Source organism: Bombina bombina, chromosome 3 (genome assembly GCF_027579735.1).
Source record: "Bombina bombina isolate aBomBom1 chromosome 3, aBomBom1.pri, whole genome shotgun sequence".
In the NCBI taxonomy this organism is placed as follows: domain Eukaryota; kingdom Metazoa; phylum Chordata; class Amphibia; order Anura; family Bombinatoridae; genus Bombina; species Bombina bombina.
Genome location: NC_069501.1, coordinates 623,675,727 through 623,747,815, shown reverse-complemented (window position 1 = coordinate 623,747,815; position 72,089 = coordinate 623,675,727). Strand labels below are relative to the sequence as shown.

The 72,089-nt window shown below is 38.6% G+C and overlaps 1 protein-coding gene across 4 annotated transcripts; it reads left to right on the top strand.

The window, feature by feature from the left end:
- The first annotated feature begins 22,022 nt into the window (after positions 1-22,022).
- Positions 22,023-53,296, top strand: BSDC1 (BSD domain containing 1). Of its 4 annotated transcripts, none has more exons than XM_053707254.1 (12): positions 22,089-22,114; positions 23,415-23,477; positions 24,754-24,814; positions 25,041-25,157; positions 35,525-35,692; positions 35,794-35,848; positions 35,954-36,069; positions 36,338-36,406; positions 37,577-37,658; positions 38,292-38,723; positions 52,096-52,193; positions 52,395-53,296. In XM_053707254.1, exons 1-12 carry the CDS (start codon positions 22,104-22,106, stop codon positions 52,425-52,427), a joined length of 1,305 nt encoding a protein of 434 aa, XP_053563229.1. In that variant the 5' UTR covers positions 22,089-22,103; the 3' UTR covers positions 52,428-53,296. The 4 variants fall into 4 exon arrangements, with proteins under 4 accessions (XP_053563232.1, XP_053563229.1, XP_053563230.1 ...); XM_053707253.1 differs by having other exon boundaries at positions 22,096-22,114; positions 23,358-23,477; XM_053707257.1 differs by lacking the exons at positions 22,089-22,114; positions 23,415-23,477 and adding an exon at positions 22,023-22,070.
- Positions 53,297-72,089: the final 18,793 nt, after the last annotated feature.

Below are 72,089 nucleotides of genomic sequence, written 5' to 3'. Positions count from 1 at the left end.
GGACAGACATACTGTTTTGCTGCTTAAAGACCTTTACAATGGGGTGTGAATACTTAGGACATTTTGAGGTAAAATATCTTCCTTTTTTACATAGAGATGTTCAGGTGATATTTTCTAGTCAGTTTTTACAACTATGCTGCATCACTTTCAAGTGTTTCAACATTTGGGTATCATGGCCCTTTAAGGCAATTAGTTCTGACACTTAAATAACTCCACTGGTGTAAGCACAATGTTATCTATATGGCACATATGAACAAACAGTACATGTTATTAGCTATTCACAGCCAGACTGTGAGAGGTGGTCTGCAGAGTCTTAGAAATCAGCCTGTAAGCCTACCTAGGTTTAGCCTTTAACAAAAAATACCAAGAGAAAAAGCAAATTTGATGATAAAAGTAAATTGGAAAGTTGTTTAAAATTACATGCCCTATCTGAATCATGAAAGTTTAATTTGGACTTTACTGTACCTTTAAAAAAGGAGGTTAATCTGTTCTTTTAAATTAGGGGTCTCATGTCCCCACAAGATCTAGGTGGTTGCTGCAAAAATGACCATCTGCAGCAGAAATCAAAGGGATATGAAACCAATTTGTTTTATTACATGATTTAGACAGAGCATGCCGTTTTAAAAAGATATTAAACACCAAGGGCTAGAGTACAAGTGGAGTGCAAAATATTAATTTCGTGCAAGCAATATTTGTGCTCAACTTAGCGATACAAGTGCACGCAAACATGTGCTGGTATTACAAGTTAGCAGCAATATGAACACAACCTCATGTTTGCACTGCATTGAAGCATTGCGCTCACAAGAGCTCACAAGAGCACGCTTCCATAGGCTCAAATGAGAGCCTTGTTCTCATGCTGTGAGACACAGCATAAGAACCTAGCACAGCGAAGGGGGTAGATCGCGCAGCAAATGTTAAATATACATGTATATTGTTTATATCAACACCACATGCAGGAAGTTGAAATATGCTTATATACATATATTATACACATATTAACACATAAATATATATGTATATAAGCATATACAGGGAGTGCAGAATTATTTGGCAAATGAGTATTTTGACCACATCATCCTCTTTATGCATGTTGTCTTACTCCAAGCTGTATAGGCTTGAAAGCCTACTACCAATTAAGCATATTAGGTGATGTGCATCTCTGTAATGAGAAGGGGTGTGGTCTAATGACATCAACACCCTATATCAGGTGTGCATAATTATTAGGCAACTTCCTTTCCTTTGGCAAAATGGGTCAAAAGAAGGACTTGACAGGCTCAGAAAAGTAAAAAATAGTGAGATATCTTGCAGAGGGATGCAGCACTCTTAAAATTGCAAAGCTTCTGAAGCGTGATCATCGAACAATCAAGCGTTTCATTCAAAATAGTCAACAGGGTCGCAAGAAGCGTGTGGAAAAACCAAGGCGCAAAATAACTGCCCATGAACTGAGAAAAGTCAAGCGTGCAGCTGCCAAGATGCCACTTGCCACCAGTTTGGCCATATTTCAGAGCTGCAACATCACTGGAGTGCCCAAAAGCACAAGGTGTGCAATACTCAGAGACATGGCCAAGGTAAGAAAGGCTGAAAGACGACCACCACTGAACAAGACACACAAGCTGAAACGTCAAGACTGGGCCAGGAAATATCTCAAGACTGATTTTTCTAAGGTTTTATGGACTGATGAAATGAGAGTGAGTCTTGATGGGCCAGATGGATGGGCCCGTGGCTGGATTGGTAAAGGGCAGAGAGTTCCAGTCCGACTCAGACGCCAGCAAGGTGGAGGTGGAGTACTGGTTTGGGCTGGTATCATCAAAGATGAGCTTGTGGGGCCTTTTCGGGTTGAGGATGGAGTCAAGCTCAACTCCCAGTCCTACTGCCAGTTTCTGGAAGACACCTTCTTCAAGCAGTGATACAGGAAGAAGTCTGCATCCTTCAAGAAAAATATGATTTTCATGCAGGACAATGCTCCATCACACGTGTCCAAGTACTCCACAGCGTGGCTGGCAAGAAAGGGTATAAAAGAAGAAAATCTAATGACATGGCCTCCTTGTTCACCTGATCTGAACCCCATTGAGAACCTGTGGTCCATCATCAAATGTGAGATTTACAAGGAGGGAAAACAGTACACCTCTCTGAACAGTGTCTGGGAGGCTGTGGTTGCTGCTGCACGCAATGTTGATGGTGAACAGATCAAAACACTGACAGAATCCATGGATGGCAGGCTTTTGAGTGTCCTTGCAAAGAAAGGTGGCTATATTGGTCACTGATTTGTTTTTGTTTTGTTTTTGAATGTCAGAAATGTATATTTGTGAATATTGAGATGTTATATTGGTTTCACTGGTAAAAATAAATAATTGAAATGGGTATATATTTGTTTTTTGTTAAGTTGCCTAATAATTATGCACAGTAATAGTCACCTGCACACACAGATATCCCCCTAAAATAGCTATAACTAAAAACAAACTAAAAACTACTTCCAAAACTATTCAGCTTTGATATTAATGAGTTTTTTGGGTTCATTGAGAACATGGTTGTTGTTCAATAATAAAATTAATCCTCAAAAATACAACTTGCCTAATAATTCTGCACTCCCTGTACATATATATTTACAGGGAACATCCCACACCTGCCACTTTTAACCCCTGAAAACTGCTTTGTGCAGTTGTTTTTCTACTAAAATAAAAAACGACAAGACTCTTAAATTTGGGGCCAATTGGGAGACATTTAGAAAATTTATCTGATCTTTGGTTAATTTTCTGAGCGCTAATTGCTACATCGATAACCAGCCATTTGTAATGGCTAGTTATTTATTGCGTACCCGTAAACGGGGGAATTTGCGCTCCACTTGTAATCTAGCCCTAAATAAATGCTAGATAGAATGCTGCGTTAAAAAAAAAGATTAGTTGGAGAATAACATGTGGATCTATTTTTTAAAGTTTCATTAGTTGTTTATCCCCTTAACGACCGACGACATACAGGGTACGTCGTACAAAAAATGGCTGTTAACGACCAACGACATACCCTGTACGTCGTTAGGGGTTTCCAGCCGCTTTCAAGGGACTGCCGTGATGCCTCGATATTGAGGCATCACTGCAATACCTTTTTTGGCACACCGATACAGAGAGAGCCATTCTGTGGCCCTCTCTGCATCGGCCAGCGATGGTGCCGATCGTTGGTGGGTGGGAGCCATTTCAGGGAGGCGGGTGGGCGGCCCATCGCTGGCAATCTTCCGGCCAGCAGTGGGAAATTATCTCCGGTGCGCGCGGGGAGCGTGTGCATGGGCGTGTGTGCCTGCGATCTAGCAAAAAAAAATTGGGAGAGGGTGGTGGGTGTCAGAGGAGGGGGGAATACATTTTTAAAAAAGGGATCTGGGAGGGGGGAAGGAGTAGGGTATGGAGGGGGGGCAGCTACACTACAGAAAAAGTGTTTTTTTTAAAAAAAAAAAAAGTCACATTATAATGCAAAGTGGATACTGGCAGTCAGCTGCCAGTACCAAAAATGATGGCAAATAGTGGGAGGAGGGTTAGAGAGTTCTTTGGGGGGGGGGATCAGGGAGGTTGGGGGCTAAGGGGGGATCCTACACAGCAGAATATATATATAAAAAAATATAAATAAAAAAAGCCTTTTATTTTAATACTGGCAGACTTTCTACCAGTACTTAAGATGGCGGGGTGGGGGAGGAAAGAGAGCTGTTTGGGAGGGATCAGGGGGTGGGATGTGTCAGGTGGGAGGCTGATCCCTACACTAAAGCTAAAATTAACCCTTCAAGCTCCCTACAAGCTACATAATTAACCCCCTCACTGCTGGGCATAATACAAGTGTGCTGTGCAGCGGCATTTAGCGGCCTTCTAATTACCAAAAAGCAAGGCCAAAGCCATATATGTCTGCTATTTCTGAACAAAGGGGATCCCAGAGAACATTTACAACTATTTGTGTCATAATTGCACAAGCTGTTTGTAAATAATTTCAGTGAGAAACCCAGTTAGTGAAAAAGTGAACAATTTTTTTTTTATTTGATCGAATTTGGCGGTGAAATAGTGGCATAAAATATATCAAAATGGGCCTAGATCAATACTTTGGGTTGTCTTTTACACTACACTAAAGCTAAAATGAACCCTACAAACTCCCTAATTAACCCCTTCACTGCTGGGCATAATACAGCTGTGGTGCGCAGCGGCATTTAGCGGCCTTCTAATTACCAAATAGCAATGCCAAAGCCATATATGTCTGCTATTTCTGAACAAAGGGGATCCCAGAGAAGCATTTACAACCATTTGTGCCATAATTGCACAAGCTGTTTGTAAATAATTTCAGTGGGAAAACCTAAAGTTTGTGAAAAACTGAACAATTTTTTTTTTTAATTTGATCGCATTTGGCGGTGAAATGGTGGCATGAAATATACCAAAATGGGCCTAGATCAATACTTTGGGTTGTCCACTAAAAAAAACCCATAGATATCTGTGAATGAATATCACAAGAAAGAGGGCGCCTCCACGTATAATACTGCGAGTGTAACCAACAATAGCAAATCTTGTAGAGGAAATATACTCACAAAATGAGCAGCACCAATGTGCTATATAACGCGAGCTGGGATCTCACAGTTTCCCAGCGAACTGATCCTCAAGAGAATGTAGGGGCTCAGGGGTGCCCCAGAGATTGTCCAATAAAGCTCAGGCTTCCATAAAGTTCTGCAAACTTTTATTAAAACCAATATTATAAAAACAATGGGTCTGTACATTACCCAAAGTAATTAAAAACAAAATTGGCAACAGATTTGCAACGCTTTTCTCAGCTGTGCTAGCTGTTTCATCAGCCATCTTTTAACTTAATGGAAGCTCTGACTTTTATGTCTCCTACCTAATCCCCTAATCGGTTCCTCCCACTCCCTAAATTACACAGGTGCAATTGTCAAAGTATCATCTATCATTGGATATCCTATTTCCTATATATATATATATATATATATACACACAGATCAAGATACAAATTTTCAATAATTACTATGTCAAAATCGGGGTTAAATAATAGTATAGCTGATAGTTAATATAACTTATGTGATCCTTACATTATTCCTTACATAAATGTATAAAGATAAAATTAAAATAAAACCCTAAAATAAACGTGCTGCTCCTTTATGATAAATCTTGCCATATAAATCCATCTCTAAAATACTACAATATATAATTAGCAAAAATGCAGAATAAATACATCTCAATAATATTACAATATATAAATTAGCATAATGTACAAAGTTGTTGCTCATCACCAGCATTCACCCCTTTTTATATATCTGTATCAACGTTAATCCCCAAATATTTCATCACTTGATGTTATTTTGTGTACAACTCCATTGTTACCGGATCTGTATCAGATCTTATTATCCGTTATAGGAACTTGACGGAATGTTTAGAACTCTGATAGACCCTACATTCTAAAACCTTTTACCTGTTAAGTCCTCATATTTCAAAAAGATTGCTGCCGTACCTGTTTGTTTTCTTTTACTGGGCTTGTATGTATGAACGGTTTTGGGCTTACGTGGTATCTTCTCTGGGATTGGATGGTGTTTACTAAAGGAGGTGTGATAAAAGGCATGTTAGGGATATGTTAGTAGTGCTTATGAGCCTATATCATATAATAGAGCCTATGTGTTTAAATAATTGATGTATTTAATAATAGGGTGTGTGAGTTAAAATGTGAATATGTTGCTCATATAACTATTTCGTAACTTGAAACGTTCCTTCTTTATTTATTTGTTCCTAGGTTTGTGTGCTTGAAGGGTTGGGGGTGTGACTAAATTGAAGTGACCAATAGAAAAGTAGCGTCCAGCACACTAAAGTTCCAGGGAGGAAGAAACTTCCAGGAGCTACTGCCAGGCTCCAAATAATATCAAGGAAAAGGCAATGGAGAAATTAATGTGATAAAATAATGAGCACTGCACACCTGCACCATATATATACTCTTATGGTGTTGATATTTTTTCATTTCCTTATGATATTTTGCGATATATTGTGTTTCACTTTAAGACGTCATTCATTAAATTGCTAGCTACTTGTAGTAAATAATTGTGTGTTTTGCATACCTAATATACATCAATGGTTGCATTGATTACTGTTATCCTGTTGCTAAGTATACGGTGTAAATAATATTGGCAACATTGTATATATTCTGTATCCTTGCGGTTTCCTAGCTGTCTTTTAATTTAAATTTTAGCACTGTTACATAAATGACCCGAAGAGGGCGCTAACTACTGTGTTAATCATGCACTGTTTAGATTGTAAGGGTTAAATTCCCAGGTCTATGCATACTTAAGCAGGTGTGCAGTGCTCATTATTTTATCACATGATTAAGGGGCAATGGCCCCGAAACGTCGTGTTTATGTCTGATCCTGTCACAAAATAAAGTATATTCGTTTATCATATGAGGAATTTCTCCATTGCCTTTTTCTTGATACTAAATAGAAGTGAGCCTGTGTGTATACACGCTCAGTGATTGGATCATATAACGATAGGGGGTGTGTCAATAAACGTTGGTGATGATACCGGACCGATACATAGTTGAAAGGCTATATATGGATAAGTGTGTAATGTTGACTTATGTATATGTTATTGGCAAGGTTTTAACGCCGTATTTGGAGAAGTTCCTAGGTTTGTGTGCTCGATGGGTTAGGGGGTGTGACCAAATTGGGGTGGGCCTGTGTATATACGCTCAATGATTGGATTATATAATAATAGGGGGTGTGTTAGAAAATGTGGGTGGTGATCACAGGACCAAAACATAAATAAGAGGCTATGTATATACATGTGTACGTATGATTAACAAGTGTAGTGTTGACTTGCGTGTGTTGTTGACGGAGTGTTAACGCCATATTTGAAGGAGTGTGAGGGGATAATTGGTAAATGCGTGTTAGTGCAAGAGGGAATGGCCCTTTTCTGTGCAATAATATAATGGCTGGGGTTTGGCAAGAAGAGCCAATTGGAGAACCCGAATTCTAAACAAATATAAATGATCTCTGATAAAATATATAATCTAATCTAAGAAAATATATTGACGATAAATAGACATATTCATGTTGCTGGCAGGGTGTCACGCATTGTTCTAAGTGGTGTGTGGGAATAATAGCTATTAGCTAGATATGTTAGTGCAAGTGGGATTAACCCTTGACTGTACGAGATGTGATGCCAGGGGTTGGGCTAAACAGGCCAATCATAAATCTGAATTCTAACCACATATATATACCTATAAGATCTCTAGAAAATAAATAATGATGGTATCGACAATTCAAAATATTTAAAAAAATGTCAATGATATAAAAATATCAACCCTACCTCTGCATATTTTATTGTGATAAGAAAAGTGTAGGACCTATTTAGGGGCGAAACAAATTAAGGGGGAATTTATGCTGAAGGAAGGAAAGAGTGGAAAGGGTTAAATGGGAAGTGTAGTTTGCTGACAGTGAGGGAATAAGGGGAGGAGATTCAGAAGTGATAAAAGGAAAGTAAAACAGAAAGTAAATCACTAACCTGTTTTTTGTCTTACAGGTGGCAGCATGGAGAGATCCAAAAGGTCTGCTAAGGCTCCAAGGAGGTTTGATGAAGAGGAGGATGCATCTGGAAAGAAGAAGAGGACAGTTGTTACAGCAGCTGGTGATGTTGTGGTCATTTGTGACCCTCCTAGTGTCTCTACTCTTTCTTCTGTGCCTATTTCTTTTTCTTCCCCTGCTGTATTTTCTGCTGCTGGGGCCTCTTTTGTTACTACTGCTTTTCTGCCTATCTATTCTATCCCTGTGTCTAGTCCTTCTTCTGGGCCTATCTTTTCTGCCCCTGTCTCCCTTCCTAGCTTGGTTTCTTCTGCAGTGACTTCTTTTTCAGCTCCTACTCTAACCCTGGGGCCTCTGGACTTTCCCACCCGTTGCTCAGTTCTTGCTTTACCTGGGTCTTCCCTCCCGGTTCCCAGTGTTCCCCCTCCCAGGTCCCTGGTAGCTGCATTTGCGGCGGACCTGGCGAGGGGGGCAGCGGATGACACGCTGCTTCATTCACCGGAGCTCTGCTTTTCTCAGCGGAGCCCGGTTAGGTCACCTTCGCCTGGTTTTATTTCAGGCCAGCAGGGTATGGAGGGTAGGCCGGGGGCTCCTTTCCTTGAGCCACGTGGCAATCCGGGTATCTCCTCCCCTGCAGCCTGCTCTGCGCGCGCGCCTTTTTCGGTCACGCAGTCTAATTGCAGGGAGGCAGCGGGCATGTCGGGTGCGGCGCAGGTCGCAGGAGGATCAGGTGCCGGGAAGGTGAGTGGGGCACCGCGGGGAGGCAGGGGGTCCGCGGGTCTCTTACCCGCTCTGTTAGGGCTGTTGCTGGAGGGGTTAGGGGAGGGAGGGGGCGAGGCAGTATGAGGGGGGCGGGAAAGGGTGTCGCAGGACGGAAACCTTGTAAATCAGGCATGGCTAAGCATGTTTCCCCTACGCAACGAGCAGTGGATGGGGCTAGATTGTTAAGTATTATACCAGGCGTAGATAAGCCTGTTCCCCCTAGGCAACGAGCATTCCAGGGGTCAGGAAGTTCAAACTTAGGAGAGAAGGAGGCAGGAAGTTTAGCAGGAAATGCTAGGAGACCAGTTGCAGGCGTAGATAAGCCTGTTTCCCCTAGGCAGCGAGCAGTTCAAGGAAAGGATAGTTTAACTTTGGAAAGGGAGTTAGTGTGTCAAGCAGGAAGTAATATGAGAACTGTTGCAGGCGTGGAACAGCCTGTGTCTACAGGAAAAAGAGCAGGGAAGGTGCCAGTAGGGAATTTTGTTACACCTAGGAGAAATTTAGCAGGTGTGAGAGTAGGTCATATGGACCTAATGTCTAACCTTCAGAAAAGGTTGCTAGCTAAGAATAGGGTCAGGAGTAATGTGGGGACTGGGCTTTCTGAGGAGGTGGCTGGGGGGTCTGCTGGGCTGTCTGCTTCTCCCTGTGGTGCTCCCTCTGTTTCTTCTATTTTGCAGGTTGGAAACCATAACAGGCCCATGGAGGAGAGGAATAGTGGCGTGCAGGAGAGGGCGCTGCCTGGGCGCAGCGAAGCAGCCTCGGGAAGCAGGGTAGAAGTGACAACGGAGGTGGCGGCAGCAGCGGCGTCAGGATCCGGTAAGCTGTTAATCGTACCACACCTTAGGGAGAGCGAGTCCTCCACTTCTGGGGATTCGCGAGTCCTCCACTTCTGGGGATTCGGATAGCTCCACGAGTCTTAAAGGGACAGTATACTGAAAAATAGTTTTTCGCTTAATGTATTTACAATTACTTTTTTTACCAACTGCAGAGAAAAAAATGTATGAAAAATAGCTTTTTATGTTCTTTTGTGTATATTAAAGCTCTGATTTTGTGTTTTGAAGCCACAACCTAATAAAATGGGTTGAGCTTGTAGGTATAATCAGATCTCATTACTGTATCACATTTTATACATATACCTTCTTCTTTATCTTATATATGTCCATAAAACAATCACCAGTTCTTGGAGAAAACAATGGAAAATCAACATTGTATTACCTTATCTCTGCTATATCCCACTGGGAGTATAATTTATTCTGCTAGCTGTGTTTACAAAGCTTATCTATAGCTGGGACCTGCGGCCACAAACTTTCAGAATAGGTGGGCATACCACATGCTAAATCAACTATTTCAAATGCCAATATAAGGGTAAAGGAGCTACTTGTAAACAATTTAATACACTCCAGCAGGTAAAATGGATCATTGGGAACAAATTAAAGGGGAGAAAAATTTTGAGTAAACTGTCCCTTTAAGGACGAGGAACATAGGCAGTTGTTTAAAAAAATTCGTAGATTAGTAGGTAGGACGCCCAAGGTAGGTAGTGGGGGCAAAAGTCAGCCAGGTAGTGGAGTTGTGGGGTCTTCCAGTTTGACAATAGGGCAGGAACCTAGTAAGGGTAAGAAATCCAGGGTAGCTGGGACAGCAGACACTTATCCCTGCATAATTAATTCGTTGCATTCTCATTTGAAACCCAAGATAGCTAGGAAGATTAGGGAAGGGCAGTATGTAAAAATCTTTGAATTATCCAGGGCAGCGTATCAGGTTAGGGAAATGGCAGAGGATGGGACAGGCGATAAAAAAATAAAGAGACCTGAGACCTATCAGGAATGGATGAGGTGCTTTAGAGTGCTTGCTTCTTGTTATATAGAAGCAAATCCAGGCCAGGCTGTGAATATACTTAAATACATGGAGGTCATTGACGACATCCATGAGCGTGGGAAAGGTACAGCTTGGCGTCAATATGACGCCCAGTTTCGCAGAACGTTAGAGGCGAATCCAGTCCTGACGTTTGGGATGAAGGAGATGGACCTATGGTCCAATCTTGATCTTATGGAAGGGGCAGCGGCGGTTGCAGAGAAACCGACGGTTTCTGGGCAGCAGAATCGCCAATTTCGGAAGAAAGGGGGTAGGGAATGCTGGCGGTTTCAGGAGAGGCTGCGTGACAGGGGTATGCAGTGTCTTTTTAGGCACGTATGTATATATTGCGGGGGGGGCGCACCCGGGGAATGATTGTACTCGGAAAAGGGACAGTTTTAGTGGCGAGCAGCAGGCCAGACAGGGGGCGTTAGGCAGGGGTGCGTTCTCCGGTGGGCACCGCAACAATAGTTAAGCTTTTAGTGTTTTAGGAAAGGGGCATCCTTAGGTTCTGCGGTTTGTTTGCAGTTACGAAGTTAGGCACTACTGGTGTCAATTTTTTTAGTTGTTTATAGAGGTTGGCGTTTACGTTTGTTTGCCGGGGTTTTTAGTTAATTTTAGGGGATCTGGGACTAAAGGTAACATAGGCTGGCGCCGGAGAGGGAGGTAATGCTTGTCCAAACGTATTTCTGGCAGGTGGCGAATTCTGGGGAGCAGCGTTTTGAGGGTTTATGGCGCCACATGGAGGACTCCTTCGGTGGCGTTGTTTATTAGTTGGCTGGGGGCGATGGAGATAGCAGGGGTCTCGCCTGGAGCCATAGGAGGTAAGGTGGCCGCAGTTGCGTTTTTCTCAAAGTTCTATGGGGTGGAGGATGTAACCAGGAGCTTTATAGCTAGGACTGCATTAAAAGGGGTTTGTAGGTTAGGGGGCAGAAGTAAGGATATGAGGGAACCAATTACTAGGACTAGGTTGGCGCAGCTGATAGGACAACTAGATGAGGTTTGTGATTCCAAGTTTGAGGTGTATTTGTTTGCGGTAGCATTTTCTTTAGCATACTTTGCAGCTCTCAGGATAAGCGAGTTGGTGTCCAAATCCAGAAGATTACAGGGTGCAGGATTGTTGAGGGAGCATGTGAGAGTAGAGGATGGGGCGGTGTTAGTTTTTGTTTCTAGATCAAAGACAGATCAGGCAGGGAAGGGTAGATGGCTCAACTTGCTGTCACAGGTGGAGCCGTCTATTTGTCCGGTGCAGCTATGCTGCAGGTTCATGGCAGTTAGGCCCGATGTGAGTGGCCCCTTTTTGGTACATGAAGATGGCTCTTATTTGTCCCAATTTCATTATAGTGCAGTTTTGAAAAAGGTTGTGCTTAGATTGGGATGGGACCCGGCAGTCGTGGAGCCGCATTCGTTCTGAATAGGTTCGGCCACGGACGCGGCCATGGCAGGACAGTCTGAAGCGCAGATAAAGGCGTTGGAAAGATGGTCGTCGGCGCAATACAAGAAATACATTAGGCCACTTAGTCAGCGTTAGTTTAGATTTAGAGTTACTTGGGTTTTTTGGAAATGTTGTGTTATGGTTGGGTGTTGGGGAAGCCAGGACTTAATGGTTGTTAATGTTTTTTCTGTCAGGTTGCAGCTTGCAGGCGGATATGGGTGGTCGGACATTCCTATATCCATTGGGCGGCTATTCGGGCTGCATCTCAGCCGGGAGGACAGCAGTTGGGACTGCCGTCCGCGAGGTTGTCAATTAGATGGTTAGGCAGGAGAGGCATGATGTGGCAACACTTACCTGAACAAGTAGCGGAGGCTAGGAGAAGATGGGGCAAGCCTCACGTCATTCTTCTTCATCTTGGTGGCAACGATGTAGGGACTATGCCTATGGGAGATTTGTTGGACATCATGGTGTCTGACATCAAATGGTTACAGACTCAATTCCAGGGGGTTACTATTATCTGGTCTAAGATTGTTTCAAGAAATGTCTGGAGACACATGGCCACCAGGAAGGCGGGTTTCCGGGTGAAGCGGAAGCTGAATAGGGATGTAAGCAGGGTTGTATTGGCAGCAGGTGGTAAAGTGGTGTCTCATGAGAACATCAAAATTGATGATGTGAGTCTGTTTAGGAGGGATCAAGTACATCTGTCGGATAAGGGTATGGACTTGTTTTTGGAGAATATCAGGCAGGTCCTGGCTTCCTGTGTGTGTTAGTGGGGGCAAGAGTACCGTGTCCTCTTTTGGGGTGGCGGAAAGGGTTGTGGCAACAAGGATATTTCTTAGGACAAGGATAGAGGGAAGGGACAGTGAGCGTTGAGGACCCTAGTTGCCGAGGGGCTAGGGATTGGTCAGCTCGCTGGGCGATCTTCCTTGAGCGAACAAGTAGGCGGAATGAGGGCGTCCTCATTCCCAGGGCGGCCACACCCCTTAGTGGGTTGTTAGGACAGGGTATCTTGCCAGCTAGTAGCAGTTGTTATTTATTCAATTAGTTAATTCTGTTAATAAAGCAACCCCTCCCCCCGTTGGGGGAGGTTGTTTTTTTCTTCCCAACCCTGAGTGTTGTGTCTTTATTTGAGGGTATGGGTTATTAAGTTATTGGCTTTTGTATTATTCTTGTATGGATTCAGGTAAGAAATTTATCCCCTTAGAAAAGTGTAGGACCTATTTAGGGACGAAACAAATTAAGGAGGAATTTATGCTGAAGGAAGGAAAGAGTGGAAAGGGTTAAATGGGAAGTGTAGTTTGCTGACAGTGAGGGAATAAGGGGAGGAGATTCAGATGTGATAAAAGGAAAGTAAAACAGAAAGTAAATCACTAACCTGTTTTTTGTCTTCCCTCCCAGCCCTCCCTGTGGTTTATGTCATTCCTTTTTACAGGCGCTGAAGCAGATGGATGGTGGTTCGTGATTTAAGCTGGCTTAGTTTCCCTTGGCAGGGGGCTGCATAGTCATGTGGACCTTTGTAAGCCCAAGGGCAGTAATAGTAGTATGGGGTCTCCCGTCGGGACTAACAGTCTTTTGGCTGGGGGACCGATGTCTATCCAGTTTGGAGACCCCGCAACCCGGTAGGTAGTTGGGAGTTGGCATGGCGTCATGCTTTCTCAGGGCGGAAAGGGGTGTGGCAACAAGGATATTTCTTAGGACAAGGATAGAGGGAAGGGACAGTGAGCGTTGAGGACCCTAGTCGCCGAGGGGCTAGGGATTGGTCGGCTCGCTGGGCGATCTTCCTTGAGCGAACAAGTAGGCGGAATGAGGGCGTCCTCATTCCCAGGGCGGCCACACCCCTTAGTGGGTTGTTAGGACAGGGTATCTTGCCAGCTAGTAGCAGTTGTTATTTATTCAATTAGTTCATTCTGTTAATAAAGCAACCCCTCCCCCCGTTGGGGGAGGTTGTTTTTTTCTTCCCAACCCTGAGTGTTGTGTCTTTATTTGAGGGTATGGGTTATTAAGTTATTGGCTTTTGTATTATTCTTGTATGGATTCTGGTAAGAAATTTATCCCCTTAAGGTGCAGCCACCAATAACCATGAAATATTAAAGTGGGAGGGGTCTAAGCACCATAACGATATTGAAATGTGATAAGTGTGTGTACTAGCTATATACTAACCAATGTGATCTTAATGACTCTTAATGGGACCAGTTTATTGCAAAATCCAAGTGGAGATATAAAGATATTAGAAAATGTGTGTGTTATTGGTATAATAAATGATATATGTGTCGGGAGAATGATTACCCATATAGATTGTAGATTACCTTGATTTGATATAAAACTAAGTCTGAACTAGTAGTGTGGAGGATTGTGATTGAACTAGGTTGTTCAAGTGTTTTAATGGCCTTTATAAAACTAAATGGAATGACATGGATGTGCTATAGGAAACGTTGAGACAAACAAAAAAAGAGGGAGATTACAGATCATTTTGAAAATAGAACTCACTCACCTGGCCTTAGGGTGCTAATAAAAGGCCTGTATGAGCTTCTAATAGTGTTCATTAAAAAGCCTCCTTGTCTATATTTTCATTTAAACCATCTGGAAAGAGACTCCCAAATTTACAAATCCAGTATGTCTCTCTTTGGCGGAGTCTTGTATATCTATTAGCCCCTTTGAGAGGTGGGCTACTTTCCAGAGGGGATATTAGACCAAATCTTTTTGTATGTTGCTCGTGAAAGATAATCCAAATGTATTATCATTCAGATACAAAACAAAGTCTCTAGCTGTCTCTGTTGACCCATTCCAGACGAATATCAGGTCGTCTATAGACCATAGAAGACCATGTTGTAACTTAGGTTACCTTCTTTGATGTGGCCAATTAGGGACAGTTATAAATAGGTCACTAAAGTGTGCAGCCAATGGCTGTGTGGAATATAACAGTGTTCTGCACTTCCATTTCTAACAGGAACTGAAAAGCTCACAATTTCAGAGTGGAATTACAGGAAAAGGGGACAAAATAAATGTTTAAATTATATTGCAGACTTTTATTTATATATACGATTTATTATTTTATATTACCATCTCAAAGTATTTAACTTACATGATTCAGATAGAGCATGCAAGATACTTTTAAATTCACTTAGATAGTCTCAAATGTGCTTCATTCTCTTGGTATCCCTTGTTGAAAAAAATATATGCATATATCCTAGCTAGCTTCTGATTGGTGCCTGCACACATTTGTCTTTTGTGATTGGCTAATTAGATGTGTTCAGCTAGCTGCCAGTAGTGCAATGCTGTTTTTTCCCCAGCATAAGATGACACGAGAATGAATCAAATTTGATGATAGAAGTAAATTGGAAAGTTGTTTAAAATTGTATGTTCTATCCAAATCATGAAAGAACATTCTGGGGTTTTCTATCCCTTTAAATAACTTTCCAATTTACTGCTATTATAATTTTGTCTTCGTTCTCTTGGTATCTTTTTTTGAAAAGCTGGTACTTATTCTTACGGGCCTGCCCATTTCTGGAGCACTATATGGCAGCAGTTTTGTACTAATGTTATCCATTTGCAAGAGCACTAGATTGCAGCACTATTTCCTTCAATGCAGTGCTCTAGAAGCCTACCAAGGTATCTCTTCAACACAGAATATCATGAGAACAAAGCAAATTTGATAATAGAAGGAAATTAGAAACTTTTATATAATGGTATGCTCTGTCTGAATCACAAAGTATTTTTTTGGGTTTCATATCCCTTTAACCCTTTAAAGACCAGCAACGTACCCTGTATTGTGCTATTAATAGTGAGGTCTCACAGCCAACGGCGAGACCTGTACTATTATAAAAAAGAAACCTTTTAATGACCGGTGACGTACATGGTACGCCGCGGTCGTTAAGGGATTAAACTGCTGAGTTGACAAAAGGGGGAGGGGTGATCTAACAGAGCCTCTATCTCCTCTACTATACTATAAAGGGAAAAATGAGTGGCTGACTGGAAGAAGGAGGTCCCACCATTCAAATATGAAAATAATAAAGGTCCCTGCACTCAAATTAAAAGTATACTAAGCAACCAGGAAGTTATTAACCAAAAGATAATCCACTCTTTAATAAACAAAGAATGTTGCATCCCTGCATAGAAAATGCTCATACAAATTCCAACGGCTGAGTGTCCCCATCCACGGGACATAGAAAAATGATAATGTATACTGCCCATACATATCATCACTATATATAACTAATACATTATAATTGACAATACAAAATTATCAACACACATGCAAAAAAGGTAATTCATCATTAGCCCAGGGCTGGTCAAATACTATGACCACAATGTTTGGAAAATTGGCCCTGGTGTCGAGCAAAATGCACTAGCCTTGTTTGGCTGGGGAGATGTTTGGGGCCTTTCCCAGCCTTATAACTCCTCAGCTTGGCTGATGCATCTCTAAATAACAGCCTGACTCTCTTCCCCTGCCATATTTCAACTTCCTGCATGTGGTGTTGACATAAACAATGTACAATACACAACTGCACAATCTAAGAATTAAATTGATACAAATGTGATTTAACTCCTTGATTTGTTTTGCCAATCAAGGGGTTAAAACTCTGCAGTAAGGGTGTTATGCAGCAGAGATTTTTCTTTCTGATTGCCAGTGTATGTTACTGCATTCTAGGGATGTGTCGTATGCCACACTGCAGTGATTTAATCTTTTTGGATACTCTATGTTGTGGGTATCCACGGGGTTAAATCACTGTTTTGTTATTTTCAATATCACATGGAAGAGAAAAACTTTATGGCTCATATATATTTTAAACAAAACTGTTGTGCTTTGAATTAGCATATCATAACAAAACCGCAATAGTGAACCAGAAAATGTATTCAGATAATTACAATTGTTTCTAACCATAATGAGCATCATTAATTTGTTGACTTTATCAGACATCCCAACTCTCCCTGATTGTAATAGCGACTCCCTGATGCCAGCAAATGGAATGCAATCTCCCTGAAACTCCAAGTACCATGATCCAATGTGGCCCAAATACGGAAAGTGTTTCTTTAAGGAATGCCTTTACAGACATCCCAACTCTCCCTGAAGTTCAGGGAGTCTCCCTGATTGTAATAGCGGCTCCCTGATGCCAGCAAATGGAATGCAATCTCCCTGAAACTCCAAGTACCATGATCCAACGTGGCCCAAATCTGGAAAAGTGTTTCTTTAAGGAATGCCTTTAGTTGCTGGGACGTTATAGAACCCTCAAAGCATGCACAAGTAACCAAAAAGCCCCCACGTATTCTAATAAAATAAAAACACAAATGCTACCTTATTTACTGCACGTAATTAAACTTCGTATTCTAAACTATTCAAGCATTCAACAAGCATACAATCACTGTAAAATAGGTTTGTTGTATGCGGTTGTGCAATAAAGCTACTTTTTTTGATGTGACTTTAGTGGGAAGCTACTTTATTGATAAGTCTCTATCTTATTTATGGTTTCAAGGTGTCCAATATATTACTGGGAGGGGGGGGGGGCGGCGCAGTAGCGCATGAACCCACCTCCCTGAAATGAGTTTTTGCAGGTTGGGATGTCTGCCTTTAGTTGCTGGGACGTTATAGAACCATTAAAGCATGCATCAGTAACCAAAAAGCCCCCACTGATTTTAATAAACTAAAACACAAATACTACCTTATTTACTGCACGTAATTAAACTTTGTATTCTAAAATATTTAAGCATTCAGCAAGTGTACGATCACTGAAAAATAGGTTTGTTGTATGTGGTTGTGCAATAAAGATTTTTTTTTTTAAATGTGACATTAGTGGGAAGCTACTTTAATGATAAGTCTATCTTATTTAGGGTTTCAAGGTGTCCAATATATAACTGGGAGTAGCGGGTGAAGCCACCTCCCTGAAATGAGTTTTTGCAGTTTGGGATGTCTGCTTTATGTTTAATTGTTAATAAAACAGCAGCATGGGAATGGCATTTGTTATCTTCAGTATATTATTAAAGTGATAGTAAACTCTCCCCTTTGCAAATACTCTGCGCTCCAGTCGCTCGCTTCAAATCTCATCTTTTTGTGAGCGAACGGTTTCTACAATCAATGCTCTTGCTGCAACAAAGTGCCATATGGCTGAAGCGCTGATTGGAGAACAATTCAAAACGTTCACAAAAAAGATGAGCTTTGAAATGGGCGGCCATAGCGAGGGGTATTTGAATTTCATATCTACATTAAAAGGTAAGTTATAGAGCATCTTTAAAACAACTGATGAATAAAACTCCATCTAAAATATCATTAAAGGGACATGAAACCCAAAATGTTCTTTCATGACTTTCCAATTGACTTCTATTATTTTATTTACTTTCTTCTCTTGTTATCCTTTGCTGAAAGGTTTATCTAGGCAAGTTCATGAGCAGCAAAGAACCTTGGTTCTAGCTGCTGATTGGTCGCTGCATATAAATACTGATTTTCATTGGCTCACCCATGTGTTCTGTTAGAAATCAGTAGTGCATTGCTGCTTCTTCAACAAATGATACCAAGAGAATAAAACAAATTAGATAATAGAAGTAAATTAGAAAGTTGTTTAAAATTGTATTCTCTATCTGAATCATTTAAGAAAAAAATGTGGGTTTCATGTCCCTTTCATATTTTTGATTCATTAATCCAAAGAGGAGAGTTGACTATCACTTTAGGATGACAGGAGAGAAATGATTCATTGACAGAAATAAAGGGGCATACAACTAAACCTTAAAATGCATTAGTGCACGTATGTTTTAAAAAGACAGGTTTCTTTAATAGTAGTAAAAAATATTTCTAGTAAACGATATCAATGTTTCAGTGGCATCTATATATATATATATATATATAAAAACCCATCAGTTACACAGTGTTACCCTCCAATGGTCATCCGCCTGGGTGCCAACATGTAATCAATAATCCAAAAATAATGGTCGCACTCTCAGGTCTTTTAGTGAAAAAAAACGTAGTAAATTTTAATGAAACGTTTTCGGGGTAATCTACCCCATCATCAGCATAAACAAACAGTGCATCAAACAAACTTAAATAGAAGCATGTTGCTCATTAAACAAATCAAAAGTAAATCAGAAATACCTGTGTGTATACATTTCTCAGTGTGGTGTCTCCAAACAGTGTGTGTGTGGACCGCTTACTTTGCGTTCCACTGTGAGGACCGGAAGTGTAAAGTGTAAAATTCCATTTTAAGTGCAACAAGCTGTCACCCCCCAGCCCTACTAAAAGGGATAGTCAAATCACAGATGACTAGAGTAATGCGCAATAATTCAAACAGAGCCGCAGGGGTCTCACAGTTACAGCTCATGCGGGACAAATTCTTACAGCGGGGATACAAGCAACAGATACTGGATAGTACCCTAAGAGAAGTCCTTCCACATACACAGGACAGTCTGATATATAAGGGGAATCCGACAGAGAAGCTGAATAAATTGATAATGGCAACAACGTTTTCACCAAACACCACACAAACTGGTAACATATTAAGAGATCACTGGCCAATAGTACAGTCTGACCCTAAATTGACCTTCACGCACAACCTGACACCAATGGTAGCATACCGGAGGGGAAGTAACCTCAAGGACAGCTTGGTACGCACAGACCCTAAATCAAGCTACATGGATACTGCCCATATTAACATCAAAGGCTCATACAGATGCCTAGGGTGCACAACATGTAATGGACTCATAACAACTAAAACCTTCCACCATCCTCATACGAATAAAATATTTAAGATCAAGCACTCAATATCCTGTACTACAACATTTGTAGTCTACCTATTATTCTGTCCATGTGCCCGGTTCTATGTGGGCAAGACGAGCGGAACACTCCGCGATAGGATGGCTAACCACAGACGGGCAATACGATTGGCCTTAGAACAAGGAGGATCGGATCAACCAGTGGCCAGACACTGTGCCAACATGGGGCACCAGGTGTCCACCATCAGATATATCCTCATTGACCATATCCCCCCCCCTCGATAGGGGTGGGGACAGAAACAAGGCCCTGCTTAGAAGAGAAGCTGAATGGATCTATAGATTGGGCACGGTGGCCCCAGGAGGGTTAAACTCACCCCCAGATTTTAGAACGCTCATTTAAGCTGAGATACATACTGGGCCATGGCAGATACACCTGGAGTAATTGGTGACAATGCACTGAGGGTCAGGCCTCGTGGGGGGTAGACCACGCAGGGCAGGGTGCACTATCTGGTGTTGGGGGAGCCATGGTAATGATTCCTCCAATGCAATAATACTCGGTATATTAATGCCTATAGCCAACAAGTTCTCATGTAGTCTTAAAACACTGAGCTTCTTTTACATCCATGGCAATCACATAGAGATTATCCATTAACACCAATCTAAGGTGACAACATCAAGGTGCGGAGAACAACCGATAGGAACATCAGAAAAGCCATAGGCCGAGGAACCATGGGCATATAACCATGACAAGAGATGACATCAACCATGGAACTAAGGATGATACCCCATACACCCTAGGGTCAGGTTGTGCCTACATCACGAAATAGGGACACTGCACTAGGATTGTCTAACTACGATGAAACCAATGGTTGCATTAAGGATGGACATCACTATATAAGCAACATGATACGGAGCAACTAAATGGACTTATAAGGCAACAATAGCTTTCTTTATTATACATTAAGAGAGCTAAGATGTGTGTATTAGATGTAAAGTGTATACAGACATAATAGAGATAGATACAGTATAATTTACAACAAGATCAAAAACCAACTATACATTACTAAAGTTAAGTGTGCAATGCAGCAGCAACAAAGAGGCTGCTGTTTATTTATTTGTTTATTTACTAGTTATTTCTGGATTCTTGTATTTTCTATCCATGCTATATGGTTTGATGCTTTTATTTTTCTGTTATCAAAGTTCAGTGGTGGGGACCTACCACATAATCCACATAGCCAGCTCTAGAAATACATGTCCCATACTCGAGATAATATACAGACACTATATACAATAAGAGCCAGAGCATACTGTTCAGCCCCTATATATGCCTTTAACTAACACACTTTAGGACAGGCAAAAGAGGTATATAGATGTATGAAAACCAGGCTAACAGTGAGGCATGAAGGCAATATGTACCGGCTATAGGATAACGTAAACTGAGACAGGTAAACCAATAGATCAATCCGCCTAAGTAGAACCGGCACAACAAATGGTCACCATGACAACTACAATATGACAGCAAGTTCTATCGAACCTGTCACGCAGATCATCGCAACAGGCAGCAGTAACATGCGAATAAGGGAGATGTAATCCAGATAACAGGAAGTAATGTATATATGTATATAAGAGCTTAGGTGAAATATATTAGGCACTGGCTAAATAAATGTACGCAAATGCTACAATACACTTAGAGTGTGATACACTGTCAAGAAAGACACAGAGTTTGAAACATTATCACATATTTAGTAGCTTAGAACAAGCAACACAGGATCTTTACATGTATATAATAACAATATAAGTCTTTTATAAAATCGAGGACACCGGATACAATACTACACTTTACACTTCCGGTCCTCACAGTGGAACGCAAAGTAAGCGGTCCACACACACACTGTTTGGAGACACCACACTGAGAAATGTATACACACAGGTATTTCTGATTTACTTTTGATTTGTTTAATGAGCAACATGCTTCTATTTAAGTTTGTTTGATGCACTGTTTGTTTATGCTGATGATGGGGTAGATTACCCCGAAAACGTTTCATTAAAATTTACTACGTTTTTTTTCACTAAAAGACCTGAGAGTGCGACCACTATTTTTGGATTATATATATATATATATATATATATATATTATCACATATATATATATATATATATAGTATATATATATATATACACATATATACTGTATATATATATATATATATATCACGTGTGTTGTGTGTATATATGTATATATATATATATATATATATATATATTTATTTGTGATGATTCACCCAATCAACCACATCTGAATAAGTGTAGGTGCACGAGACATATGTGCATATGCTCGTGCAAAGTAAAAGCTGTCAAAGAAACTGTGATGGTATTTTTTTTAGAAACACATTTGCTAATACATAGGTATCGCAAACATGCTTCTACTCAAAACTGATATGCACTCATATGTATTTCAGTTTTATGCAGCCTTTCAAGGTTGGGGTTTTGTACCTATTATTTACACAAACATAAATCTAACAGTAACCAACAATAGATAACTTGCTAAATTAAAACCAGGCATTCACAAAACACAACTTTTAACAGCGACGCATGAACCATATCTAGGGAAAGAATAACACTAAAAACAAAAATAAGTACAAATTCACATCGATGTAAACAGTGTTGTTATGTAAAATGTTTACATCATCAAATTGCCAGCCAATCGGTTAATCGCACACTCGTTTCGTCGGCTAGCCACACCCTTCTACTTCCGGGCCGTTTACCGCAGACAGCGGAATTGCTGGGTCAGAGGTCAGTAAATATTGGTGATGTCACGGGGCCACAATGGCGGAAGGGTGAGTGAGGGATGCAGAAGTGGGTTGTGGAGGGGGCATTCTAGGTTCAGTCACGATCATTCATGCGAGAAATAATCTGATCGTGATACTTTGCAGGGAAGGTAAACAGAAATGTACAACCTGCCGTGTTGCTCTCAGCACTGACGCCACGCACAATTAAATCGCCCGTGAGTGGGTTATGTCAGTATTCTGTAACCCAGTGTAAATCTGTCATCAAAGCCTCAATAAACAGCTCTCTATCTGAGCGTTGGGTCCCAGACTTCAAGTAATTTGTTATGTACTTGATAACAACACCCCATTAACCTGTTGTTTATTGGACCTCAGACCCTGTAACATGCTTTGAATATGACCGCAGTGAGCCCCCATAAAGTCCGGGGTACCTGTCTCCTTACTACATGTAACCAGCTGTTTAAAGACCATGTGATCTACTGTGCACCCAACATCAGATTTCATCTAACCAGTTGGATACATGATTCCAGAAGTCCTCTTGTAGCCTGCTGTGCATGCAATACCAATAGACAATGTAAGCTGCTTTGTATCTGAGTCCAGAACCCACACCTCAGTACTCTGGTGTGTTACAGACCCACTCGCAGCCTTTGATGAAATTATACCATTCATATTAATTAGTATTAAAGGGCTATTAAACCCACATTTTTTCTTTAATGATTCAGATAGAGAATACAGTTTTAAACAACATTCCAATTTACTTCTATTATCTAATTTGCTGCAATTTTTAGCTATCCTTTGTTAAAGAAATAGCAATGCACATTGGTGAGCCAATCACATGAGGCATCTATGTGCAGCCACCAATCAGAAGCTCCTGAGCCTATCTAGATATGCTTTTCAGGAAAGAGTATCAAGAGAATGAAGCAAATTAGATAAATAAAGTAAATTAGAAAGTTGTTTAAAATGGTATACTCTATCTGAATCATGAAAGAAAAAATATAGGTTTAATGTCTTTTTAATAACTGTAACATGCCTGAAACAGTAAAGTCTTTACTGCTTAACCTTTACCTATTCAATGTCACCACATATCTTGCCAACCTTTTTAAGTAAAATGCCAGGTTTCTGGCAAACTTGCAGAACCTTTATTGTTACATGACCGCCCCAGAGTCCATGAAATATGACTCCCAAACCTCTATAATTTACTCTATATGTGACCCTAGAACCCGAGTAAAATGTTGTGTATGTGACCCTGTAACCTGTTTATGTGTTCCCATAACCTGTTTGTACCTAACTTCAGATACGTCATAACCTGTCACATACCTGACCACATATTCCCTGTTGTGTCTGACCCCAGAGCTCCGAAAACCTGCAGTGTATGCGTCGTGCCTGATCTCAAAGCCCTTCTGCAGACTACTGTGTATGTCACCTGGCTTTGTATTTCATAATGAGTATCTTCAAGAGACTTGAAATGTTGCTGTGTTTTTAAATTCTGTTTTGCATCTAGCCCAAGAGCCCCTTTAGTTGGTTATCAGATCCTGTACTTCTATAACTTTTCCTATATCCTACTTCACATTGTCGTAACCAGCTGTGAACATTATCCACAAATCCTGCTGTTTATATGAACTCAAAGCCATATTGCCATTTGTCTACAGAACATTGTATGCTAATGAGCCATGCAACTATCTATGTATTTGACCAAAAAGCATTCATAAGCTGTTGTGTTTGTGACTCTGGAGCTCCTTAAAGGGATTCTAAGCCCAAATGTTTTCTTTAATGATTCAGATAAAGCATGCAATTTTAAGCAACTTTCTAATTTACGCCTATTATCCATTTTTCTTTGTTCTCTTGCTATCATTTTTTTTTTAAGCAGGATTGTAAAGCTTAGGAGCTGTCACCATTTTTGGTTCAGAACCTGGTTTACGCTTGCTTATTAGTGACTAACAAGCACTATCCAGGGTGCTGAACCTAAAATGGGTCAGCTCCTAAGCTTTACATTCCTTCCTTTTAAATAAAGATAGCAAGAGAATGAAGACATATTGATAATAAGCGTAAATTAGAAAGTTGCTTAAAATTGCATGTTCTATCTGAATCATGAAAGAAGAAAAAAAATAGTTTAGTATTTCTTTAAACAGCTTTATGTCTGTCACCATAGGCCCATGTGATCTTACATTTCTAGTAACCAGTTGGATATGTGTCTCTAGAGCTGTATAACAGACCCCAGAGATCATTTAACCTTATGTATATCTGATATTGGAACTATATTTACCTGATTCACCTTGATCTTTTGTATATCTGCCCCCAGAGTCCCCTTAGTCAGTATGTAACCCTGCAAGCCTAATAACCTAAATTGTATTTGTACATTGCATGTACATATTACTTTCACTTTCCCTTTGTTGTACTATCTACTTGGGGCACCTCTCTTTTGAAAATCTTTTGTTTTTCTACATTCAAATCCTTTTAGTACTACTTTATTACCCCATAATGGCTTACCAGTGTATAATATTTTACCTCAAAACATGCACTGTTTCTCCAGAGTTCCTTCTCTCAATTCACAAACTTCTTAGTATTCCACAGATTTCTCCCTTTACTGACACATCAACCTGTCATTTTACCCACACTTTTAAATCATAAAGCTTTAAACTATTTTTTTAATACACAAATCCTTTATATGTTATACATTTTCCCTTTAACAGGGAGGATGGGGGCTGGTGGAAAAGCTGGATACAGCAAAGTTACAACAGTGTGCGAGAAAAGGTATGTATGGGGTCATATGTGACAAATCAGTATTATGTAATGTTAGTTATAGTTTAAAACACACACACCTCTTAGTTATAGTTTGGTAAGGTACTTAGTAATTGTGTTTTCTTACTAATATATTAAATGCAGATAACATGTTTTATAAGAATACTTCTTTAAGGTGGATGTTACTACCTAAAATAAGGTTTTTATTGCACCCTGTAATTTGGTTTCTTATGTACAGTCTGCAGAGGCTCTGGAGTTTATGAAGCGCGACCTGTCGGAATTCACTCGTGTTGTGCAGCATGACACAGCCTGTACTATTGCAGCCACGGCCAGTGTGGTCAAGGAAAAGCTGGCAGTAAGTAATATAACTAGACTGGGACAAATAAGTATTAAGGGGAAAGTATCTAGATGAACCAGCCTTATGATATTGTGATGAACCCATAAGCACATATTGGTATATGTAACCCAGCAGCATACAACACAAAACATTAAATTGACATTCTGGTCACTAGTGCAAAGATACAATTCAGTTAGAGCATTTTTTTCTCTCTCTTTGTTTAACCCCTGCTAATCACTGTCTGTGTTCTGATTGTGAGCTGCAATGTTTGCGGGAGGACTTTATCCAAACCCCAAATTCTTCTTTCATTATTCAGATAGAGCATACATTTAAAAGAGTATGAAACCCAATAAATGTTTTTCCTTCTTAAGACACATTGTGCAATTTTAAAGGGACAGCCTAGTCAAAATTAAATTTTCATGATTCAGATAGGGCATGCAAATATTAACAACTTTTCAGCTTACTTTTATCAAATTTGCTTTATTCTCTTGGTATACTTTGTTGAAAGCTAAAACTAAGTAGGCTCATATGCTAATTTCTAAGTGCTAGTTCATGTGGACACTACCTACCTAGATATGCTCTTCAATAAAGAATATAATGAGAATGAAGCAAATTATTTGATAATAGAATTAATTTTACAGTATCAGACTTCCGTTTGTGGGAGGAGCCTCTGCTGACTCGCGATCTCCACGTCCCTGTTGTAATTCCTGCACCAAGGCTTCCCCAGCTTTTGCCATTAGCGAGACAGTCTGTTTGCTTGTTACCGAGTTGTTGGGAGAACAAGGTGGAGAGGTGGTCCCTCGCTCTGAGAGCCTTTTTGTGGGTAGCAGGAGGTCCTACAAGCCATTCGGACTCGGTCGCTTGAGCCATACCAAGAAGCCTTATTGGCATACTCAGAAGCCCCTGGTAAGCAAGGGAGTATTTGGCACGCGGAAAAGAGACTGCACACTCCCAGGACTCTGGCTGTCTGTCAGCAGAGGAGTTGGATTATACCGTCTCTTTCAGCTGTATACTGCTGGAATAGCAGATTCTTCAATGCAGAAGCCCATACGTATGCTGGATAAAACAACTTCCACCCTGCTTTCCGAATACCTGTTTGCTGCATCGCAATTTGCTCACAGAACCCTGGAGACCTGAAGACAGAGGGAGTGGGTTATAACACGACTTACCGCCGCTTGTCACCGGGATAGGAGGAAAACAAATGCTGATCAAAGCATCATAGCTGCAACACTAAAAGCTGCTTAATCTGTAGGAAAGCTCTTTCATGGAATCTATGCCTAAATTTAAGTGAGTAAAGCACAAGCCTTGCCCTCCGGAGTCAAGTTAAGTATTTTTTCTTCTTCCTTATCTTATTGGGCTCTGTCTTTGGAGATCAGCTGATTGACAGTATCCCTGCATAGTGTCTCAACTACTGTTTTTATTGCTAAGAAACAGAAAAGAATATTTAAGCTCCAACGACTGAGGATTAAGGCATATATTTTTGTTTTCCTTTTTATTCAGAGAGGGCCTGGTTTAAGGGCTCTATATATAGTATCCTCTCTAATATCTAAAGCGATATATGTACAAATATATGCATTCAAAAATTTCTGAACTGTGATTTCCATGATACCCCACTTTATTACAGTTCTCTAGGAACGTATTTTTTTGGCATCATTAAGTGTCTCTGGACATTCTCCTCACTAGGACTTATATTCTAGAAGGAAAATATCCTGTCCCTATCTAATATAGGTCACTCATTGCTGGAGACACGTTGCTGCCTGTTATGTGCTGTTTAGAAATGTTTTCTAAATATAACAGTTGTCAATAACTGTTTAAGATAACAAACAAATCAATCTATTATAGCTATATTATTACAGGTTAGACTCATTGCTGTAAGATTATAGCAGCCTGTTCTACCTTACATGTTATATATATATATATATATATATATATATATATATATATATATATATATATATATATATATATATATATATATATATATATATATATATAGTATGTTCAGTTTATAGGGTATTAGCTGAGGATGAGATAAAATTGTCAGTTAAAAAGACCAAGTAACAGCACTTTCTATACCAAATCTAGAACTAATAAATGCTGTATTTGAGATAAAGCTTTTAGATTCCATATCTGGATATGTGTTTGTTCCATATCTGGATAGATTAAAAATGAACAGATCTTTCAGATCTAAGAAAGAGGCGTGGATATTAGCATATTTCTCTAAAAAATTTACAGATATAAAAAATACAATAATATCAGATCAAGCAGTTATAGCACTATCTATCCAGATCTGGAACAATTGGAAAACTTAATGCGGAAAGTCCCCCCCCCCCCCCCCAACACACCTTTTTTATCTTCTAATGTTAAATTTAGAAACTGGTTGACACAAAAATGGAGGGATTATTCATATTTTAATAGAGAATATCACTGTCAAATATAATTTTTTTTGGGAGACAGCGAAAGCTTACCTCAGAGGGGAAATAAAGGTCTATATGGTTAAAAGGAAAGTAAAGATTAGAAGCAGAGATATTCAACTAGCTAATCAACTAAAAAATAAATACACCAGATATATTGAAAATCCAGATAGTAGCAACTGGAACGATTATCAAAATGCAAAAAAGAGAGAAATCTTTCTTGACCAACAACGGACTCAAACAGAGATTAAAAACAAAGCATCATTTGGCAGGTTCTCTCCTAAATCTGCTAAAATGTTAGCAAACCTCTCTGGAAGCAGGAAAATAAACAATTATATTGGGTCTATTACAGCAGAGGGAACTAAATACACTGTGCCCAAAGATATTTTAACACAGTTCCATAATTTTTAATACATTTTTTATTCACCTGCAGACATTAATATAGAAGCTAAAGATCACTTCTGGAGCAACATTAATCTTCCAAAAATTCGGCCTGATCAACTGCTACTATTAAACAGAGAAATCTCAATAGAAGAAACATCAACAGTTATTAATGAGTTAGCTATGGGGAAAGCACCTGGCCCTGACCAACTGCCTGCCATTTTTTTTACAGAATCAATTGCGCCAACACATACTTATTTTGTACACCACGTAAAGCCATCTAAATGTTTTACCGCTCCTTTCTCTCTATTAAATAATGATTACAAGATCCTAGCCAGTATTATTGCAAATAGGGATGCACCGGAATTTCGGCCGCAGAAAGTTTCGGCCGAAAATGGCATTTTTTGTTATTTCGGTTTTCGTTTTTTTTGCTTTTTATTTTCGGTAAAATTATTGTGTAGCATATTTCAAATTTGATGCCAGCTTAGAGCTGCTGTTTGAGTTCATTACTTGAATTACTATTTTGCATATAATAATAGTTTTCTAGGACTATACTTTATTTTGACAAATGGTAAAAAAAAAAAAAAAAAAAAGTTAAATCTGATTCCGTTACACAGAACTAAATAAAGAATAATAAAATGTGCAATTCCAATTTCGGCCCAAAGAGGACCAAAATGGCAACAAATGTACACCCCTCCCCTGTTCTATTGAGTTAAATGTCTATCCTTAGCATAAGGCGAGCAGCACAGCACTGGCATGGTACACAGAGCACACACATAAGTACCATGACATGATGATATTTGAAACCAACAGTGCCCATTTTTTTTTTAGAAGGAAACCAAAGTTCTGAATACATTATTCAAAGGATTATAAGTAACATGTTTTTAAACACTTGATATTATGAGACACAGCCCTAAGCACACACAGTGAATATGTATAAGCCTTATATAAAGTGCTTATACATCAGCCTCTTGTGCGTAGACATTCTATTCACTTGAGGCAAATATGCGTGCACATTATATATGCATAAGCCCCAAGCTCGCACACAGTTGGTACAAATTAGCACCCACCAGACAGTGTATACAAAAAAGCACAGTAACTTTCTATAACCACCTTGCACGTAAGGTCGTAGCTAAGTCCGGTGGTCCTGGTAATAAGTGAGAGACAGACTGCATTTGGGACTCCGGACATATAATCTAACGGGTCAGTGTGAGACCCAAACCAGGAACTAAGCGGAGATACGATGAGAGACTATCAGGTGCAGCCACGCCTATCGCACGGATAACTACACCCAAAAACAAAACACATGTCCACCTCGTATTGTTGTCTGGCTATAACCACGCTCTCCCTTGTAGAGCTCCACCAGTTTCATTGCAGATCACGCCCTACGGTACAAGGGACCACGCCCATTTGTTGGAGCTTTCCTGCCTACAAGCTCTCTCAGCTACACACACACACTGTAGTTAAAAAAAGAAAAAAAAACTATTTCGGTTTCATTTCGGTTTTCGGCCAGGGGCATCCTGAATTTTCTGTATCGGTTTCGGTCCAGAATTTTCATTTCGGTGCATCCCTAATTGCAAATCGTTTAAAACCAGTTATAAGCAATCTAATTCATCCAGATCAAACTGGTTTTATTCCTGGAAGAACAGCTCAGAAGAATATTAGGAAGGCCATGTCATTAATTGAATTTCTTCTCCCATCACATAAATCTAAAATTAATTATAAACAAGACTTTTCTGTACTTACGGAAGATTCCGAAAGGCATTTGATTCCATTTTATGGGATCATTTATTCACTTGCTGATTTGATCATTTATTCATCGCCTTAAATAATTTTGGTTTCAGAGGACACTTCCCAAACTATATCAGATTGTTATACCAAGACCCGGTCTCCTTTTAAGTTTAAATAGTTAACTTTCCCCGGCTATAAGTCTTCATAAAGGTACAAGACAGGGATGCCCTCTTACTCCATTTCCAGAATTTGTCCCTCCCTTACTCAAAAAACTACAAAAATACTTATTCATTCCTTCATTTTGTCACGCATTGATTATTGTAATCTACTCCTAAATGGCCTTCCAAAACACTGTCTCTCTGCCCTCCAATCTATTATGAATGCTTCTGCTAGATTCATCCACTAAGTCGCCGATCTACATCAGCTGCTCTGCCAGTCTCTACACTGGCTCCCCATACACTCCAGAATACAATTTAAAGTATTAACCCTAACTTACAAAGCACTCAACAGTCTAACTCCCAACTATATTTCCTCTCTCATCGTGAAATATTCCCCATCCCGTCCTCTTCGATCAACCTCTTACCTACGTCTCTCCACTCCTGTTATCTCTACACCGCACTCCCGCCTCCAGAACTTCGCACGTGCTGCTCCTGTCCTCTGGAACTTTCTACCCCGCTCCATAAGACTGTCAACAACCCTGTATAGCTTCAGACGCTCCTTGAAAACCCACCTATTCAGAGCGGCTTACTATCTCTCCTCTATCCCTTTCTGAACCAAACTAATACATGAACTGCCTGACTCACTGCTGCAACTACAACCAATGTAACAAGCTACCCCAAACCTTATGTCTCTGCACCCTAAACCTGTAGACTGTGAGCTCTCCGGAGCAGCGCCCTCTTCCTCCTGTACTAGATTTGTTTAGTTTTGTATTTGATCACAAATCCTTGTCATTGTATACCCCTATCTTTGTACCCAGCTCTATGGAATTTGGTGGCGCAATACGAATAAATGACAATGATGATAATTGCTATTCAACATTGCCTTAGAACCATTAGCAATAATGTGTAGGAACAAATTAGATGGCATCAAGATAGGCTCAACGAAGTGCATCCTTTCCCTGTATGCTGATGACATTCTCTTTTACATTGGAAACTCCAGAAAGAATATACAGGTACTCTTGGATATTATTGCCAAATTTAGTATTTTTTCTTGCTACAGAATTAATCTTAGAAAATCAGTGATTTTATGGATTATTAGGGAAAAAATAGCTATCTGGTCACCAACAGAAGTATTAAATATTTAGGGATAACACTATCTAAAAACCCTAAAGAATGGTATGATATGAATTATACCCCCATTTGGCACAAATGCTCTTTGGATCTGAAGAACTGGAGTAAATTACCTCTTACTCTGTCTGCAAAAATAGTGTTGATAAAAATGTGTTTATTTCCAAAAATACTTTATTTTTATTTTTTTATTGAATGATTTTGCATAAATACAAAAATGAATGCATAATAAAACATAACATTGTGTAAAGCATTGTTCAAAACTAAATTAAGGCCTGTTTGTTTCTTTGGAGTAACTACAACAGGTTGCTGAGTGTCCATGACAGAACTTTTCAGTCCTCAGTTTTTGTCAGTCTGTTGTATATTATTGTCAGCTCCAGTGGAGTGACGCACTTTTACTCTATAACCCAAAAAAGAGAAAAAAGTAGGACAAATATGGAATATCAAATATAAATGCATATGAAAGCCTGCATGTAAAAATGTCACGTTATGCAAGCTTGTTTTACTTTATTAGGCACTTGTCAACAATATAACATAAGTTCATCCTCTCACCCTGTCTAATGTTTCCTGCTCAGGTTGGCTTCATTCATCTATGTTTTTATCCTGCGTCAACTCTCTATGCTTCGTCTGTTCGCATCCCACCTTTCCAGCATAAGCTTGTGTATTTCTACTGTTCCCTGTTGTACATGATGGTATCTTTCTAGGCTAAGTATGTCTACTTGTCCCTTCCATTCCGTTACAGTGGGGACTATTCTGGATTTCCAGTGCTTTGGTATCAGTAGCTTTGCACTGTTAAGCATGAGTAACAATAAGGCCTTATCTGCTGTACATTCTATTTTGGGAAGTGTTAAGTAAAGTAGTGTAGTTATGCTATGTTGCAGTGGTTTCCCTATAGTGCTCTCCATGTGACTAAGGATTCCCACCCAATAGTTGTCTAGTTTGTTACAGTCCCACCATATATGTGTTGGTGATCCCTCGCCTCCACAATCTCTCCAGCATTTGCCCGAGGCATGTTTATATATATATATATATATATATATATATATATATATATATATATATATATATATATGCTGCAATCTGCTTGGGGTTAGGTACCATCGGGCCAGGAATTTGTAGCTTGATTCCTGTACTCTCAGTGAAATCGAAGTTGTTTTGGTTATTTGAAAGGCCTGTTGCCATTGCTGGAGGGTGAACTCTGTGTTTAACCCTTTAAGGACACAGCTTTCAGTTTGCTCAATTGTTTTATGACGGAAAAATTCCGTCATATGTCCTTAAGAGGTTAATTCTTTTTCCCATTGTTTTGTATATGTAGGGAGTGTCTGAAGTTCTCCTTCAGTTAGAATTTTATATAATGAGATTGCATGTGCCACAGATGAGTTTCGTGTGCACAACTTTTCGAATGTGGTTAGCTGTCTCATCAAACTTTCTTTATGTTTATGTGTAACTAGGTAATGGTTTAGTTGAGTATAAGTAAACCAGTTCATGTTTATGTCTGGTAGCTCTTCTGAAATGTCAGAATGTGTTTTAAGATTGCCATCTATGGTCAGCGCCACCAAGGTACATTCTGCAAAAGGTGTGTTGTGGTCTGTCTCTCAATCCGAGCGATTCCAGGGTATGGAAGCGTTTTGGTATATTGGTGTCAGGGGGGAGTGTCTCAAGGATATGTTCGTAGAGGTATTAATTAGTTTGTCCCATTGCGTGTAAAAGCCCATTAATAAGGGGTATGTTGTTGTTGCTGTTGGTCTATCTTTTTCCTGTGTCCATGCCCCCAGACACGCATTTTTAGTATTCATAATGTCACAGTCCAGTTGCACCCATATTTTGTTAGGGTCCCTGTGGCACCAGTCAAGTAGTCTGTGCAACTTGATTGCTTGTTTGTATAATTGTATATTAGGCACCCCAAGACCGCCTCTGTCCCTGGGCATATATAGTGTCTTTCTGGCCACTCTGGATCTTGTTCCTCCCCATATGCAAAAATACTTTTTTTACTTCAAAACATCCCTGTATTTGTGCGCAATGCAGACATCCTGTAGTTCAATTCTAGGTGTTCCCATTTTCTATGGGATCACGGGAAACCACGTATAGCATTAGCAAAACGTATGCATTCTAAAGATGAGGGAGGTTTCGACATTCCCAAACATCAATAATTATAACTGGGCATGTCTGTCCAAAATAGCATTAGACTGGCTTTCCAAAATTGATCATGTTACAAATTATAAGATAGAAGAAGCCATGATTGCCCCATACTCCCTTAAAGCTCTTTTACATCTGACTGACCCTCAAGATATTAAAGGCAATATCCAAAAGTATACAGTGTATATAATGTATTGAAAGCTTGGAACAAAGTTTGTAAGTATATGGAGATAAATTATAAAATATCTCAATTTCTCCCTATCTGGGGTAACACAGACTTTGAAAGTGGCTATACCTCACATGATTTCAAATTATGGTCCTTAAAAAATCTTAAATACATATCACAACTGATCGACCCACATACAAAACTTATTAAAACATTTGAGTCACTAATCAAAGCATTTAACTTAGATAAGAAATATTTTTTTGCATTTTGTGCAGGTCAGACATATCTGTAGTCACAATCTTATTGAGGAAAATACATGGTCATTGGGTCCGCTGGATCTCATTACTGATAGGTTTAGGCAACCACTTGATGACTTATATTTATAGATGCTTGTCTTCCAAGGATGCAAAAGAAAAAATTAGTAGGCCATTTCAAACACGGAGCATCGATATTCCAGGAATTAACCTTGAATTTTTCCAGGAAAGTTTTATTATAGTTATGAAATTTACTTCTGCTATATCCCTGAGAGAATCACATATTAAATTATTGAATAGGCCATACCTTACGCCTAAGAGAATTGCGAAATGGCATACTCGGGGTCAAATGTTTGCTCCAGATGTAGTAAACCTGCAGCAGATTTATTACACGTTTTTTTTAACTGCCCTAAAATCCAAAAATTCTGGAAGCAAAATAGAGTTCTGGCTAAATAGATTTTTACTTATTAGATTTAACTTAGTCTATTCATAAGTTGTTTTTTTTATTTCACAAAAAAATATACAGAACAAACCTCTGATTAATACTGCAATCTTATTAGCCAGACAAATGATTCTTAAATCCTGGAAGTATAAAAAAGAGTATAGCTGCCTTCGTTCACAATATGAAATATCAATTAATCTTGGATTAATATGACCTTATATTATCATTGCAGGCCCTGAGTGCCCTGCAAGGAAATGCAATATAGGGACACATGTAAATCTTCAGGCCTTTATGTTTTTATCAATGTGTGGTTGACACACATACTTTATGTGATGCTTGTATATTTTATGTTATGTGTATATCTTTTTTTCTGCCTTCAATAAAAAGATAATTTAAAAAAAGAAGTCAGAAACTTTTTTTTTTATTATAAATTCTATACTTTGAATCATGAAATAACAATTTTGGGATTTATGTCCCTTTTGAACATCTTTATGGAGGTTAAACACACAACTAGACTATTATTTACCCCCAAACTCTGATCTAATTACCCACTAAAGCACGAGACTCCGTAAATAATATATATAGAAAATGAAATAGACTCATGCACCAAAGGTGTCCGATCATCGTGGTAATGTGTACCTGGCTATATATACCTGTTCTGTGAATATCACAATATGCTTCTTTTTTTTTCTTATGTTTGGGCGTAAAAATTACATGCTGTAATGAATTAGAGCATTTTATTTGATGCCTTTAGTTGGGGTTAAACACAGGAGAAAAATAATTTTGCAAAAATACAATGCTGTAATTAGACAGAGCATTTACATTTTGTACTGCAATGTTTCCTTTAGCATTGAAGCAGCTGAAGTATTCATAAGAGATCAGTTGTTGGCAGGAAGTAATTAGTTAATTTAAAAAAAAAAAAAAAAATGATATTCCAAAATAGGTTAGCCATAGGTTAGCCATACAGAGGCTAAACACAAGTGGTTCAGATGAAGTACCATGCAAGAAGAGGCACCTTCCCCATAGAGAAAAGAAGGAATACATTTGCTAGCTAATCAACAAGTAGAAATTGAATTAAGTTATTATGCTTTGAAGGTTTAAGGTTTACTGTAATTATTCAGGATATGTCTGTAGACCGATTTCTTCAGGGTGCTTTATGCAGTGTGGCATGGAAAAGGGACAAGATGTTTCCAATTTAAATTGGAATAGTGGTAACACTAGGTATGAATAGGATACACATTTAGGTGAGTGTACAATATTTTATGGTATGGTGCAAGGTTTAATATTAAGATAATGGGTTAAAGTATGAGACATTAATTTATATTTATAATTATTATTATTTGTATTTTGAGATTGATAGATGTTATACATTTCACAGTTACTGGAACTAAAATATAATGCAACAACATAAATATGTATTTGTGTTACACAGCTACAGTACACACATCTGAGTAAGTGTATCCCTTTCTAGGACCAGTGGCAATGTGTAAGCATGCAGTTGGTGTATTCCTGTGTCTGGTGTCACCTTATTGTAATGCGTGCAGTATAAGTCATCTAGATTTTCTGCTTTGGCAGGTGGAGGGATCATCTGGGACCACAGAGAAGATGAAGAAAGGTATTTCTGATATTTTTGGAGTGATCTCTGACACCTTTGCTCCGTCACCTGACAAAACTATTGACTGTGATGTCATCACACTTATGGCAACTCCCTCTGGAACCACAGAACCTTATGATAGCACCAAGGTATGAAAAAGACTTCTTATGGAAGCCAAATGTCCTGCTTCTGCTAGTATTGCTTTACGGTTTCAAATATGTTATTTTTAAAATATTATTCTGTTTTTCAGGCACGCTTGTATAGTTTGCAGTCTGACCCAGCTACTTACTGCAATGAGCCTGATGGTAATTTCTGAAATGTATTTTGACAGTAGTATTTCTTTCTGTATTGTGACTACAGTAATGTGTGGTTTTAATGTAACATATTTGGTGGTCTTGTGTCTGCCTCAGGATCTCCTGCACAATTTGACTTATGGCTCACTCACTGGGATCATGAGGAGCGTAAAGCAGAAATTTCTGAGCTCTTGGTGACAAGCCCATCGATTCGCTCTCTTTACACCAAAATGGTAATGGGCATCACTTTCTGCCACTCACTTTAGTAATCTGCTGTAATTAATATGTGTAAGATTAGGTTATGAAGTAAGTCATTTCTTTAAAAAATTACATTGTAGGGCCATGGAAAGTAATTAGATTCAATTTCATTTAGATTTTAAACGGATGAAGTCCCTACACAATGGAGTTAGAAAACATTAAAAAACAGAGTGCTTTATGTGGCTTGCAGGCAGAAATAGTACCAGATGATATGTACATCATTCAGCTGTTTGTCTTTCTTAGGTACCTGCGGCTGTGTCTCATTCAGAGTTCTGGCAGCGCTATTTCTATAAAGTGCATCAGCTTGAGCAGGTTAGTGGATGTCTTGTAGATTCAACATTGCTAAGTGATGGTCAGACATTATGGGAATCACACAAAGGCAGTTTAATGTTTGAAATGATCCATTTTACCCACTTGGGGTGTAATTAAATTGCTTACAAATAGTTTCTTTAGTTTTATTTTGTCATTTGAAATAGCTGTTTTTGTCTGTTGAAACTACTACCTATACTAAAAATTCCAATTCAATAATACAGTATAGGCTGTAGAAAATGTATGTATACAAGAGGCAGCAAAATAGATCGACATCCCAGTGGAAGGTGGGAGAGAGACGCCAGCTTGTTTGAAAGGCTGTTCCATCTTTAAATACAACAAATTCTTATTACTTGCTTGTCCAAGTCCCTGTAAACTCAAGATTTAATTCCGCATAAAGTGCCAGATTACAAGTGGAGCGCTAAATATAACTTTCGTGAAAGCTATAGCGCTGGTATTACAAGTTGACAGCAATGCAAACTCAAGTTAGCATTCGCCTTGCTGGGAACCATCGCACTCACGAGAGCGCGCTTCCAGAGAACAAAAGCGCAGCGAAGGGGGTAAGTCGTGCAGTGATGGCAGCAAATTGTAAATATATATGTATATGCTTATATACATATATATTTATGTTTTAATATGTGTATATAGACATATTAACACATAAATATATATACATATATATTTACTGGGAACACACAGTTCCAATAGACCGCAATGTAAAGGCACTTTTCAGTGCCGTTTTTTTTTCTAATGCCCCACACCAACTTTGGCCCCTAAAAGCTGCCTGGTGCAGTTATTTTATTAGAATTTTTATTTTTTGATAAAATACACACCACTGTATTTTAGGGGCATTTGGTGGACATTTAAAAAATTAAACAGAGATCTGATCTCTGGTTAATTTTTTAAGCACTAATTGCTACTGCGAGCTCACGGTAGCAATAACCAGCCACTTGTAATAGCTGATTAGTTATCGCGTGCCCGCAAACAGGCAAATTTGTCGGTGCGCAACAAATTGGGGCTCCACTTGTAATCTAGCCCATAATGTTTAATTATGCATGGTTGAAAAAAGGCATCTGATTTTGTAACTTAGCACATCTGGCATTATATGTTATGTTACAAACAATGTCATTTTCTTCTACGACAATGTGTCATAGAAATCTGTTACTTTCCCAGGAGGAGGCACGAAGGGATGCGCTGAAACAAAGAGCAGAACAGAGTGTACATTCCGAAGAGCCTGGGTGGGATTTAGAGGAGGGTAAGTTTATGCATTCATCAAAACGTCTACATTTTTGCAAAAGATGGCTTTGCAAATCATTTCACTACATCTTCATTAAAGTACTTTGTTAATAGGAGAATTCCCTGTTATTTCTGTAACGTGCAGGTATATGCAAATATTCTTTGTATCTAGGCCTAACTAAATGAAAACTACTAATAAATGCTAACCGTCTTAAAGGGACATAAAGGCCAAAATTCTTCTTTCATGATTCATAAAGAAAATACAATGTTAAACAACTTTCCAATTTACTTCTTATTTAATTTGCTTCCTTCTCTTGTTATCCTTTGCTGAAAGGTTTATCTAGGAATGCTAAGAAGCAGCAAAGAACCTAGGTTCTAGCTGCTGATTGGTGGCTGCATATATATACCGATTGTCATTGGCTCACCCCATGTGTTCAGTCAGCAATCAGTAGTGCATTTTTGCTCCTTCAACAAATGATACCAAGAGAATGAAGCTAATTTGATAATGGAAGTAAACTGGAAGGTTGTTTAAAATTATATGTTCTGGCTAAATCATGAAAGAAAATTTTTGGATTTCATGTAATTTTAATGTCGGCTCTTTGCTAGCACTCTGCTGCTTGAGAACTTATATTATTTTATCCTTTATCCACAGAGGAAATGACAGAACTGACCTCGACGCCAGGTTTAAATTTAGAAGAGACGCATAGGACAGCAGAATCGGTTATTCCCACTCTCCATGTTGAAGTAACTTCTGAAGAGCAGGATGAGCAAACCAGAGAACCCCCTTGTGCCACAAGCCCCTCTGAGAGTAGTGAGAGTGTATCCCCTGTAACTCAGATTTTTAATCCAGATTACCAGAGTTCAGCCACTCCCATAGAGTCTAGTGCCATCCCTGTCACGGGTACTCAGGAACTGCTTGAAACAAAGTCACAGGAAATCTCCACACAAGTTTCTGCTGAACAGTCAGTGTCTAAAATACCTGCACGGGTGGTACCACAGAAAGAGGACCCACCTTCTGACTTGAGGGTATTTGAATTAAACAGTGATAGCGGTAAATCAACCCCTTCTAACAATGGGCAAAAGGGTAAGAAACAGAACTACAATGTTTTTTTTTCTTTATGAAATTTAAAAGAGGGTATTTTAAAAATGTATTAGATTTTTACTGTTTAAAAAAAAAAAAAAAAAATGTCTGTGCTGCAGTAGAATACTTTCTGTTTTTATGCTTGTTTGTGGCATGTTACCATGCAGAGCTGTGAACTTACATGCATTTCCTGTTAATTTAAAAAAACAAACAAAAAAAACATTATTTTTTTTAACAAGACCAAAATGGCTCTAGGAAGAGATACCCGCACCTTCTGGCACACTTACACAAGCTGTGCTTGTGCCATCATGATAAAGTGGCACTAAGCAACCTTAATAAGCTGTGAATAAAGTACAAGCTCCACAGCAAACATACAAAGTAAAAGCTGCTCCTTAAAGGGACATAAAACAAGTTGGGATAGAGACAAAATATAACACTATGTACTTTAATTACTTTACCTGCAAATTTTTACTGCAGTACCTCTCCATTAACCCTTTCTTTTAAGTTTCTGAATTGTACAGCTCTAACTCCCCCCACCCAATACCTTTCTTTCATGTAATTGGCAAGAGTCCATGAGCTAGTGACGTATGGGATATACAATCCTACCAGCAGGGGCAAAGTTTCCCTAACCTCAAAATGCCTACAAATACACCCCTCACCACACCCACAATTCAGTTTTACAAACTTTGCCTCCTATGGAGGTGGTGAAGTAAGTTTGTTCTAGATTTCTACGTTGATATGCGCTTCTCAGCATGTTGAAGCCCCGGTTCCTCTCAGAGTACAGTGATTGTCAGAGGGATGTGAAGGGAGTATCACCTATTGAATACAATGGTCTTCCTAACGGGGATCTATTTCATAGGTTCTCTGTTATTTGTCGTAGAGATTCATCTCCTACCTCCCTTTTCAGATTGATGATATACTCTTATATACCATTACCTCTACTGATTTTCGTTTCAGTACTGGTTTGGCTATCTGCTATATGTGGATGGGTGTCTTTTGGTAAGTATGTTTCATTTACTTAAGACACTCTCAGCTATGGTTTGGCACTTTATATATAAAGTTCTAAATATATGTGTGTACTTATATTTGCCATGATTCAGGTTTATCAGTATATTTCCTTTTTGCAGACTGTCAGTTTCATATCTGGGAAATGCTTTAAAAAAAAAAAAATTCTTACCTGAGGTTTTCAAATTGACTCTTTCTATATTGCGGGCTGTATTAGGCTCGCAAGAGCGCAAAATGCTATAATTTATTGCGTCATTTTTGGCGCGAAAATTACGTTTGTTGACGCAAATTCGTCATTTCCGGCGTCTTAGTTGGCGCCAAGTCTTTTCATGAGGTTGCGTCATCTATGACGCTCGAGTTTCGTTCCGGACGTTTTTGACGCAAAAAAAATGTTTGTCAGTTTGTGGTGCGTCATACTTGGCGCCAAACATTTTTTCATTATTTAAGACCTCATTCCTTTTGCCTCTGGTCTTTTTTTCTATGTCAGAGGCCTATTCTGTTTGCATTTTTTTCCCATTCCTGAAACTGTCATATAAGGAAATTGATAATTTTGCTTTATATGTTGTTTTTTCTTTTACATACTGCAAGATGTCTCAATCTGATCCTGTCTCAGAATCTACTACTGGAATCCTGCTGCCTGATATCGGTTCTACCAAAGCTAACTGCATTTGTTGTAAACTTGTGGTAACTGTTCCTCCAGCTGTGGTTTGTAATAGTTGTCATGATAAACTTTTACATGCAGAGAATGTTTCCATTAGTAGTAGTTCATTACATGTTGCTGGTCCTTCAACATCTAATCCTCAGGATATTCCTGTAAATTTTAGACAATTTATTTCTGATTCCATTCAGAAGGCTTTGTCTGCCATTCCGCCTTCTAATAAATGTAAAAGGTCTTTTAAAACGTCTCATAGAGTTGATGAATTTTCTAATGACCGACAAAATAATGATTTATCTATCTCTTATGAGGATCTGTCTGATTCAGAGGATCCTGCCTCAGATATTGACACAGACAAATCCTCTTATTTAAAATGGAGTATATTCGTTCTTTATTAAAAGAAGTGTTGATTGCATTAGATATGGAGGAGACTAGTCCTCTTGATACTAAAACTAGTAAACGTTTAAATTCGGTTTATAAGCCTCATGTAGTTATTCCAGAGGTTTTTCCAGTTCCTGATGCTATTTCAGATATGATTTCTAAGGAATGGAATAGACTGGGTACTTCTTTTACTCCTTCAAGGTTTAAAAAAATTGTATCCTTTGCCTACTGATAGATTGGAGTTTTGGGAAAAGATCCCCAAAGTTGATGGGGCCATCTCTACTCTTGCTAAACGTGCTACTATTTCTACGGAAGATAGTACTTCCTTTAAAGATCCTTTAGATAGGAAGCTTGAATCTTATCTAAGGAAAGCTTATTTATGTTCAGGCCATCTTCTTAGGCCTGCTATTTCTTTGGCTGATGTTGCAGCTGCCTCAACATTTTGGTTGGAAACTTTAGCGCAACAAGTATCAGATCATAATGTGTATAGCATTGTTAAATTAATTCAACATGCTAATAATTTCATTTCTGATGCCATTTTTGATATCATCAGAATTGATGTTAGATATATGCCTTTAGCTATTTTAGCTAGAAGAGCTTTATGGCTTAAATCTTGGAATGATGATATGACTTCTAAATCGACATTGCTATCTCTTTCTTTCCAAGGTAACAAATTGTTTGGTTCTCAGTTGGATTCTATAATCTTAACTGTCACTGGGGGGAAGGGAGCTTTTTTGCCTCAGGATAAAAAATCTAAGGGTAAATTTAAAGCTTTTACGTTCCTTTCGACAAAATAAGGAACAGAAACCTAGTCCTTCCCCTAAGGAATCTGTGTCCAATTGGAAGCCTTCCTCAATCTTCCTCAATCTGGAATAAATCCAAGCCATTTAAAAGAGCTAAACCAGCTCCCAAGTCCGCATGAAGGTGCGGCCCTCATTCCAGCTCAGCTGGTAGGGGGCAGATTAAAATTTTTCAAGGATGTTTGGATAAATTCAGTCCAAAATCATTGGATTCAGAACATTGTCTCTCAGGGGTACAGAATAGGTTTCAGAGTAAAGACCGCCTGTGAGAATTTTCTTTCTCTCACGCATTCCAGTGAACCCAGAGAAAGCGCAGGCTTTCCTGAAGTGTGTTTCAGACCTGGAGTTATCTTGGGTAATCGTGCCAGTTCTTTTTCAGGAACAGGGTCTGGGGTTTTATTCAAATCTGTTCATTGTCCCAAAGAAAGAAAATTCATTCAGACCAGTTCTGGATCTGAAAGTCTTGAATCGTTAAGTAAGAGTATCAATATTCAAAATGGTGACTATAAGGACTATTCTGCCTTTTGTTCAGCAAGGGCATTATATGTCCACAATAGACTCACAGGATGCATATCTTCATATTCCGATTCATCCAGATCACTATCAGTTCTTGAGATTCTCTTTTCTAGACAAGCATTACCAATTTGTTGCTCTTCGTTTTGGCCTAGCAACAGCTCCAAGGATCTTTTCAAAGGTTCTCGGTGCCTTACTTTCTGTAATCAGAGAGCGGGATATTGCAGTGTTTCCTTATTTGGACGATATCTTGGTACTTGCTCAGTCTTTACGTTCTGCAGAATCTCACACAAATCAACTAGTGTTGTTTCTTCAAAGACATGGTTGGAGGATCAATTTACCAAAAAGTTCTTTGATTCCTGAGACAAGGGTAACCTTTTTAGGTTTCCAAATAGATTCAGTATCCATGACTTTGTCTCTAACAGACAAGAGACGTCTGAAATTGGTTGCAGCCTGTCGGAACCTTCAGTCTCAGTCATTCCCTTCAGTAGTTATGTGCATGGAGGTTTTAGGTCTCATGACTGCAGCATCAGACGCGATCCCCTTTGCTCGTTTTCACATGAGACCTCTTCATTTTTGTATGCTGAACCAATGGTGCAGGGATTATACAAGGATATCACAATTAATATCCTTAAATCCCAATGTTCGACTATCTCTGACTTGGTGGTTTGATCACATCGTATAGTTCAAGGGGCCTCTTATGTTCATCCAACCTGGACTGTGATCACAACAGATGCGAGTCTTTCAGGTTGGGGAGCTGTCTGGGGATCTCCGACAGCACAAGGGGTTTGGAAATCTCAAGAGGTGAGATTACCAGAGGTCTTCAGTTTTGTCCTCTATTGAAGAGAGAGACGTTTATTTGTTTTCAGACAGACAATGTCACAACTGTGGCGTATGTTAATCATCAGGGTGGGACTCACAGTCCTCAGGCTATGAAAGAAGTATCCCGGATACTTGTTTGGGCAGAATCCAGCTCCTGTCTAATTTGTGCGGTCCATATCCCAGGTATAGAAAATTGGGAAGCGGATTATCTCAGTCGTCAAACTTTTACATCCAGGAGAGTGGTCTCTTCACCCAGATGTGTTTTTTCAAATTGTTCAGATGTGGGGGCTTCCAGAAATAGATCTGATGGCATCTCATCTAAACAAGAAACTTCCCAGGTACCTGTCCAGGTCCAGGGATCCTCAGGCGGAAGCAGTGGATGCATTGACACTTCCCTGGAGTTATCAACCTGCCTATATTTTTCCGCCTCTAGTTCTTCTTCCAAGAGGGATTTCCAAGATCATCATGGAGCAATCGTTTTGGCTCCAGCATGGGCTCACAGGTTTTGGTATGCGGATCTTGTTCGGATGTCCAGTTGCCAACCATGGCCACTTCCAATAAGTTTGCCCCCTCCTATGCCAACCTGTTCATGGGTTGGTGGGAGCTGTCCCACATCTATGGGGATGGGAATGCCCACAGGTCAGAGATTGTATTCTTCCGTCGTTTCATAGACGATTTGATTCTTATTTGGAGTGGAAGTGGAGTTGATGTAATTGAATTTATACACAATATTAACTCTAACACCCTGGGCCTCAAATTCACGTATGAGATCCAAAAGGTCAAGATAAATTTTCTTGACATAACCCTCAGTGGCACTAACGAAGGTGGAATTATTTCTAGCTTGTACAGGAAACCCATCTCTGGCAATTCCTTGCTACATGCAAGGAGTTGCCACCCCAAACATGTTCCCTATGCCATCGCCAAGGGCCAGCTCATCAGGGCAAAGAGAAACTGCACAGATGAGATTGAGGGCCAAACCCAGATGAAAGAGGTTTGTAAACGCCTCTCACAGAGAGGGTATCAACGAAAAACTGTAAATAGGGCATACAATGATGTTTCCAAAATACGTAGAGCGGATCTACTCCAGGATAGATCACAAGCTCTAGAGACACACAAAGGGGTCACTTTTGTAACGGATTACAGTTCACAATATGAAGATGTATGTAGTATTGTGAAACATCATTTTAAAATGCTTGTAGCTGATGAAAGACTATTGGGATGTGTGCAGGAAGGTGTGAGATGCTCCTATCGGAGAAACCGCACACTGGGCAACATATTGTCGCCAACAGTCCTGAAGAAACCGCCATCCCAGGCCAGTTCTTGGCTTACCAGTAAGGGCTCTTATAGGTGTGGAAGCTCCAGATGTGGAGCATGTGACTATTTGATGATATCTGACACCTTAAGGTCCTCCGTTACAGGGAAGGTATACAATGTTAACTTCTGTCTAAACTGTACCTCCACGTATGTTGTATACTGTATCACGTGTACTCGATGCAGTAAGCAATATGTAGGACTCACGACCAGGGATGTCAGATCGAGAATGAGAGAACACCTCTCTACCATACGTGTGGGTAAGGCAAGTACCCCGTTGGTAAATCATTTTGCAATAACTCACAACAAAGATCTCAGTTGCTTCTCTTGGCAACCCATAGATATGATTCCCTATCCCAAGAGAGGAGGGGATAGAGATATATTATTGGGAAAAAGGGAGATGCTGTGGATCTTTAAATTAGAGACTAGGGTCCCCCATGGACTCAACTCCGAATTTGACCTTATTAACTACTGGGAGTAGAATTGGAATGTCCAGAGTAGGGGGATCCACAGCATCTATCGCTTCCCAATGATACTTTCCTATTACTATCTCATTGTATTCTGTATATATGTAAACCTCCCTCTTTTTACACACTTTTTCACTTTCTCACTACTTTAGTAAGTTTAATAACCTGTTTATGAAGTGGTATTTATATAGGTTAGGTTTGCATATTATGTGTACAGTAACTCTTTGTAGATAACTTAGGTACTCTCACAATCCATCTCTTACCATACAGCCTCATTACATGCAAGTTGGCTACGTACAAATGATGTATCCATATTTGAGTTATATTGAATACATAAATATACATATATTTTTCGCCAGTATCATCTATGAGTGTATACATGGCTGACTGCACACAGTGTAGTAGTGTTCAATTACTCAAAATATTTTCTTACATCCTTTGTTTTTATTATGGAATACAACTATACGCAACAGAGTGTTTTAATAATTAACTGTTCACTCTGGTATGGGCCATATATGCTTGATGTTTAGAATATCTTGATTATTATTATACTATATATATATATATATATATATATATATATATATATATATATTTTTTTTTTTTGTATCAGGGCCGTGGTTATCAACAGGCACAGTAGATGTAACTAGCACTTTAAGGGGAGTGACTTTATTTTAACCTTTTTCTTGTTTTACTTACGTCACTACAATCAATGTGTGTATAAATTGCACCTGGAATAGGCTCACCTATGCTATGATTACGGCTCACAGCCGAAACGCGTAAGCAAGCCTATCCCTTGGTGCTTGTGTGTGCTCTGATCACTTATGCTTCACTTTTTGACCCTCTGTTTTTAAAACATTTTTTGGAATAAAGAACTTTTAATTTTCATGATACCCAGCCGTCCGCTTTTTTGCTTTGTTATATGGTAAGGTCACTTCCACTAAGGCCAGACCTTCTATCTCAAGGTCCGTTTTTCCATCAGGATCTCAAATCATTAAATTTGAAGGTATGGAAATTGAACGCTTAGTGCTTAGTCATAGAGGTTTCTCTGACTCAGTGATTAATACTATGTTGCAGGCTCGTAAATCTGTTTCTAGAAAGATTTATTATTGAGTTTGGAAGACTTACATTTCATGGTGGTGTTCTCATAAATTCTCTTGGCATTCTTTTAGAATTCCTAGAATTTTACAGTTTCTTCAGGATTGTTTGGATAAAGGTTTGTCTTCAGTTCCTTGAAAGGACAAATCTCTGCTATTTCTGTTTTATTTCACAGAAAAATTGCTAATCTCCCTGATATTCATTGTTTTGTACAGGCTTTGGTTCGTATCAAGCCTGTCATTAAATCAATCTCTCCTTCTTGGAGTCTTAATTTGGTTTTGAAGGCTTTACAGGCTCCTCCGTTTGAGCCTATGCATTCTTTGGACATTAAATTTCTTTCTTGAAAAGTGTTGTTGTTTTTTTGGCTATCTCTTCTGCTAGAAGAGTTTCTGAATTATCTGCTCTTTCTTGTGAGTCTCCTTTCCTGATTTTTCATCAGGATAAGGCAGTTTTGCGGACTTCATTTAAATTCTTACCTAAAGTTGTAAATTCCAACAACATTAGTAGGGAAATTGTTGTCCCTTCTTTGTGTCCCCATCCTAAGAATTCTTTGGAAAGATCTTTACATTCTTTGGATGTGGTGAGAGTTTTAAAGTATTATGTTGAAGCTACTAAAGTTTTCAGGAAGACTTCTAGTCTATTTGTTATCTTTTCTGGTTCTAGGAAAGGTCAGAAGGCTTCTGCCATTTCTTTGGCATCTTGGTTAAAGCTTTTGATTCATCACGCTTATTTGGAGTCAGGTAAATCCCCGCCTCAGAGGATTACAGCTCATTCTACTAGGTCAGTTTCCACTTCCTGGGCTTTTAAGAATGAAGCTTCAGTTGATCAGATTTGCAAAGCAGCAACTTGGTCTTCTTTGCATACATTTACTAAATTCTACCATTTTGATGTTTTTTCTTCTTCAGAAGCAGTTTTTGGTAGAAAAGTTCTTCAGGCAGCTGTTTCAGTTTGAGTCTTCTTATAATTTCAGTTTTTTTATTTTCCATTATAAGATTAAAACTTATGATTTGGGTTGTGAATTAATTTTTTCAGCGGAATTGGCTGTCTTTATTCTTTATCCCTCCATCTCTAGTGACTCTTGCGTGGAGTTCCACATCTTGGGTATTGCTATCCCATACGTCACTAGCTCATGGACTCTTGCCAATTACATGAAAGAAAACATAATTTATGTAAGAATTTACCCGATAAATTCATTTCTTTCATATTGGCAAGAGTCCATGAGGCCCACCCTTTTTATGGTGGTTATGATTTTTTTGTATAAAGCACAATTATTCCAATTCCTTTGTTTATGCTTTTTGCTCCTTTCTTTATCACCCCACTTCTTGGCTATTTATTAAACTGAATTGTGGGTGTGGTGAGGGGTGTATTTGTAGGCATTTTGAGGTTTGGGAAACTTTGCCCTGCCTTGTAGGATTGTATATCCCATACGTCACTAGCTCATGGACTCTTGCCAATATGAAATAAATGAATTTATCAGGTAAATTCTTACATAAATTATGTTTTTATAACTCCCCCCACACAATTCCTTTTATGGCTGTATCTATATCCACCTTTGCTCTGCAAAGGAGCTCTGCTGGAGCATGCCTAGAAGCAAATAAACTTCTGTGAATTGAAATACAATGCCTGTGTTTCTGATGCTAAACATTGATAAGTAGGGGTGGATCAGACTAATCCAGACAGCCTGGCTAGGTAACAAATTTTGCTTATTTTTGAAGAAAAAAAATATTCCAACTATTTTTTACTTAATTAGCCCTTTTAGGATATGCACAGATCTTAACATGTTTTATGGCTCTTCAATCAGTGATAGATTTTACAGGAAGCATCTTATATTGATAATGTTTGTTTAAAAAATAATGCTAATGAAAACTAAACTGGTGTCCATTTCAGTTTTCACTGGACATTAAAGGGACATTAAACACTTTGAGATGGTAATATAAAATGATAAATTGTATATATAAAACAACTCTGCAATATACTTTCATTATTTTTTTGTCCTCTTTGCCTGTATTTCCATTCTGAAATTGTGAGCTTTTCAGTTCCTGTTAGAAATGGAAGTGCAAAACACTGTTAAATCCAGCACAACCATTGGCTGCACACTCTAGTGACCTATTTATAACGGTCCCTAATTGGCCACAGCAGAGAAGGTAACACAAGTTACAACATGGCAGCTCCCAGTGTTTTATAGACATTAAAACTTTACACTTATTTTGTCACTTTTTAAACAACTAATGAAACTAAAAAATAAATCTACATGTTAGTCATGGACTAATCTTTTCTTTGAATGCATCATTCTATCTAGCATGTATTTTAGTGTTTAATGTCCCTTTAAACACATTGCTTTTGTATATAAATTGTGCTCTATATCACGCTCCCTAGAGAAACTAACAAGAAGAACTGTAACATAGGTTTTAAAAGTGCCACAAAATACCTAAACTAGCTGTTGCAGGTTCCAGAATTTTTTTTGGCCTCTCTAGGGAGAGTGGGGCTAGCACAATTAGTTCACATAAGCAAGTGGTATTGAAAAGTCTAGTCAGAATTCAACTTTCATTATTAAACTTTCATGATAGTGCATGCAATCAACAACTTTTCAATTTACTTTTATCTTCAGATTTGCTTTGTTATTGTTGTATTCTTTGTTGAAAACTAAACCTAGGTAGGTACATATGCTAATTTCTAAGCCCTTGAAGGCCTCCTCTTATCTCAGTGTATTTTGACAGTTTTTCACAGCTAGACCGTGCTAGTTTACGTGTGCCATATAGATAACATTGTGCTCACTCCTGTAGAGTCATTTATGGGTCAGCACTGATTGGCTAAAATGCAAGTCTATCAAAAGAACTGAAATAAGTGAGCAGTCTGCAGAGGATTTGACACAAGGTAATCACAGAGGTCAAAAAGTATATTAATATAACATCGTTGGTTATGCAAAACTGGGAATGGGTAATAACGGGATTATCTTTTTAACAATAAAAATTCTTGAGTAGACTGCCCCTTTAATGTCACTTTAAACATATTTAAAAAGTGCCATTCCATATATATGATTGAAACTATTTTGTTACTTGGAATGGTGCAAGATGCAATGAATACCTAGGTTTGCAAATGTAAAGTTTTTACTTACAGGGATAATCTACTTGAAAATTGTTATTGTTTAAAAAAGATAATCCCTTTATTACCTATTCCCCAGTTTTGCACAACCAACATGGTTATATTAATTATCAGTGCTGGTTAAACAATAAAAAATAAATAAGTAGACTGTTCCTTGAACCCCAAGGCAGAAAATGCAGTGATCTGAGGTGTCATTGCAGAAAATGCAGCATGTCTGCAGAAAGAATGGGACATATGCAGGAATTGTAAGTGCTTTAACTTTGCAGCACTGTTCTCTTCAAATAGAACTTTGCTCTGGCTGCACTGTGTAAGTTTTCCTTAACACAGCGCATCCACAGCAAAGTGCTGTTTGAAGTGAACAATCAAATATGCAAAGCAGCAGCTCATTTATTGTTGACTGGCTCTCAGATTTTTTTTCAAGCCCGCCCCCTAGCCTTTCCCTGTCTACAAAGTGGGTTTTTTCTGAGTGTAAGACATACATATGATTGATGTACATTTTTTATTACTACATTTCTATTTTAAACCAAGAGAAAAGGAAACAAATTTATTCAAGAAACATTTTACAATTTCTTTTTTTGTCTGCAGCTAATTTGCAATCCAATTTTCTATTACTGCAATATATTATAAATCTTTAAAAAAACTGCTTTATTCTCCATTTAACCAACACACTGCAACTGAACTGGTGCTTTAGCGTAACTGCCTAATCTAAAATTGAATTTTATTTAAAAATAATCTTCAGACAAATTTTCACTAAAAAAATCCAATCACAGAAAGTGAAAAAGGTTCTGCCTCTGGGTGTATGAAAAAACTTTCTTGTATAACTGATGGTTATTTATGACACTGATAGACTTTTATTACACTCTGTGTCCTTTAAACACTACAACATAGCAGCACATCTATTTTACAGTAATGTTTATTTGTGTTTTTATATATATATATATGTATATATATATATATATATATATATATATATACTTTGTAATTAAATTGGGATTTCTTTTTCTTTATCTAGACAAAAGAAAAATTATAGCGAAAATGTACAGACTATATATTCTGAGAGAAGGCAGGAACGATAAATCCTCCCATAACCATAAATCTAATCAATTAGTAAACAGCAGCTATAAATCTTTCTGTACTGCAACATGAGCTTTGAGGTTCCTACTATAATCCTTTTTTTTTCGTTTTCTTCATTTTTATTGTTATAAAGCAAAAATAAAAAATAATTTACAAGCAAATTGATACTTTTTACATGAAAATGAATCATTGTTTTTCGAACAGCAATGCAATGTTATCTGTAAATCAATATAACATTGCTATAGAACACTAACCTTTTGTATTTCTAGATTTCATACACAGTTTAAATCATAATACATTTCCTTTTTTAAATCCGCAGTCATAATCTTCAACAATCAAAAGAATCTAGTTCATATATCAAAATAATAGAGACATACCATAAGTTACACCAATATTATGGATTACATATCTATTACTAATACACTGAGCTATTTGTATCGTAATTAGAGATGGGCACACACACACACAAGAGGTTCCTACTATAATATTAAAGGGATATGAAACTTAAACATTTTCTTTTGTGATTCAGATTAGGGCTGCAACAACTAATCAACTAAATCGATAATAATCTATAATGCAAATCGTTGTCAACGATTTTCATTATCGATTAGTTGGTCTATCGATTAGTTGGGCTGCTTGCACGCAGCCACACTAGAGAGGAGATCAGAGAAGACGTGTTGTAGAAGTGTAGTGTCAGTGTGACAGTGCGATAGACTTCTGAGTCCTGACTCCTGACTTCATCTATTTGCTGCAAGGTGGGTAATAGTACTAGCTTCTTTGTTTGATTTAACAACACTCCTTCCTAATTTAGCACAGGGGTGTTAGGAGATTGCAGGCACTGGGTCGCATGGAAGGGGGAGGGGCTAAGGTCCAGATCTAGTTAGTAACTTGCTGGGAGCCAAGGGGATTAACATAAGCTCTGGTGGTCTCACTGTTTGTTTTTACAACACTCCTTCCTGTGACTGCTTCTAAACTGTTAGGAATTTAGCACAGGGGTGTGAGGAGATCGCGGGGCACCGGGTCACATGGAAGGGGAGGGGCTAAGGTCCGGATCAAGTTAGCCAAGGGGAGCTCCCAGCAAATTACTAACTTGATCCGGACCTTAGCCCCTCCCCTTCCATGCGACACAGTGCCCACATCTCCTAACACTCCTGTGCTAAATTCCTAACAAAAACAGTCACAGGAAGGAGTGTTGTTAAATCAAACAGTGAGACTCAGACCACCAGAGTTTGTTAATCCCCTTGGCTCCCAGCAAGTTTCTAACTTGATCCGGACCTTAGCCCCTCCCCCTTTCATGCGACCCGGTGCCCGCATCTCCTAACACTTCTGTGCTAAATTCCTATAACAGTTACAGAAGCACTCACAGCACAGCAGTTGATCTTCTTTTCTTTTAATATAAAAGCTGAATCCCATCCAATTAAATCCCTCCCACCCTGCAGTCATGATGATTAATAAACAGTACACCGAATGGTATATTGTTAAGTGTTTTTTGTTGTTGTTTTTTAGTTTTTTTTTTTTAACCGATTAAGTGAAAAAATAATCGGCCAACTAATCGATTATGAAAATAATCGATAGTTGCAGCCCTAATTCAGATAGAGCATGTCATTTAAAAAAAAAATGTTTCCAATTTATTTCAATTATCAAATTTACTTCCCATGATATTCTGTGTTGAAGAGATACCTAGGTAACCTGGAGAACTACATGGCAGTAAATAGTGCTGCCTTCAAATGCTCTTGCAAAACTGCTGCCATATAGTGCTCCAGAAATGGGCCGGCTCCTAAGCATACGTCCCTGCTTTTCAACAAAAGAGAGTGAAGGAAAATTGATAATTGAAGTAAATAGATAGTTGTTTAAAATCACTTGATCTATCTAAATCATGACAAACATGTTGGGTTTCATATCACTTTAAGAGTAGTTGTTTGCTAGTCACATGTTAGCCTTTACTGCAGAATTTTGGGAGAAGCTACTGATTTATTTTTAAAGAATGTTTCATTAACATATGAATATTGAATGAATAACTTGTGAGTTGATCCCCTTCAGCTGTTTTATCTGCCTGCTAATGTGTTATGTTTGTTAATCTGAGTGACTCCTTACACGCTGTGACCAGCTTTAGTAAAAATGCTTTCTCTGCCTGAATCCTCTCCCAGGTTCCAGCACAGACGTCAGTGAGGACTGGGAGAAGGATTTTGACATGACGGAGGAGGAGGTTCAACAGGCCTTGTCTCGAGTAGAGATATCTGGAGAGGTTTGTATCTGAAGGGTCGTTATTGGGTTAGTAAGGCTGCAGTAAAGGAGTGAAGAAGTCTAATTGGGTGTAGGGCAAATAGTGGCAGATACTTTCTAAAGCTTTGTAGCCTAATAGAGGGAATGCTTACTATGAGGTGCATTGCCAGTTGCAAATGTCATGGAAACTTAATACACCAACTCTTTTTTTCTTACTTTTTAGGTGGAAGACGAAGACTGGGAGAACTGGGAATAATTCTGGTAAAAGGCTGATGAGGTTTCACTGCTCTATGACCTTAGACACTACAGAAAAAGCCTGAGACTTTACCTTCCTCCTGTCACCACCATTGCCTTCCATGCCCACTCAGCAATCAAAGCAAGTTTCTCTGGTTTATGCAGCCACCAGACTACACTGCATGAGTGTGAGCAGGAGAGAAGTTCAGAAGCAGGTTTCTGGACCGCACTGGCACTGTAGGGGTTAATCATAAATTGAGCAAGCTTTAGGATTTGATTAACCCCCTCCATGACCAGTACCAGTACGTTGCAGCACAAAACTATGCTTGAAACGGGGTCTGTCAAATGTCTAGTTTAGGATGGTGAGGGTTACTAACAAAACCTTGTGCTTTAAGGTTATGAGAGTCTCTCGCTGTTCAAATGCAGCAGTATCTTGATCTGATAGGTAAATGAGGCGGGAGTTGTGCAACTACCAACATCCTTTGTTGTGTAGATGAGCATGTATGTGAGAGTCCGTATATGTGCACAATCCCATCTGTGTTTGGGGAACACTGTCCTGCTATGCGTTTAGTTGCTTTCTCTTTGTAGATACTATTCTGCCAGGGGGCTATACATTGCCATACTACTCTTTATTTAATGCTGTCCGCAAACTGTCTGTCCAGTCAGTACTGAGAATGTGAACATATACTAATCATACTGCTGCTGGATACAGGATGACAGATTCATTGTGATGGACCGTAAAACGGTGGGTAGAGGACTACTCTGAGTAATTGTATAGTGATACTCATTATAAATAAACATTGCAGCATAATCTATTACAAGGGACTGGTGTGTTGAATTTTCTTTTTGCTGTAGAACCTACAATAAATGTGCAGCTATTGTAATGATTTATTTCATTTTACTAGTCTTTCATTTATCTTTTGAGATAGATATATATATATATATATATATATATATATATATACACATTTAAATTTTAAGTTATATGACAGTAGGTAAAATGGAAACTTTTCACATAGGACAAATTTCTTTTTGTTTTCTTCTTTTGTAATTGGAACATTCAACAAACTACTTGCACTTATTAGCAATTAAACAAATTTATGCTGTATTTTGGTGCGTGTTATTTTGGGTACAGTTTTTCCATTGTTTTTGCATTACTCTTTTAAAACATTCTTTTTTAGCATATAAAATACACATGTATGTACTTGGACATACACACATAATTTCTCATTGTAATTTACTGTCTTCCTGATACAGTGATTCTATAACACGTTTTGGAATGCATAGTGTTTCTACACCAATAGTTTATTAATAAATGATTTGCTGTGGGAAGGTTTTAGGTATGATGCCGGCATATCAAAAGACATAAGAGTAAACACCTTGTAATTACAATACATTTCTGTTGTGTTGCTATGGAATAACATATCCGCCAAGTATAAATGTTTTTAAAACACGTTAACATCCTTTTACTGCAATTATTTTATTTATTTTTCAATAACCAAACTTGGAGACAATCTAGGTTTTAGTCCACAGACAACAAGGCTAGCCACTGCCATAATGTTATTATAAAATGCATTGTTTTGCCATTATCTGATCAATCTAATTAGGGATAGATATGTAGCAGGGTTAACCTTTATACATCAGCAGGTGCATTTCAAGTTCTGAGAGTTAGAAATTGCTCACTTTCAGAACTAAATTACAGGAAAAGGGAGAAACATTTACATTTTATGTAAAAATCTCAAGGCATTTACTGCCCCAAATGGCTCCGGAAGGAAGCAGTCTAATTGTGAGCTATAGCTTGGTATAACCCATGGGCGCCAGTTGACTTCACCAGTTAAGGGCTTGAATAGATAATCTGACATTTGGCACTCTGTGCAGACCTTCTGGGGCTACATAGGCTGTACTTCTTCAGACTATAAGAGAGAGTTCCATGGAGGAAGTAGGCAGCAGGTTGGGAAAGCCAAAGTCTGTCAGTTTAAGGATGTTTCGGTGAAGCAGGACATTCTAAATACCAGATTGCTGCCACTAATTGTACAATTAGGCAATGCCTTATATATGATAGTCAACAATGTCTCCTCCTCCTGCAAGCTCCATAGCCATGTATATGTTTTTCAAGTCCTCCGACTCTAGTATTACATACATCAACAATGTTTTTTATGGTGCAGATGTCCTACTTCATCTCTCTTGACAGGAGTGTTTTTATGAACTCTGGAGAGAGAGGCAATATTGAATTGCTAACTTATTTTACAGCTAACAGGAAAGGGTACAAGACTAGTTATACAGATCCTAGTAAATGAGTTGTGAGTTAATACTAAATTACCTTTATCCAACACACTGTACAACCTTGTTTCTCATCTTGTGGGGCATGTACTGGGGGTACTAGGAGCTTTGGTAACGGGTGCAAGGTGGCTTACTCTTTTACTATGCTTTGTCCTTAATGCAGCAAAGGAAAACATTCATTGTGTCACAGAAATCAGTGTTTTTCTGTTCTACCCTCAAGCACACCTCGCACTGACTTGTCTGTACTCAGGTAGGAAAATCCTTAGACTATGGCTTGTTATTGACATTTGTGGTCTGATATAGGTAAAGTATATCACTGAGATGTGACAGATATAGGGCCACATTGTATGTTTTTTCTTTCTAATATAAGTGCCATAGTACTAAGTAACTGTGTGTGCGTGTTTTATCTATAAGTTGCTTTATTACTTGATGCGCTAATATTTACAAAGGTTTGCTGCATTTTCATTCAGTAAAACTTGCTTTAAAATAAATCCCTGAAAACAGAGAAATATATCTGATACCAATTTGTCATATTCTGGAGTGTGCACAATTCTTTGTCTTATGTAAAAAGGTGGCATTAATGACAATGTTAAGGAGATATGTGGTTACTGGGAACTTGGGAAGTATATGAGTTCAGTTGTAGAGATATGTTTTACATTGCGAGGACCTGCAGAAACTGATAGTAGGTGATACTGATGTTATATGTTATCGTTTGTTTGCATCTTGCCCTATGACTCATTACTGGTTGACTTCCAACAAGTACAGTTCACTTCCACCTTCACATGCACATCTTTTTGTGCTGACTTTAGTTCTCTTTCTACCTATTTGTAGTATAGCGACGTGGGTTGTAGCTCTGCTTCGGCATTTCATTTTTATTTATTTTTGCAGTACATGTGAATAAGAAAGATTAGGACCCATCTTGTTATAGTTTGTGTTGCAGTCAGCGGTACTTAGAATATAAATGTATGTGCATAGGGGTATCTGCTAAGAAGATGTTGAAAAACACTGATCTACAGGGTAGAAGGCTTGTGAGTTTTCAGATTAACACCAAGAGTGAGTTTCAACTGCCAAGCGTGTTAAATTAATGTATAGCAAAGCGTAGCTGATCTCCTCTCACTGCAACATGGGAGAGGGGGTCAGTCTTGTTGAGGTGGTAGGAGAGGGTCCCATAACCTCTATTTTGCCTAAGTAGTTTTAATTTATATTTCTTTCATGTAATTAGCAAGAGTCCATGAGCTAGTGACGTATGGGATATACATTCCTACCAGGAGGGGCAAAGTTTCCCAAACCTCAAAATGCCTACAAATACACCCCTCACCACACCCACAAATCAGTTTTTACAAACTTTGCCTCCTATGGAGGTGGTGAAGTAAGTTTGTGCTAGATTCTACGTTGATATGCGCTCCGCAGCAGGTTGGAGCCCGGTTTTCCTCTCAGCGTGCAGTGAATGTCAGAGGGATGTGAGGAGAGTATTGCCTATTTGAATTCAATGATCTCCTTCTACGGGGTCTATTTCATAGGTTCTCTGTTATCGGTCGTAGAGATTCATCTTTTACCTCCCTTTTCAGATCGACGATATACTATTATATATATACCATTACCTCTGCTGATTTTCGTTTCAGTACTGGTTTGGCTTTCTACAACATGTAGATGAGTGTCCTGGGGTAAGTAAGTCTTATTTTCTGTGACACTCTAAGTTATGGTTGGGCACTTTTTTATAAAGTTCTAAATATATGTATTCAAACATTTATTTGCCTTGACTCAGGATGTTCAACATTCCTTATTTCAGACAGTCAGTTTCATATTTGGGATAATGCATTTGAATCAATCAATTTTTTTCTTACCTTAAAATTTGACTTTTCCCTGTGGGCTGTTAGGCTTGCGGGGGCTGAAAATGCTTCATTTTATTGCGTCATTCTTGGCGCGGACTTTTTTGGCGCAAATTTTTTTTCTGTTTCCGGCGTCATACGTGTCGCCGGAAGTTGCGTCATTTTTTACGTTCTTTTGCACCAAAAGTGTCGGCGTTCCGGATGTGGCGTCATTTTTGGCGCCAAAAGCATTTAGGCGCCAAATAATGTGAGCGTCTTATTTGGCGCTAAAAAAATATGGGCGTCACTTTTGTCTCCACATTATTTAAGTCTCATTATTTATTGCTTCTGGTTGCTAGAAGCTTGTTCACTGGCATTTTTTCCCATTCCTGAAACTGTCATTTAAGGAATTTCATCAATTTTGCTTTATATGTTTTTTTTTCTATTACATATTGCAAGATGTCCCAAGTTGAAACTGAGTCAGAAGATACTTCTGGAACATCGCTGCCTGCTGCTGGAGCTACCAAAGCTAAGTGTATCTGCTGTAAACTTTTGGTAGCTGTTCCTCCAGCTGTTGTTTGTATTGAATGTCATGACAAACTTGTTAATGCAGATATTTCCTTTAGTAAAGTTCCATTACCTGTTGCTGTTCCGTCAACATCTAATACTCAGAGTGTTCCTGATAACATAAGAGATTTTGTTTCTAAATCCATTAAGAATTTAGAAACAATTGTTATTCCTCCTTCTAGTAAACGTAAAAAGTCTTTTAAAACTTCTCATTGTTCAGATGAATTTTTAAATGAACATCATCATTCTGATTCTGATAATGGTTCTTCTGGTTCAGAGGATTCTGTCTCAGAGGTTGATGCTGATAAATCTTCATATTTATCTAAAATGGAATTTATTCGTTCTTTACTTAAAGAAGTCCTAATTGCATTAGAAATTGAGGATTCTGGTCCTCTTGATACTAGATCTAAACGTTTAGATAAGGTTTTTAAATCTCCTGTAGTTATTCCAGAAGTTTTTCCTGTTCCTGGTGCTATTTCTGAAGTAATTTCCAGGGAATGGAATAATTTGGGTAATTCATTTACTCTTTCTAAACGTTTTAAGCAATTATATCCTGTGCCATCTGACAGATTAGAGTTTTGGGACAAAATCCCTAAGGTTGATGGGGCTGTCTCTACTCTTGCTAAGCGTACTACTATTCCTACGGCAGATGGTACTTCCTTTAAGGATCCTTTAGATAGGAAAATTGAATCCTTTCTAAGAAATGCTTACTTGTGTTCAGGTAATCTTCTTAGACCTGCTATATCTTTGGTGGATGTTGCTGCAGCTTCAACTTTTAGGTTGGAAGCTTTAGCGCAACAAGTAACAGATCATAATTCTCATAGCATTATTATTCTTCTTCAACATGCTAATAATTTTATTTGTGATGCCATCTTTGATATCATTAGAGTTGATGTCAGGTATATATGTCTAGCTATTTTAGCTAGAAGAGCTTTATGGCTTAAAACTTGGAATGCTGATATGTCTTCTAAGTCTACTCTGCTTTCCCTTTCTTTCCAGGGTAATAAATTATTTGGTTCTCAGTTGGATTCTATTATCTCAACTGTTACTGGAGGGAAAGGAACTTTTTTACCACAGGATAAAAAATCTAAAGGTAAATTCAGGTCTAATAATCGTTTTCGTTCCTTTCGTCACAACAAGGAACAAAAGCCTGATCCTTCATCCTCAGGAGCGGTATCAGTTTGGAAACCATCTCCAGTCTGGAATAAATCCAAGCCTTTTAGAAAATCAAAGCCAGCTCCTAAGTCCACATGAAGGTGCGGCCCTCATTCCAGCTCAGCTGGTAGGGGGCAGATTACGTTTTTTCAAAGAAATTTGGATCAATTCCGTTCACAATCTTTGGATTCAGAACATTGTTTCAGAAGGGTACAGAATTGGCTTCAAGATAAGGCCTCCTGCAAAGAGATTTTTTCTTTCCCGTGTCCCAGTAAATCCAGCGAAGGCTCAAGCATTTCTGAAATGTGTTTCAGATCTAGAGTTGGCTGGAGTAATTATGCCAGTTCCAGTTCTGGAACAGGGGCTGGGGTTTTATTCAAATCTCTTCATTGTACCAAAGAAGGAGAATTCCTTCAGACCAGTTCTGGATCTAAAAATATTGAATCGTTATGTAAGGATACCAACATTCAAAATTGTAACTGTAAGGACTATCCTGCCTTTTGTTCAGCAAGTGCATTATATGTCTACAATAGATTTACAGGATGCATATCTGCATATTCCGATTCATCCAGATCACTATCAGTTTCTGAGATTCTCTTTCCTAGACAAGCATTACCAGTTTGTGGCTCTGCCGTTTGGCCTAGCAACAGCTCCAATAATTTTTACAAAGGTTCTCGGTGCCCTTCTGTCTGTAATCAGAGAACAGGGTATTGTGGTATTTCCTTATTTGGACGATATCTTGGTACTTGCTCAGTCTTCACATTTAGCAGAATCTCATATGAATCGACTTGTGTTGTTTCTTCAAGATCATGGTTGGAGGATCAATTTACTAAAAAGTTCATTGATTCCTCAGACAAGGGTAACCTTTTTGGGTTTCCAGATAGATTCAGTGTCCATGACTCTATCTTTGACAGACAAGAGACGTCTAAAATTGATATCAGCTTGTCGAAACCTTCAGTCACAATCATTCCCTTCGGTAGCCTTATGCATGGAAATTCTAGGTCTTATGACTGCTGCATCGGACGCGATCCCCTTTGCTCGTTTTCACATGCGACCTCTTCAGCTCTGTATGCTGAACCAGTGGTGCAGGGATTACACAAAGATATCTCAATTAATATCTTTAAAACCGATTGTACGACACTCTCTGACGTGGTGGACAGATCACCATCGTTTAGTTCAGGGGGCTTCTTTTGTTCTTCCGACCTGGACTGTAATTTCAACAGATGCAAGTCTTACAGGTTGGGGAGCTGTGTGGGGGTCTCTGACGGCACAAGGGGTTTGGGAATCTCAGGAGGTGAGATTACCGATCAATATTTTGGAACTCCGTGCAATATTCAGAGCTCTTCAGTCTTGGCCTCTTCTAAAGAGAGAATCGTTCATTTGTTTTCAGACAGACAATGTCACAACTGTGGCATACATCAATCATCAAGGAGGGACTCACAGTCCTCTGGCTATGAAAGAAGTATCTCGAATTCTGGTTTGGGCGGAATCCAGCTCCTGTCTAATCTCTGCGGTTCATATCCCAGGTGTAGACAATTGGGAAGCGGATTATCTCAGTCGCCAAACGTTGCATCCGGGCGAATGGTCTCTTAACCCAGAGGTATTTCTTCAGATTGTTCAAATGTGGGGACTTCCAGAAATAGATCTGATGGCCTCTCATCTAAACAAGAAACTTCCCAGGTATCTGTCCAGATCCAGGGATCCTCAAGCGGAAGCAGTGGATGCTTTGTCACTTCCTTGGAAGTATCCTGCCTATATCTTTCCGCCTCTAGTTCTTCTTCCAAGAGTGATCTCCAAGATTCTGAAGGAATGCTCGTTTGTTCTGCTGGTAACTCCAGCATGGCCTCACAGGTTTTGGTATGCGGATCTTGTCCGGATGGCCTCTTGCCAACCGTAGACTCTTCCGTTAAGACCAGACCTTCTGTCGCAAGGTCCTTTTTTCCATCAGGATCTCAAATCCTTAAATTTAAAGGTATGGAGATTGAACGCTTGATTCTTAGTCAAAGAGGTTTCTCTGACTCTGTGATTAATACTATGTTACAGGCTCGTAAATCTGTATCTAGGGAGATATATTATAGAGTCTGGAAGACTTATATTTCTTGGTGTCTTTCTCATCATTTTTCCTGGCATTCTTTTAGAATTCCGAGAATTTTACAGTTTCTTCAGGATGGTTTGGATAAAGGTTTGTCTGCAAGTTCCTTGAAAGGACAAATCTCTGCTCTTTCTGTTCTTTTTCACAGAAAGATTGCTAATCTTCCTGATATTCATTGTTTTGTACAAGCTTTGGTTCGTATAAAACCTGTTATTAAGTCAATTTCTCCTCCTTGGAGTTTGAATTTGGTTCTGGGGGCTCTTCAGGCTCCTCCGTTTGAACCTATGCATTCATTGGACATTAAATTACTTTCTTGGAAAGTTTTGTTCCTTTTGGCCATCTCTTCTGCCAGAAGAGTTTCTGAATTATCTGCTCTTTCTTGTGAGTCTCCTTTTCTGATTTTTCACCAGAATAAGGCGGTGTTGCGAACTTCTTTTAAATTTTTACCTAAGGTTGTGAATTCCAACAACATTAGTAGAGAAATTGTGGTTCCTTCATTATGTCCTAATCCTAAGAATTCTAAGGAGAAATCATTGCATTCTTTGGATGTAGTTAGAGCTTTGAAATATTATGTTGAAGCTACTAAGAATTTCCGAAAGACTTCTAGTCTATTTGTTATCTTTTCCGGTTCTAGGAAAGGTCAGAAGGCCTCTGCCATTTCTTTGGCATCTTGGTTGAAATCTTTAATTCATCATGCTTATGTCGAGTCGGGTAAAACTCCACCTCAAAGGATTACAGCTCATTCTACTAGGTCAGTTTCTACTTCTTGGGCGTTTAGGAATGAAGCTTCGGTTGATCAGATTTGCAAAGCAGCAACTTGGTCTTCTTTGCATACTTTTACTAAATTCTACCATTTTGATGTGTTTTCTTCTTCTGAAGCTGTTTTTGGTAGAAAAGTACTTCAGGCAGCTGTTTCAGTTTGAATCTTCTGCTTATAATTTCAGTTTTTTTTTTCATTATAAAATTTAAACTTTATTTTGGGTGTGGATTATTTTTCAGCGGAATTGGCTGTCTTTATTTTATCCCTCCCTCTCTAGTGACTCTTGCGTGGAAAGATCCACATCTTGGGTAGTCATTATACCATACGTCACTAGCTCATGGACTCTTGCTAATTACATGAAAGAAAACATAATTTATGTAAGAACTTACCTGATAAATTCATTTCTTTCATATTAGCAAGAGTCCATGAGGCCCACCCTTTTTGTGGTGGTTATGATTTTTTTGTTTAAAGCACAATTATTCCAATTCCTTATTTTTTATGCTTTCGCACTTTTTTCTTATCACCCCACTTCTTGGCTATTCGTTAAACTGATTTGTAGGTGTGGTGAGGGGTGTATTTGTAGGCATTTTGAGGTTTGGGAAACTTTGCCCCTCCTGGTAGGAATGTATATCCCATACGTCACTAGCTCATGGACTCTTGCTAATATGAAAGAAATGAATTTATCAGGTAAGTTCTTACATAAATTATGTTTTTTATTCATTTTTTGATAGTTTTTATGTATGACAAACACCTGCCCTCCCACTCACTGCAACAAAAACAAAATCTCCCTGTTCTGTTTTCTCGCATCTATTCTTGTCATATAAATCATTACCGGTTGGCTTCTTGGAAGTGCAGCTGACTTCCACCTTCATCTTCCTTTTGTGCTTCCTTTAGTTCTGTTTTTACCTATTTGGAGTATAGTGACATGTAGGGCTGGGCGATATGGGAAAAAAATTAAAATCGTGATTGCAATTTAATCGCGATTTTTAAAAAATAACTGTTAAACATACATTTCAGTGCTAAGATCTTTCACGCAGTGCAGAAAATGTTAATAAATTGTTTAGCAGGTACTTTAAATACCTGTGTTCCACTTTAAAGTGAAGGTAAAGTTGCGACTCTCGGATCATTCAAATATGTAGCCTATGCTCTAATATATGAAATCGCTAACTTTTAATAACAAAAAATTAATTGTAAAATTTATATTTTTTTAATTATTACTTTTTCTATTGACAGCGCCGTCGCTCCGCCCTCGATTGACTTCCTGGTCAGTGTTCTATCCCATGTAGAAAGTGGCCCCACCCACTTTGTATGTAAGCATCCATGCTCACTCCCTATTAACTAAGATGTGCGCTGAAGAAAGGTAAATGACATAGCCTATCCCCTGGATACTCTGACAGGAGTGTACATAAGTGGGAACAGGGGAGAGCATTAAAGGAAGCAAATGCTGTGCAAGGATGGGGTTAAATCTGATTCATAATTGCTGAGACCATTGAGTGCTCCACAAGGTTCTGGTTCCGATGTCAGGGTTAGGCTTTCCCATTAGCTCACCCTGTACACGCACCCAGTGATCATGCAGAAGGTTGTCCAGGAGTCCAGACTTAGAAGCTCTAGTCCAGACAGCCATAGTGAGAGGGGAGTGTGAAGGTGCTTGAACAGGGAGAGACAGACCCGGTTTACTCGGCAGCGGACAGGGTAGCCTATACGTGCCCCCTCCTGTACGTCATAGGGGCAGGGTTAAAAATTGCGTACTCTTGCGGTTTTTAAACCGCCGGTTAACCACGAAAAACCGTGCAGCCCTAGTGACATGGCCTCTCTGCAGCCAGTTTAGTACAACACTCAAAAGTACCAGTTAATTGCTAGAAGTGTGTTTAGTAAAGGACATACTCAGCAGTGGATTCCTTTTGTGATACCTCTGAGACTCAGTAGTTTAGGAGTGGGTGAGACAGTGACATCAACCATTAAATATGTGGGGCTGCATTCGTGGCCACTGAGGTGTATATACTAATTCTTTAGAAAAGTTTATGAAATGTAATGTTATAATTTCTGGAAAAGATTATAACATATTCCACAGACTTCAGAGTCCATACTGAGCATACAGTTGGTGTTTAAATCTGCTGAGAGGATTTTTGCAGGTATTTTAAGAACGCTGACAAAATCTGTGTGTTTATAGAAAACATAGGTGGGGATTATGTAAACCACTGAATTACAAAGCACTATTGTACTTTATGACTCTGGGCCTACCATGAGTGCAATATTGAGCTGCTGCAATCTATTTTAGCAATAACATAAGAGAGATTTGTTTTCTGGCAGTACAAATTGATGTTTTCAATCACAAACATTTTTTTTTATTATTTTATATTTTTATTAGGAATTTTACATTGTTATATAACATCAACAAAAGAGAATGAGCAAAAAAAAAAAAGAAATCAAAGAATTTCATTGAATGTGTCTATGCCATTAAGCAATCATCCTTGCCTTCTATATAATAACATCTTTGGTATTCTTCTATGATCATACTTATCTTGTTCCAGCTTAACACAAATTCTTTCATTTAAATTATAACAGCATATATAAATACCCATAGAAATTTTCATAAAGCCAGTACCCCCCAACAGTTCCATTACATCACATGACCTGTATGTGGGATTTTAGCCCAATGATGTAACCTTACTCTGTGGATATATTCTTATACACTACTTTAAGCACCATTTTGATAATTTGATGGGTCGGTTACTTTCCTTTTTCTGATTTTAGCCAGCTGGTATACCTTGCTTTTTAGGTATGTTCTTATACTTTATACAATAATTCTAGTAATTTAATGAGTCAGTTACTATCCTTTTTCTGGCCCTTATATATATTTTCTTCCTTTCCTTTCCATTTTTTATTTTATTTAAAAAACAGCCAACAGCTGTGGGTATCATAAAGGGATGGGGGGAACTGGGGGGGAACCGGGGAGGGAAAAACAAACAAACCTTATGAAAGGTAACATGTTTTGAAATGGGTCTAGGAATTGTCGCTGTGCTGTTATTCTGAGCTTATCTTGAGATCTTGTCTTTCCACTATCCTCTGAGATTTAATGGTATTAACAAATTCACTTAAACTTGGAACCTCTTTCTGTTTCCACTTCTTAAATATTAAGTTACGTTCAGCCAGGATAGCCAAGTTTATTAAATGTCTATCGCCTGAGTTCTCAACTTGTAAAAAAAATATCTGTACAGATTCTAATTTTGTTTTAACATTAAGATATTTATTAAGCCAAAACTGTATTTTCATCCAATATTGTCGCACTTTAGGGCAGCTCCATAAACAATGAATCTGATTTGCAACAGGTTTATTACATTTAAAACAGTTACTCTGCTGGGCCGACGCCCAGATACTGATTCTCTCCGGTGTTAGATAAAAATTGTTCATTAATTTACACTGCGACTCTCTCCAATTAATTTGCCCTGTTGCTTCCTCCATCAGTTTTATACTATCAAGGATGTCCTTACTTTGTAGTGTAGTAAAGTATTTCAAGAATTTCTCTCTGGCCCGATTAATATAATTTTGTCCAGTAATTCTCGTTATATTTTGATACCACATTAAGATTGAGCGGATCCCGGCCTTATATATTTTAAGACCTGGATCTATTTGTTGTTGTCCCCAGTCAATGCCAAATATATCTATATATGTTTATATAAAATGACGCGCCTGCAGATAAGCATAAAAGTGTTTTGCGGGGAGTTTAAATTCTCCTGCCAGATTCTCGAAAGTTTGTGTTATACCCATTTGTCAAAGTGACAATAGGTGAGACCGGGCCAAAACAAAACTGCTACACAAACTCCAAATGAAATAGAAGTCTCTCTACTTCTAAAAGATAAGTAAATAAAAAAGAGAATAACAAAAGGAGCGCTCAAAATAAGCTAAAGTGCGGCTGTATTGGATAGTTATAGAAAAAATGTGCAAAAGTGCTAATGGAACTGATAGATGTATCAGTCAGCAAGCGCAGAAGATTAACCACAAATGCCAAACGTTGCTACAATCTAATTGTCCTAGTTAAGCACTAATACATATAAACAATCTGAAATAGATTATCCTAAATACAGGTTAAAAACAAATAGTTTACACAATCATTAAAATAAAAAAAAACATTAATTACAAAATCATTTAATTAAATGAATGATTATGTTCAATTACATAAAAAATATTTAATATAAACGAAAAATTAAGGTCGACCTTATAACAAAAAAGAACAGATTGAACAAAGTTGACAATAATTTGATATAATAATGTAATAAAAAGTGTAGTGATGTATGTCCTTAAAACGGAAACAATGTCCTCAAAAGCCAAAAGCTCCTTTTGTTATTCTTTTTTTGTTATACCCATTTGTCCCACTCTCAGCTGTGAGAATTGCCTAAGACCTCTTTCTTGCCACTCCTGAAATACTTTGTTGTGAATCCCTGGTAAGAAATCCACACACCCAATAATGGGAAGACTCGGGGACACCTGATATTCCTGCCCCAGTAACCTACAGTACTTTTGCCATGCCAGCACTATATTAGCAAACGTCAATAAGTTACTAACATTGCATGATAACTTCTTATGCGGCAATGCAAAATAGCCTGCAGATTAAATGGTTTGATCAGCTCAGATTCCATATTATAGTAGGTAACATAATCTGCCTTGGTCAACCAGTCTAGACCAAATTTTATCCGTGTGACATAATTGTAAAATTTAATATTAGGAAAAGAAAATCCCCAAATTGTTTTGGATAACTTAGCTTCTCGATATGCGCGCCCTCTTCTTTCCCCAGATAAAGAGTGAACATGCTCTATTGTATCTATCTATGTCCCTATTCAGAATAAAGAGGGGTAAATTTTGCAGTAGGAATAACAATTTAGGGAAAAAGATTGTTTTAATCAACATAATCCTCGCCGATAATGAAAGATAATATATATTCCATTTACTTAAGTCCGACTGTATATTATCAAAGAACTCTTTATAGTTTAATTGGTACCACTCTCTAGGATTTCTACTAATTTTTATCCCTAAATAGTTAATGTATTGCACTTCTTTAAAGATATATTTCAAGATAACCTTTGTTTTATTGACCCATAGAAATTCAGATTTACTGGAGTTTATTTTATAGCCCGAAAATGAACTAAATTTGTCTATAATCTCCAGAAATCGTGGAATACTGGTAGCTGTATCTTGTAGAAACAGTAAAATATCATCTGCATATAGAGAGATCAACATATTTTGAGTACCAATTCTGACCGGCTGTAACTCATTTCTTATATATATTGCAAGAGGTTCTAGTGCAATATCAAACAATAAGGGGGAGAAAGGACACCCCTGACATGTGCCCTTCTCTAAAATAATGTAGTGTGATAATTCCCTGTTCACTAAGAGTTGTGATTTGGTCTTATTATATGTTAATTTGATCAGGTCAACCAGGCAACCCGGAGAAACCAAACTTCTCTAGTGATGTAAATACAGGGAGTGCAGAATTATTAGGCAAATGAGTATTTTGACCACATCATCCTCTTTATGCATGTTGTCTTACTCCAAGCTGTATAGGCTCGAAAGCCTACTACCAATTAAGCATATTAGGTGATGTGCATCTCTGTAATGAGAAGGGGTGTGGACATCAACACCCTATATCAGGTGTGCATAATTATTAGGCAACTTCCTTTCCTTTGGCAAAATGGGTCAAAAGAAGGACTTGACAGGCTCAGAAAAGTCAAAAATAGTGAGATATCTTGCAGAGGGATGCAGCACTCTTAAAATTGCAAAGCTTCTGAAGCGTGATCATCGAACAATCAAGCGTTTCATTCAAAATAGTCAACAGGGTCGCAAGAAGCGTGTGGAAAAACCAAGGCGCAAAATAACTGCCCATGAACTGAGAAAAGTCAAGCGTGCAGCTGCCAAGATGCCACTTGCCACCAGTTTGGCCATATTTCAGAGCTGCAACATCACTGGAGTGCCCAAAAGCACAAGGTGTGCAATACTCAGAGACATGGCCAAGGTAAGAAAGGCTGAAAGACGACCACCACTGAACAAGACACACAAGCTGAAACGTCAAGACTGGGCCAAGAAATATCTCAAGACTGATTTTTCTAAGGTTTTATGGACTGATTAAATGAGAGTGAGTCTTGATGGGCCAGATGGATGGGCCCGTGGCTGGATTGGTAAAGGGCAGAGAGCTCCAGTCCGACTCAGATGCCAGCAAGGTGGAGGTGGAGTACTGGTTTGGGCTGGTATCATCAAAGATGAGCTTGTGGGGCCTTTTCGGGTTGAGGATGGAGTCAAGCTCAACTCCCAGTCCTACTGCCAGTTTCTGGAAGACACCTTCTTCAAGCAGTGGTACAGGAAGAAGTCTGCATCCTTCAAGAAAAACATGATTTTCATGCAGGACAATGCTCCATCACACGCGTCCAAGTACTCCACAGCGTGGCTGGCAAGAAAGGGTATAAAAGAAGAAAATCTAATGACATGGCCTCCTTGTTCACCTGATCTGAACCCCATTGAGAACCTGTGGTCCATCATCAAATGTGAGATTTACAAGGAGGGAAAACAGTACACCTCTCTGAACAGTGTCTGGGAGGCTGTGGTTGCTGCTGCAAGCAATGTTGATGGTGAACAGATCAAAACACTGACAGAATCCATGGATGGCAGGCTTTTGAGTGTCCTTGCAAAGAAAGGTGGCTATATTGGTCACTGATTTGTTTTTGTTTTGTTTTTGAATGTCAGAAATGTATATTTGTGAATGTTGAGATGTTATATTGGTTTCACTGGTAAAAATAAATAATTGAAATGGGTATATATTTGTTTTTTGTTAAGTTGCCTAATAATTATGCACAGTAATAGTCACCTGCACATACAGATATCCCCCTAAAATAGCTATAACTAAAAACTACTTCCAAAACTATTCAGCTTTGATATTAATGAGTTTTTTGGGTTCATTGAGAACATGGTTGTTGTTCAATAATGAAATTAATCCTCAAAAATACAACTTTCCTAATAATTCTGCACTCCCTGTAGATGATTCCATATGATAGAGTCAAATGCTTTTTCTGCATCCACTGTCACTATTGCAATATCACTCTCCTTGTTATTTTTGGGCTTCCTCCCTCCGTCCTGGCTGGCCTGATGAAAATAATCCAACATAGTTAATACTCTGCGCATATTGCGGACTAAGTTTCTACCAAGTATAAACCCGGCCTGATCTGGGTGTATCAATTCGGCTTTTGTTTTTTTAAGTCTTTCCGCAATCACTGACATTAATATTTTATAGTCATGATTTAGCAGTGAGATAGGGCAATAAGACGATAATTTATCTGTATCTTTCCCTTTTTTTTTTTAGAAAAAATAACTCATTGTGTAGTTCATTAACAAATCTAGACAGGCCCAGAGGCTAGTTTTCCCACAGAAAACCTCTGAATTACATTGTTTCCAATGCAGCAAAGGATTCTGGGTAAGATATGCAAATTAGGTACACAATGACACACCTTTTTACTTCAGTCTGCTTTTCAGCAGGTTCCCTTTACGCCAAAGTAACGCTGTTCACACAGCTTATAAACTTAGCTAGGGTTATAGTGCAGTGATTCATAACCATCCCAGCCATCCCAGCCTTTTAGTAGATGTTTCTATGGAGAAATCTTGAAATATAAGAATTTGTTTCATGTCTATTGTCAGTGTCTGGATTTTTCTATAGTGATACCTTATCTTGGAAGTTGAGGTATTTAATTAGCAACATTCTTGGATGTGAGTTTCCACCCATGGAGTGTCTAATATTACCGATTCTGTGTGCTCTTTCTACTTGTAGTGCCCCGTTTACTGTTTGGATCCCCAGCAACTTGGGTAATGTGGTAGACCCAAATGTTAATAGGTCTTCATATTCTTTGGTCTCTGGGAGCCCCACTATCCGTATATTACTACGCCTAGACCTATCCTCCAAATCTTCAACTTTTAACTGTAGTGTTTTGATTATATCAGCATGTCTAACCATATTTACATCCTGTGTGTTAGTTTTGTCTTCCAGGTCCAAAACCCTGGTCTCCACCTCTGTCATTCTTATTGAAAATTTTCTGATTTCATTTGAGAGGTCAGAAATCTTTTTTTTTACTATCTCAAATTAGATCTGCTAACTGGTTTGTTGTGAGCTGTGTCTCTAAGTTTCTGTCAGGGCTCTCTAAATTTGTCTCTACGCTAATTTCCTGCAGGAATTTCTGCCTTTTATCCCTTTTTAAAGGCATAGCTGTGGATCTGTTTTTTTACGTTTGTGATATATTTTTCCATGAATTTTGTGTATGTATTCTCACTTGTATGTGTGCTAATTAAATAAGGAAAAAGAGGCTTATATATATTTTGAGAGGAAAAAATAAATTATATACAGGTAGCCCTCAGTTTACGCCGGGGTTAGGTTCCAGAAGGAATTGGTTGTAAATCAAAACCGTTGTAAATTGAAAACCAGTTTATAATGTAAGTCAGTGGGAAGTGAGGGAGTTAGGTTCCAGGCCCCTCTCAAAATTGTCATAAGTAACACCTAATACATTATTTTTAAAGCTTTGAAATGAAGACTTTAAATGCTAAACAGCATTATAAACCTAATAAATTAATCAAACAACACAGAATATATAATTAGACTAAGTTAAATGAACAAAAACATTTGCTAAACAGCATTATAAACCTAATAAAATAATCACACAACACCGACTTTACTTGCATTTTTCTACAAAGAGTTCTTTCTATGCATTCCAATCTGGACTGATTTATAGACAGGAAGATCTTGTTTCCTTTGAAATCTGCTCGATAGCTCAGGTCTGGTTAAACTGATTAATTTCAGCTTGCTTGGCTTGCATATCTTTGCTGCAACACAAGCGGACAGATCCACCTACTGGCTATTTTAATCAATGCACTGCTTCTCAATGCTTTTCAATAGCAGCCACATGACTGAAAAAAAGGTTGTTATTCTGAAACGGCGCAAATTGAACCGTTGTAAACCGAGGGCCACCTGTATATTATAAAAGCCTACACGCTATAGAGTTAGCTTTATGTGTCTTTTTAAGCTATATCGTTTGATGACTACATCTCCTTTGTTTATATTTTCAAACAAGGCAAGATCTGTACGGCTATATGTAAATACGAAATGCCGCCGTGTTTTGACACTTATCAATGTTTGTCAATATCTGGCTCTAAGTTTCAGTCTATGATCTTATTTCACCTTTTTAAATATCCTTGGGTTTTAACAGACTGTATTTAAGTATAAACGCAACAGCTCAATACTTGCTTGCTTTGAGCAATATTAACCTGTCTTGTCTTCCTTATAGCATATACCTTGTAACCTAAACCTTTAAACCATGTAAAGACAGTTTATGGTATCCATACACTTTTCTAAGATTTTTGCAGTTCAAGTTGGGAATACACACATATCTTTTCAATAGCTAGGCAATACAAAGATTTAACATTCAACTTTTAAGCAACTTTTTACTCAATGCTAAATCACAATAGCTTCTAATCCCTCTATTACTTAACTCTTAGGGCAGTTTAGTATTTAGCGTTTTACCCCTGAGGTACTTGTTATTCGACCACCACCATATCTTTATGCCCCTCTGTTAAGTGATACTCTGATCTTATGTATATCAATAACATTAGGTACTATCAACCACCAGAACCAAAAGATTAATAGAGCCAGTCCTTTTGCAAAACGTCCCGCTAATTAAGGCAATCTGCAGTGTGCAAAACTTGACTCGGGAGGAGTCTGTCCTCAGAAATTTTTATCGTTGACAGTCTCTAATTATAAATCTCCGCCAGCCTCTTCAACAAGAAAAAGAAAAAACGTCCCCACTGACGTGCGTTGCCTCCCCACGTATTAACTTACTCCTCTGTTAATGTTTACCAACCTCTGGTGCCATGCCAATTTATACTGCTCAGTTCAAAAAACGGAGAGACAGAACAAAAAAGTTTTGTTATTTTTTCTCGGACTCCCCTGTTTAGCTTAAATCAGTTTCCCTTTATGGCCATTCTGGTTACTCCACCTTAGCCACGCTTTATGTGATACCACTATGTATGCTGTGCCTCTATTTAAGCATATTCGTACTTGTCTGCTTTAATAGACATATGTGTCTCTCTGCTTGTGAGTGCGGTAAAAAGTGTTTCTATCACCCCAGCCGGCACAGTCTATATGACCAAGTTGAAACTGTACAACATATTCTTGCATGTGATGCTTGCGGTTTTCTTTCTCTGTGTCGCTGACTACGAGACGTGCTCCCGACCACTTCACCGTTTCCTTCCACAACCCTGTTCCATCCGCAACATCTCACGTCTGTTCCAGGGTCCCGACTCCGGCAGGAAGGTACAGCGGGATTATGAAGATTTCTACCGGTCTCTCTGGTTAACACTCTCTGTCTCAGCTCTTACTGCTGCGATGTCAAGATTCCGCAATTAGACTGTGTACGTTGTTTAACTGTTTTAGTATGCAGGGCAGCATTGCAGTCTATATGTTTGGCTACGGCCAGTGCAATCCGGCCCCTGTGTAGCTCTTGCGACTTCTGTTTAGCGCTGCCAATTGTATCACTCCCCAGGCAGGGTTCTCACTATCCCGGCAATAGGAGTCAGCGTACAGGGGTGTCTGTTTAGTTTACCAGCTCCTCTCACTAGAGCTGCAGAGCGCACGCTCTTCCTACACGCTCCTCCCAACGGTAGTCTCCCCACAAACATTTTTATGTAGCAGGTTGGACACAGTGACCTACCAGGAACACATTTTAGAGGATAGTGCTTTTTCTTTGATATAAACTCTAGTAGTTCTATACGTCAATAGACATTTGTGTTCATGGTACTTACAGGCTGATGTAACATCACATCCTTAAACACAGTAACTCCCTTTCTTCTGAGCTGTAATCACTTAATGCTTTTATCACAGGAGAAACAACACCAAACCTCTGTTTATGACATTGCTTATTTGTAAATGCCCAATTGAACACTGTATTTCCATATTTAGGTAAAATCTATTCTCGCATCACTTAAATAATGAAAAACTTC

Coding starts and splice junctions, on each gene's coding strand:
- BSDC1 (XM_053707253.1), top strand. Junction 36,070..36,337: donor GCTCTCTTTACACCAAAATG/GTAATGGGCATC, acceptor TGTCTTTCTTAG/GTACCTGCGGCTGTGTCTCA. Junction 52,194..52,394: donor GAGTAGAGATATCTGGAGAG/GTTTGTATCTGA, acceptor CTTACTTTTTAG/GTGGAAGACGAAGACTGGGA.